At 41.0% G+C, this 72,089-nt stretch overlaps 1 protein-coding gene across 1 annotated transcript; it reads left to right on the top strand.

Annotated features, from left to right (window-relative positions):
- The first annotated feature begins 12,036 nt into the window (after positions 1–12,036).
- Positions 12,037–36,538, top strand: CD48 (CD48 molecule). The gene is made up of 4 exons (XM_065894383.1): positions 12,037–12,148; positions 30,793–31,086; positions 33,473–33,730; positions 36,459–36,538. Exons 1-4 carry the CDS (start codon positions 12,037–12,039, stop codon positions 36,536–36,538), a joined length of 744 nt encoding a protein of 247 aa, XP_065750455.1.
- Positions 36,539–72,089: the final 35,551 nt, after the last annotated feature.

Here is a 72,089-nt window from a genome sequence, read left to right as displayed (position 1 = left end):
TCTTTTCTGACCTCAATGCTATGAGAATAGAAGTGGATTACAGGGAAAAAAACGTAAAAAACACAAACACATGGAGGCTAAACAATACATTACTAAATAACCAAGAGATGACTGAAGAAATCAAAGAGGAAATAAAAAAATACCTAGAGAGAAATGACAATGAAAACACGACAATCCCAAACCTATGGGATGCAGCAAAAACAGTTCTAAGAGGGAAGTTTCTAGCTATAAAAGCCTACCTCAAGAAACAAGAAACACCTCAAATAAACAATCTAACCTTACAGCTAAAGGAACTAGAGAAAGAAGAACAAACAAAACCCAAAGTTAGCAAAAGGAAAGAAATCATAAAGATCAGAGCAGAAATAAATGAAATAGAAACAAAGAAAACAATAGTAAAGATCAATAAAATAAAAGCTGATTCTTTGAGAAGATAAACAAAATTGATAAATCATTAGCCAGACTCATCAAGAAAAAGAGAGAGAGGACTCAAATCAATAAAATTAGAAATGAAAAAGAAGTTATAACAGACACGGCAGAAATACAAAACATCCTACGAGACTACTACAAACAACTCTATGTCAATAAAATGGACAAACTGGAAGAAATGGACAAATTCTTAGAAAGGTATAACTTTCCAAGAGTGAATCAGGAAGAAGCAGAAAATATGAACAGACCAATCACAAGTAATGAAATTGAAACTGTGATTTAAAATCTTCCAACAAACAAAAGTCCAGGACCAGATGGCTTCACAGGTGAATTCTACCAAATATTTAGAGAAGAGCTAACACCAACCCTTCTCAAACTCTTCCAAAAAATTGCAGAGGAAGGAACACTCCTAAACTCATTCTATGAGGCCACAATGACTCTGATACCAAAAGCAGAGAAAGATACTACAAAAAAAGAAAATTATAGGTCAATATCACTCATGAATATAGATGCAAAAATCCTCAACAAAATACTAGCAAACAGAATCCAGCAACACATTAAAAGGATCATACACCAGGATCAAGTGGGACTTATCCCAGGGATGCAAGGATTCTTCAATATACGCAGATCAATCAGTGTGATACACCATATTAACAAACTGAAGAATAAAACCATATGATCGGGAGAGAGGGGGAAGATGGTGGAAGAGTAAGACGCAGAGATCACCTTCCTCCCCACACATACATCAGACATACATCTACATGTGGAACAGCTCCTACAGAACACCTACTGAATGCTGGCAGAAGACCTCAGACCTCCCAAAAGGCAAGAAACTCCTCACGTACTTGGGTAGGGCAAAAGAAAAAAGAAAAAACAGAGACAAAATAATAGGGACGGGACCTGCACCAGTGGGAGGGAGCTGTGAAGGAGGAAAGGTTTCCACACACTAGGAAGCCCCTTCACTGGTGGAGACGTGGGTGGCGGAGGGCGGAAGCTTCGGGGCCGTGGAGGAGAGCACAGCCACAGGGGTGCGGAAGGCAAAGCGGAGAGATTTCTGCATAGAGGATCGGTGCCGACCAACACTCATCAGCCCGAGAGGCTTGTCTGCTCACCCGCCGGGGTGGCGGGGGCTGGGAGCTGAGGCTCTGGCTTCGGTTGGATCGCAGGGAGAGGACTGGCGGCGTGAACACAGCCGGAAGGGGTTAGCGCACCACTGCTAGCCAGGAGGGAGTCCGGTGAAAAGTCTAGACCTGCCGAAGAGGCAAGAGACCTTTTCTTCCCTCTTTGATTCCTGGTGCGTGAGGAGAGGGGATTAAGAGCGCTGCTTAAAGGAGCTCCAGAGACAGGCGCGAGCCGCGGCTATCAGCGTGGACCACAGAGATGGGCATGAGATGCTAAGCCTGCTGCTGCCACTACCAAGAAGCCTGTTTGCGAGCACAGGTCACTATCCACACCTCCCCTTCCAGGGAGCCTGTGCAGTCTGCCACTGCCAGGGTCCCGGGAGCCAGGGACAACTTCCCCGGGAGAACGCATGGGGCGCCTCCAGCTGTTGCAACGTCCCACTGGCCTCCGCCGCCGCAGGTTCAACCTGCATCCGTACCCCTCCCTCCCCCTGGCCTGACTGAACCAGAGCCCCTGAATCAGCGGCTCCTTTAACCCCGTCCTCTCTGAGCGAAGAACAGACGCCCTCAGGCGACCTACACACAGAGGCGGGGCCAAATCCAAAGCTGAGCCCCGGGAGCTGTGCGAACAAAGAAGAGAAAGGGAAATGTCTCCCAGCAGCCTCAGGAGCAGCGGATTAAATCTCCACAATCAACTTGATGTACCCTGCATCGGTGGAATACCTGAATAGACAACGAATCATCCCAAATTGAGGAGGAGGACTTTGAGAGCAAGATTTATTATTTTTTTCCCCTTTTCCTCTTTCTGTGAGTGTGTATGTGCATGCTTCTGTGTGAGATTTTGTCTGTACAGCTTTGCTTTCACCATTTGTCCTAGGGTTCTGTCCATTCATTTTTTTGTTTGTTTTTTTGGTTTTCTTTTACTTAAAATTTTCTTTTTCTTAATAATTATTTTCTATTTTAATAACTGTATTTTATTTTATCTTACTTTATTTTATCCTCTTTCTTCCTTCCTTCCTTTCTTTCTTTCTTTCTACTTTTTCTCCCTTTTATTCTGAGCCATGTGGATGAAAGGCTCTTGGTGCTGCAGCCAGGAGTCAGTGCTGTGCCTCTGAGGTGGGAGAGGCAACTTCAGGACACTGGTCCACAAGCGACTTCCCAACTCCACGTAATATCAAACGGCAAAAAGAGATCTCCATCTCAACACCAACACGCAGCTTCACTCAACGACCAGCAAGCTACAGTGCTGGACACCTATGCCAAACAACTAGCAAGAGAGGAACACAACCCCACCCATTAGTAGAGTAGCTGCCTAAAATCAAAATAAGTCCACAGACACCCCAAAACACACCACCAGACATGGACCTGCCCACCAGAAAGACAAGATCCAGCCTCATCCACCAGAACACAGGCACTAGTCCCCTCCACCAGGAAACCTACACAACCCACTGAACCAAATTTAGCCACTGAGGACAGACACCAAAAACAACGGGAACTACGAACCTGCAGCCTGCGAAAAGGAGACCCCAAACACAGTAAGATAAGCAAAATGAGAAGACAGAAAAACACACAGCAGATGAAGGAGCAAGATAAAAAACCACCAGACCTAACAAATGAAGAGGAAATAGGCAGTCTACCTGAAAAAGAATTCAGAATAATGATAGTAAAGATGATCCAAAATCTTGGAAATAGAATAGAGAAAATCCAAGAAACATTTAACAAGGACCTAGAAGAACTAAAGATGAAACAAGCAATGATGAACAACACAATAAATGAAATTAAAAATACTCTAGAAGGGATCAACAGCAGAATAACTGAGGCAGAAGAATGGATAAGTGACCTGGAAGATAAAATAGTGGAAACAACTACTGCAGAGTTGAATAAAGAAAGAAGAATGAAAAGAACTGAGGGCAGTCTCAGAGATCTCTGGGACAACATTAAACACACCAACATTCGAATTATAGGGGTTCCAGAAGAAGAAGAGAAAAATAAAGGGACTGAGAAAATATTTGAAGAGATTATAGTTGAAAACTTCCCTAATATGGGAAAGGAAATAGTTAATCAAGTTCAGAAAGCACAGAGAGTCCCATACAGGGTAAATCCAAGAAGAAACATGCCAAGACACATATTAATCAAACTATCAAAAATTAAATACAAAGAAAACATATTAAAAGCAGCAAGGGAGAAACAACAAGGGAATCCCCATAAGGTTAACAGCTAATCTTTCAGCAGAAACTCTGCAAGCCAGAAGGGACTGGCAGGAAATATTTAAAGTGATGAAGGAGAAAAACCTACAACCAAGATTACTCTACCCAGCAAGGATCTCATTCAGATTTGATGGAGAAATTAAAACCTTTACAGACAAGCAAAAGCTGAGAGAGTTCAGCATCACCAAACAAGCTTTACAACAAATGCTAAAGGAACTTCTCTAGGCAAGAAACACAAGAGAAGGAAAAGACATACAATAACAAACCCAAAATAATTAAGAAAATGGGAATAGGAACATACATATCCATAATTACCTTAAATGTAAATGGATTAAATGCTCCCACCAAAATACACAGACTGGTTGAATGGATACAAAAACAAGACCCGTATGTATTCTGTCTACAAGAGACCCACTTCAGACCTAGGAACACATACAGGCTGAACCTGAGGGGATGGAAAAAGATATTCCATGCAAATGGAAACCAAAAGAAAGCTGGAGTAGCAATTCCCATATCAGACAAAATAGACTTTCAAATAAAGACTATTAGAAGAGACAAAGAAGGACACTACATAATGATCAAGGGATCGATCCAAGAAGAAGATATAACAATTGTAAATATTTATGCACCCAACATAGGAGCACCTCAATACATAAGGCAAATACTAACAGCCATAAAAGAGGAAATCAACAGTAACACATTCATATTAGGGGACTTTAACACCCCACTTTCACCAATGGACAGAGCATCCAAAATGAAAATAAATAAGGAAACAGAAGCTATAAATGATACATTAAACAAGATAGTCTTAACTGATATTTATAGAACAGTCCATCCAAAAACAACAGAATACACATTTTTCTCAAGTGCTCATGGAACATTCTCCAGGATAGATCATATCTTGGGTCACAAAACAAGCCTTGGTAAATTGAGGAAAATTGAAATTGTATCAAGCATCTTTTCCGACCACAACGCTATGAGACTAGATAGCAATTACAGGAAAAGATCTGTAAAATATGTAAACACATGGAGGCTAAACAATACACTAATTAATAATGAAGTGATCACTGAAGAAATCAAAGAGGAAATCAAAAAATACCTAGAAACAAATGACAATGGAGACATGACGACCCAAAACCTATGGGATGCAGAAAAAGCAGTTCTAACAAGGAATTTTATAGCAGTACAATCCTACCTTAAGAAACAGGAAACATCTCGAATAAACAACTTAAACTTGCACCTAAATCAATTAGAGAAAGAAGAACAAAATAACCCCAAAGTTAGCAGAAGGAAACAAATCATAAAGATCAGATCAGAAATAAATGAAAAAGAAATGAAGGAAATGATAGCAAAGATCAATACAACTAAAAGCTGGTACTTTGAGAAGATAAAGAAAATTCATAAACCAATAGTCAGACTCATCAAAAAAAAAAAAGGGAAATGACTCAAATCAATAGAAATGAAAAAGGAGAAGTAACAACTGACACTGCAGAAATACAAAAGATCATGAGATATTACTACAAGCAACTCTATGCCAATGAAACGGACAACCTGGAAGAAAAGGACAAATTCTTAGAAATGCACAACCTGCCAAGAGTGAATCAGGAATAAATAGAAAATATGAACAGACCAATCACAAGCACTGAAATTGAAACTGTGATTAAATATCTTCCAACAGGGGCTTCCCTGGTGGCGCAGTGGTTGAAAGTCCGCCTGCCGATGCAGGGGACACGGGTTCGTGCCCTGGTCCAGGAGGATCCCACATGCCGTGGAGTGGCTGTGCCCGTGAGCCATGGCTGCTGAGCCTGCACGTCCAGAGCCTGTGCTCCGCAACGGGAGAGGCCACAAGAGTGAGAGGTTCGCGTTAAAAAAAAAAGAAAGAAAGAAAGAAAAAATCTTCCAACAAACAAAAGCCCAGGACCAGATGGCTTCACAGGCGAATTCTATCAAAAATTTAGAGAAGAGCTAACACCTATCCTTCTCAAACTCTTCCAAAATATAGCAGTGGGAGGAACACTCCCAAACTCATTCTACGAGGCCACCATCACTGTGATACCAAAACCAGGCAAGGATGTCACAAAGAAAGAAAACTACAGGCTAATATCACTGATGAGCATAGATGCAAAAATCCTCAACAAAATACTAGCAAACAGAATCCAACAGCAAGTTAAAAGGATCATACAACATGATCAAGTGAGATTTATTCCAGGAATGCAAGGATTCTTCAATATGCACAAATCAATCAATGTGATACACCATATTAACAAATTGAAGGAGAAAAACCATATGGTTATCTCAATAGATGCAGAGAAAGCTTTTGACAAAATTCAACACCCATTTATGATAAAAACCCTGCAGAAAGTAGGCATAGAGGGAACTTTCCTCAACATAATAAAGGCCATATATGACAAACCCACAGCCAACATCGTCCTCAATAGTGGAAAACTGAAACCATTTCCACTAAGATCAGGAACAAGACAAGGTTGTCCACTCTCATCACTCTTATCCAACATAGTTTTGGAAGTTTTAGCCACAGCAATCAGAGAAGAAAAGGAAATAAAAGGAATCCAAATCAGAAAAGAAGAAAAGCTGTCACTGTTTGCAGATGACATGATACTATACATAGAGAATCCTAAAGATGCTACCAGAAAACTACTAGAGCTATTCAATGAATTTGGTAAAGTAGCAAGAAACGAAACTAATGCACAGAAATCTCTGGCATTCCTATACACTAATGATGAAAAATCTGAAAGTGATATCAAGAAAACACTCCCATTTACCACTGCAACAAACGGAATAAAATATCTAGGAATAAACCTACCTAAGGAAATAAAAGACCTGTATGCAGAAAACTATAAGACACTGATGAAAGAAATCAAAGATGATACCAATAGATGGAGAGATATACCATGTTCTTGGATTGGAAGAATCAGCATTGTGAAAATGACTCTACTACCCAGAGCAATCTACAGATTTAATGCAATCCCTATCAAACTATTACTGGCTTTTTTCACAGAAATAGAACAAAAAATTTCACAATTTGTATGGAAACACAAAAGACCCTGAATAGCTAAAGCAATCTTGAAAACGAAAAATGGAGCTGGAGGAATCAGACTCCCTGACTTCAGACTATTCTACAAAGCTACAGTAATCAGACAGTATGGTACTGGCACAAAAAGAGAAATATAGATCAATGGAAAAGGATAGAAAGCCCAGAGATAAACCCATACACATATGGTCACCTTATCTTTGATAAAGGAGGCAGGAATGTACAGTGGAGAGAGGACAACCTCTTCAATAAGTGGTGCTGGGAAAACTAGACAGGTACATTTAAAAGTATGAGATTAGATCACTCCCTAACACCATACACAAAAATAAGCTCAAAATGGATTAAAGACCTAAGTGTAAGGCCAGTAGCTGTCAAACTCTTAGAGGAAAACATAGGCAGAACACTCTATGACATAAATCACAGCAAGATCCTTTTTGACCCACCTCCTAGAGAAATGGAAATAAAACCAAAAATAAACAAATGGGATGTAATGAAACTTCAAAGCTTTTGCACAGCAAAGGAAACCATAAACAAGACGAAAAGACACCCCTCAGAATGGGAGAAAATATTTGCAAAAGAAGCAACTGACAAAGGATTAATCTCCAAAATTTACAAGCAGCTCATGCAGCTCAATAACAAGAAAACAAACAACCCAATCCAAAAATGGGCAGAAGATCTAAATAGACATTTCTCCAAAGAAGATATACAGACTGCCAACAAACGCATGAAAGAATGCTCAACTTCACTAATCATTAGAGAAATGCAAATCAAAACTACAGTGAGATATCATCTCACACCAGTCAGAATGGCCATATCATCAAAAACTCTAGAAACAATAAATGCTGGAGAGGGTGTGGAGAAAAGGGAACACTCTTGCACTGCTGTGGGAACGTGAGTTGGTATAGCCACTATGGAGAACAGTATGGACGTTTCTTAAAAAACTACACATAGAACTACCATCTGACCCAGCAATCCCACTACTGGGCATATACCCTGAGAAAACCATAATTCAAAAAGAGTCATGTACCAAAAATGTTCATTGCAGCACTTTTTACAATAGCCAGGAGATGGAAACGACCTAAGTGTCCATCATCTGATAAATAGATAAAGAAGATTTGGCACTTATATACAATGGAATATTATTCAGCCATAAAAAGAAATGAAAGTGAGCTATTTGTAATGAGGTGGATGGACCTAGAGTCTGTCATACAGAGTGAAGTAAGTCAGAAAGTGAAAGACAAATACTGTATGCTAACACATATATATGGAATTTAAGAAAAAAAATGTCATGAAGGACCTAGGGGTAAGACAGGAATAAAGACACAGACCTACTAGAGAATGGACTTGAGGATATGGGGAGGGGGAAGGGTAAGCTGTGACAAAGTGAGAGAGTGGCATTGACAAATATACACTACCAAATGTAAAATACATAGCTAGTGGGAAGCAGCCGCATAGCACAGGGAGATCAGCTCGGTGCTTTGTGACCACCTAGAGGGGTGGGATAGTGAAGGTGGGAGGGAAGGAGACGCAAGAGGGAAGAGATATGGGAACATATGTATATGTATAACTGATTCTCTTTGTTATAAAGCAGAAACTAACACACCATTGTAAAGCAATTATACTTCAATAAAGATGTAAAAAAAAAACACACAAAACCATATGATCAACTCAATAGATGCAGAAAAAGCTTTTGACAAAATTTAACACTGATTTATGATAAAATCTCTAGAAGGTGGACATAGAGGGAACCTACCTCAACATAATAAAGGGCATATACGACAAACCCACAGCAAACCTCATTCTCAATGGTGAAAAACTGGAAGTGTTTCCTCTAAGATCAGGAACAGGACAAGGGTGTCCACTCTCACCCCTGTTATTCAACATAGTTTTGGATGTCTTAGCCATGGCAATCAGAGATGAAAAAGAAATAAAAGGAATACAAATTGGAAAATAAGATATAAAACTGTCACTCTCTGCAGATGACATGATACTATACATAGAGAATCCTAAAGATGCCACCAGAAAATTACTAGAGATAATCAATGAATTTGGTAAATTAGCAGGATACAAAATTAATGCACAGAAATCTCTTGCATTCCTCTACACTAACAATGAAAGATCAGAAAGAGAAATTAAGGAAACACTCCCATTTACCATTGCAACAAAAAGAATAAAATAACTAGGAATAAACCTACTTAAGGAGACAAAAGACCTGTATGCAGAAAAGTATAAGACAGTGATGAAAGAAATTAAAACTCATACCAACAGATGGAGAAATATACCATGTTCTTGGATTGGAAGAATCAATATTGTGCAAATGACTCTACTACCCAAAACAATCTGCAGATTCACTGCAATCCCTATCAAATTATCGATGGCAGTTTTTATGGAACTAGAACAAAAGATCTTAAAATTTGTATGGAGACAGAAAAGACCCCGAATAGCCAAAGCAGTCTTGAGGGAAAAAAAACGGAGCTGGAGGAATCAGACTTCTTGACTTCAGACTATATTATAAAGATACAGTAGTCAAGACAATATGGTAGTGGCACAAAAAGAGATGTAGATCAATGGAACAGGATAGAAAGCCCAGAGATGAATCCATGTACCTATGTCAAGTAATCTATGACAAAGGAGCCAAGGATATTCAATGGAGAAAATATAGTCTCTTCAATAAGTAGTGTTGGGAAAACTGGACAGCTACATGTAAAAGAATGAAATTAGAACACTCCCTAACACCATACACAAAGATAAACTCAAAATGGATTAAAGACCTAAATGTAAGGCCAGACACTATCAAACTCTTAGGGGAAAACATAGGCAGAACACTCTATGACATACATCACAGCAAGATCCTTTTTGACACACCTGCTAGAGAAATGGAAATAAAAACAAAAATAAACAAATGGGATGTAATGAAACTTCAAAGCTTTTGCACAACAAAGGAAACCATAAACAAGACCAAAAGACAACCCTCAGAATGAGAGAAAACATTTGCAAATGAAGTAACTGACAAAGGATTATTCTCCCAAATATATAAACAGCTCATGCAGCTCAATATTAAAAAAACAAAAAACCCAATCCAAAAATGGGCAGAAGACATAAGTAGACAGTTCTCCAAAGGAGACATACAGATGGCCAAGAAGCACATGAAAAGCTGCTCAACATCGCTAATTATTAGAGAAATGCAAATCAAAAGTATAATGAGGTACCACCTCACACCATTTAGAATGAGCATCATCAGAAAATCTACAAACTAAAAATACTGGAGAGGGTGTAGAGAAAAGTGAGCCCTCTTGCACTGTTGGTGGGAATGTAAATTGATACAGCCACTAGGGAGAACAGTATGGAAGTTCCTTAAAAAACTAAAAATGGAATTACCATATGACCCAGCAATCCCAGTACTGGGCATATACCCAGAAAAAAACATAATTCAGAAAGACACAAGCACCCCTATGTTCATAGCAGCACTATTTACAATAGCCAGGTCATGGAAGCAACCTAGATGCGCATTGACAGATGAATGGATAAGGAAGATATGGTACATATATACAATGGAATATTATTCAGCCATAAAAAGGAACAAAATTCAGTCATTTGTAGAGACGTGGCTAGATCTAGAGACTGTCATACAGAGTGAAGTAAGTCAGAAAGAGAAAAACAAATATTGTATATTAACACACATATGTGGAACCTACAAAAATGGTACAGATGAAATGGTTTGCAGGGCAGAAATTTAGACAGAGATGTAGACAACAAACCTATGGACACCAAGAGGGGAAAGCGGTGGGGTGGTGGTGGTCGTCGTGTGATGAATTGGGAGATTGGGATAGACATGTATACACTAATATATATTAAATGGATAACTAAGTAGAACCTGCTGTATAAAAAAATAAGTAATATTCAAAAATTAAAATTAAAAAAATATCAAGAGAAAAAACAAAAACAAAACCCACTGGGCAACAGCCTTTTTGAAAAATCCTCAGAGGAATCAGTCTGAGCAAATCCCATGACCTTGACTTCCATCCCTTACCCTGTTCTGTCATTTGACTCCGCCTACTCCTCCTCAGCTTCTTTTTCATGGTTCACTTTAAAGTTTTTCTTAGTTAACTCCATTTCAACCTTGCTCATTCTACTCCTGTCTCATCTTATCTTCTAGTCCAAGTATTTACTGTAGTCCACGTTGGGGGAAGAGCTGAGTGAAAACTGGGGTTGACTGGAGCTGAAGCATGACCTCAGGCAAGTCTGACCCTGAGTTTCAGTTCAGAAATGCAGGTAGTAATAACTGTCCTTCTCACCTCACAGGGCTCCAATATGATCAAGTGTCATATACAATTTCTGGTATTTAGCCGACTCCATTTCCCCATGCTGATCCTTTGGGGAGGGTAACTACTTACAAGACAAGAGTTCAGAGATTGAGGGGAGCAGTGTTTTTATTTGTCATCTCCATGTTGAGAATCAGAAATGTCCCCAATTGGAAATAGCTACTAATATGTTGTATCAGGGACTGTGGCTACTTTATGGGTCTCCAAATTGTCCTGGGTGGGGAAATAATTCATTTAGATACTAGAGGGATGGACCTGAAATTTCTTAGACCACAAGGGTGTGGAATCCATTCATTTGGGTCAAATAACCTTGCTTTTCTACTAATGTTCAGTGGATAGACCAATGTAAAGGTTCATACAGTGAATTTATCATAAGGCAGGAAGAGCCTGGGGGTGGAAGACCAGTATTCAAACTGTGTAGGTCTGATTCCCACACTTTGTGCTCTCAACCTACCCACACATGATCTACTCCTCACATGATTTAAAGTTGGCTCAGGCCAGAAATCCCCTTGGGTGGGTACCTGCAAATTTTGGCCTCTAGATTAATCAGGGTGATTCCTAACTGGGAAACCAAAAGCAGATATTCTCTATCAGGGGTCTTTAATCTTTTCTGAGCACTGACACCTCTGAAAACAAGTAGAAGCTATGGATCCTCTCACCAGAAAAAAAACTAACACACATTCAAAGAAAGTGGTTCGTTCCTGTTGTGCTTGCATTAAAAAAAATATGAAAAAAACAATGGGACTTCCTGTTTCTGGTGCCCAGGCCCCACCCATGAGTTGCTGAATGGAGAGAAGAGCTCAGTGCTATTTTTCTCTAACCTTAAGACATAAATTCAAGAGAGCCCTCAGTCCCTTTCTAGCTTGATTCTGGCCTGTCTCTAGAGTTCCTGGGAAATTCTGGAGAGTAGCATGTGCTCCAGAAGGTGGGAACTGTCTCTGGCTCTGGAACTTCTACTGCTGCCTCATTTGTTCCTGGCAACCAGCATGCAAGGTAATTTCCACAAATTGTCTGCCTCTAATTGTGCACTGAAAGCCCTGTCAGACGGAAAAGGGAAGATGCGGTGTGGCTCAACCTGGAAGTGGAGTAGGGGCTCCAGGCAGCAGGTATTTTCATCCTAGTAACAGGGCTGTGGTGAGTTGGGGAGCCTTCCTTAGCCTGGAGAATCAGACTCCATCTCTTTCCCCAAGGGGACGTGACAAAATTAGGACCTTGGTGAGATGGGAAAGTAGGCCCCCCATATTAGGTGCTGTGGTTTGTCCTCTGTAAAGTCTCCTTGCATTGTGAATAACAGGAAGCTGCTCTGATAGCCACCACATTTTATCCTCAGATGTGTTGTGCTCCTTGAGGCATTCTTTGAGACCTCTATGCAAGGAATTGTGTCATGAGCAAAGGTAAATGATGTTGTCATTGTCCCAGAGAGAGATCAAAACTGTGGGAAAGGAAACTTGTCTAGGGTCTCTGAGTGAGAGTCTGAGCAGAGGACTCAGTACCAGAGGAACCCCCAAACATCTGATTAAGAGTTCAGGTTCATTCTTCTGCCATGGGCTAACTTTCCTTTCCCTGTTACAGCTGCCCAGCCCTCCAGTACCTGTCTGAGAATTGAGAGCTAAGCTATTGTCTTTCTCACTATTCCCCCTAATAAATACTCAGGTCTTTTTCATTTAAGGGGCTTTAATGCTCACCACTATGGAAAAAAATGAGTAAAAGTGAATGTTCGTATGGGAAACAAATATAACATCATAGAATTATGACATAGAATTATAACTTTTAGGGAGATGAGATAGCAATGCTTGAAGGAAACCCTGTTGGCCACTCATGCAAGGCCCCTCAGGGTGGTAATACATTGGATCTGGTTTATGACAGGTTTAGGAGAGGAAGAAATTTTTCTCTACCCTTCTAGGTTCTTCTGACTGGTCTAAGAATTAAATTGACATGAGACATATTAACAAGAGTAAATCAGAGTTTAATATTGCGTACATGGGAGAAACCAAGAAAACCTGAATAACTTGCCACAATGGCTGAAGCCCTCACTTTAAATACCATCCTCAGCTAAAGACAAAAGAGGATGTTAAGGGTGACAGTTCTGGGAGGTTATCAGGAAAAGCACAGTAAACAAGGGTAAGGTTGTTAGGCAGACTTAAGTTAGTGCCTTCTCCGTTGATAAGAGTTTCTAGAGACTTGGTCTCCCTCTCTGTCCTCTTCTGGTACAGAGAGGGAGACACCCTTACAAATGAAAATTTCCCTTACAAATATAAATGTTTCTTACAAAAGTGTAACTCCTACATGATTTTCAGAATGTTTCTCTTTCTTTAGAAAATAACCAGCTTAAAACAATTAATATGCCAAAGAAACATATATTAGGGTGGCAAATTCTGCTCCCTTAGGCTGTGTAAGCCTAGATACATGATATATTCAGGGTACTCATGGCTGTGTGGGCTCCATGGGACTGAGTTTACTCATAGGGCACTGATATGACCTTGGGAGTGGGGGCTGGCATGAATTATTCATGCAATTGTTGGAAAAGATAGAGATGCCAAGAGAACTGGAATATTTCAGGACTTTTCTAGACTTAGGTCAATGTGTCTAAATCTTTTTATGTCTAGATTATGCCTACAGATGGTCCTTTTATCCCCAATTTATGACTCCCTCACCCCAGAACCACATTTCATCTAAATTTAACTTTGCTGTTTGCCTTGAAGGAGGTTCTGTCTCTCTTACCTCTAGGTCTATACAAATGCCTTTCCTCCTGCCTAAAATTTCCTTCACTCTCTTCTCTTCAGCTCCTCCCTTAGCATTCCATTTTCATGTGACTTCCTCCTGGAAACCTCAGGCTCCAAGTTATGGTTGGTGAACTGCTTGGCTGTCTGTTTCCTTGAGCCCCGTGAGGACAGGGACCTTGTCCAGTGCTGAACATGGCACAGTGCCTAGAACATGGCATGGGCTCAATAAATAATTGTTAATCCTATGAATGAATGATATCAAAGAACTTCCTTTCAGGTTATCTGTCCAGATCTTCCTAGGGGTATAGTAATTCTCTCCTCCCCAGTAAGGGATGCTCTTGTGAAGAAATTTAAGAAGTAGTTTTAAATCTTCTCCTTAATCCCTCCTCAGACTTGAGTTTCTCAGCTCTCTGACCTCAGGGCCCCCTCATCACTAGTAGGCATCTTCCCTGTCTCCCTTCAGTACAACAGAGTGTGGTGGAAACAGCTTGAACTGGGAATCAGAAGATCTATGTTCTGAGTTCCATGCCATGGGACTTTCTATAAACTGTGAAAGCTTCCTGAGCCTCAATTTTCTTCACTCTGTTATGGATATAACAATATGCTCACCATTTTTTCAAGGGGTTATTGTTAAGATCAAAAGAAATGAATGTGAAATTGCTCTGTGATTGTGACCACATACAATTTGAGGTAGATAAGAGCTGAGAAGAACATAAGGAAACTCTAAAGCCCCGCACTCTCTCCTGAGCCACAGACCTGAATTTCTAACTGCTTTTTAAACATCTCCAGACTCTCCAAACACATTTCCAAAATCTAACTCCCCATCTTTGTTCCAGCTATCTACTGCTGCATAACAAGCCACCACAACGCTGGGACTTCCTCACCTTCCAGTTAGTCATTGCAATCTGGCCGATTAAACTCATTAGACTTCCGATCTCAGGAAATGGAACTCTCTCTGTTCATCTTGTCCCCCATGACACACATCTGGAGTCTTGATATCTATTGACAAATTACTTCCTTGAAAGGTTTGTACAGGTTTGTTAAATAGTTGATCTCATTAGAGAGCTCCAGGTAACTCTATATCAATATCTTTAAAACTCACCTCTTTCAGTGCTTCAAAGTTTTACTAGAAATCACATGACTTGTTTTTAGAGTAATCAGAATTTCCCCTTTAGGACGTCTTTCTCCTTCCTGGGTAGACACTTTTTGTATGAAATTACAGCTTCCTTTGATCTGAATTCCCCCCACCCTGTTTTAGTTTTGCTTCTCTACAAACAAGAAACATGGGTAAGCACAGGAAAGATCTGCTTCATTTTCTGTTATAAACTACAGGTAAACACAGTTACTTTATCCTAAGCATCCACACACATAACTAACTACTTCTTCTCGATAGAATTAAATCAAAATAGTACTTTTCTTAAGGTGGTTTTCTACTTCTAAAACATGGAATTGTTAGGAAGGCAAATCAAGACTTTTTTCAATTTACTTTAAAATTTGAAAAAATACATAAATATATTATATATAAGAAAACTATAAGTGAATCTATCTTTCTGAATTTATTAGACAATCCTCTGTAACAGACTAAATCACCACCTTGTTATCCCAAATTATACTACAATGGCTGTACATTAATTTTTACAATCTCTATTAGTAATATTAATGCATCTTTCTTCAACTTGTGATTGGATTAAAGAATCCTTCCAGAAGACTAGAATATTTTTTTCCTTTTTTTTATGGTTAATCAAGCATTCTTTCTACTGTTTCTATCTTTAGGTTCATGTTGCTTTTTAAGCCCACCCTTTCATTAGATATTTCATAGCAAAACTCGCTTTTCTTTTATTAAATTAATTTTTATTTTATATTGGAGTGTAGTAGATTTACAATATTGTGTTAGTTTTATACGTAAACATATATTCATTCTTTTTCAGATTCTTTTCCCCAAACTCACTTTTCCATTGCTATTCTAAACCATTAGTCTCAGCCCATGAGAGGCTGCTGGGTTTATATTTCAAGGTTTCCCTTAGCTGCTTTTTATTGATTTCTTGATACTGAAACCATGAATGCTCTACTCAACACTCTTTTTTAAAAAAATATCTTTATTGGAGTATAATTGCTTTACAATGGTATGTTAGTTTCTGCTTTATAGCAAAGTGAATCAGTTATACATATACATATGTTCCCATATCTCTTCCCTCTTGCGTCTCCCTGCCCCCCACCCTCCCTATCCCACCCCTCTAGGTGGTCACAAACCACCTACCTGATCTCCCTGTGCTATGCGGCTACTTCCCACTAGCTATCTATTTTACGTTTGGTAGTGTATATATGTCCATGCCACTCTCTCACTTTGTCACAGCTTACCCTTCCCCCTCCCCATATCCTCAAGTCCATTCTCTAGTAGGTCTGTGTCTTTATTCCCTTCTTACCCCTAGGTTCTTTATGACCTTTTTCTTTTTTCCTTAGATTCCATATATATGTGTTAGCATACGGTATTTGTTTTTCTCTTTCTGACTTACTTCACTCTGTATGACAGACTCTAGGTCCAACCACTTCACTACAAATAACTTAATTTTGTTTCATTTTATGGCTGAGTAATATTCCATTGTATATATGTGCCACATCTTCTTTTTTTTTTTTTTTTAACATTTTTATTGGGGTATAATTGCTTGACAATAGTGTGTTAGTTTCTGCTTTATAACAAAGTGAATCAGTTATACATATACATATGTTCCCATATGTCTTCCCTCTTGCGTCTCCCTCCCTCCCACCCTCCCTATCCCACCCCTCCAGGCTGTCACAAAGTACCGAGCCAATATCCCTGTGCCATGCGGCTGCTTCCCACTAGCTATCTACCTTACTATGTTTGTTAGTGTGTATATGTCCATGACTCTCTCTCGCCCTGTCACAGCTCACCCTTCCCCCTCCCCATATCCTCAAGTCCGTTCTCCAGTAGGTCTGCGTCTTTATTCCTGTCTTACCCCTAGGTCCTTCATGACATTTTTCCCCCTTAAATTCCATATATATGTGTTAGCATATGGTATTTGTCTTTTTCTTTCTGACTTACTTCACTCTGTATGACAGACTCTAGGTCTATCCACCTCATTACAAATAGCTCAATTTCGTTTCTTTTTATGGCTGAGTAATATTCCATTGTATATATGTGCCACATCTTCTTTATCCATTCATCTGATGATGGGCACTTAGGTTGTTTCCATTGCCGGGCTATTGTAAATAGAGCTGCAATGAACATTTTGATACATGACTCTTTTTGAATTTTGGTTTTCTCAGGGTGTATGCCCAGTAGTGGGATTGCTGGGTCATATGGTAGTTCTATGTGTAGTTTTTTAAGGAACCTCCATACTGTTCTCCATAGTGGCTGAACCAATTCACATTCCCACCAGCAGTGCAAGAGTGTTCCCTTTTCTCCACACCCTCTCCAGCATTTATTGTTTCTAGATTTTTTCATGATGGCCATTCTGACTGGTGTGAGATGATATCTCATTGTAGTTTTGATTTGCATTTCTCTAATGATTAATGATGTTGAGCATTCTTTCATGTGTTTGTTGGCAGTCTGTATATCTTCTTTGGAGAAATGTCTATTTAGGTCTTCTGCCCATTTTTGGATTGGGTTGTTTGTTTTTTTGTTATTGAGCTGCATGAGCTGCTTGTAAATTTTGGAGATTAATCCTTTGTCAGTTGCTTCATTTACAAATATTTTTTCCCATTCTGAGGGTTGTATTTTGAACTTGTATATGGTTCCCTTTGCTGTGCAAAAGCTTTGAAGTTTCATTAGGTCCCATTTGTTTATTTTTGTTTTTATTTCCATTATTCTAGGAGGTGGGTCAGAAAGGATCTTGCTGTGATTTATGTCATAGCATGTTCTGCCTACGTTTTCCTCTAAGAGTTTGATAGTTTCTGGCCTTACATTTAGGTCTTTAATCCATTTTGAGCTTATTTTTGTGTATGGTGTTAGGGAGTGATCTAATCTCATACTTTTACATGTACCTGTCCAGTTTTCCCAGCACCACTTATTGAAGAGGCTGTCCTTTCTCCACTGCATATTCCTGCCACCTTTATCAAAGATAAGGTGTCCATATGTGTGTGGGTTTATCTCTGGGCTTTCTATCCTATTCCATTGATCTATCTTTCTGTTTATGTGCCAGTACCATAATGTCTTGATTACTGTAGCTTTGTAGTATAGTCTGAAGTCAGGGAACCTGATTCCTCCAGCTCCTTTTTTCGTTCTCAGGATTGTTTTGGCTATTCGGGGTCTTTTGTGTTTCCATACAAATTGCGAAAATTTTTGTTCTAGTTCTGTGAAAAATGCCAGTGGTAGTTTGATAGGGATTGCATTGAATCTATAGGTGGCTTTGGGTAGTAGAGTCATTTTCACAATGTTGATTCTTCCCATCCAAGAACATGGTATATCTCTCCATCTATTGGTGTCATCTTTAATTTCTTTCATCAGTGTCTTATAATTTTCTGCATACAGGTCTTTTGTCTCCTTAGGTAGGTTTATTCCTAGATATTTTATTCTTTTTGTTGCAATGGTAAATGGGAGTGTTTTCTTGATTTCACTTTCAGATTTTTCATCCTTAGTATATAGGAATGCCAGAGATTTCTGTGCATTAATTTTGTATCCTGCTACTTTACCAAATTCATTGATTAGCTCTAGTAGTTTTCTGGTAGCATCTTTAGGATTCTCTATGTATAGTATCATGTCATCTGCAAATAGTGACAGCTTTACTTCTTCTTTTCCGATTTGGATTCCTTTTATTTCCTTTTCTTCTCTGATTGCTGTGGCTAAAACTTCCAAAAATATGTTGAATAAGAGTGGTCAGAGTGGACAACCTTGTCTTGTTCCTGATCTTAGTGGAAATGCTTGCATTTTTCACCATTGAGGATGATGTTTGCTGTGGGTTTGTCATATATGGCCTTTATTATGTTGAGGAAAGTTCCCTCTATGCCTACTTTCTGCAGGGTTCTTATCATAAATGGGTGTTGAAGCTTTCTCTGCATCTATTGAGATGATCATATGGTTTTTCTCCTTCAATTTGTTAATATGGTTTATCACATTGATAGATTTGCGTATATTGAAGAATCTTTGCATTCCTGGAATAAATCCCACTTGATCATGGTGTATGATCCTTTTAATGTGCTGTTGGATTCTGTTTGCTAGTATTTTGTTGAGGATTTTTGCATCTATGTTCATCAGTGATATTGGCCTGTAGTTTTCTTTCTTTGTGACATCCTTGTCTGGTTTTGGTATCAAGGTGATGGTGGCCTCGTAGAAGGAATTTGGGAGTGTTCCTCCCTCTGCTATATTTTGGAAGAGTTTGAGAAGGATAGGTGTTAGCTCTTCTCTAAATGTTTGATAGAATTCGCCTATGAAGCCATCTGGTCCTGGGCTTTTGTTTGTTGGAAGATTTTTTTTTTTTTTTTTTGCGGTACGCGGGCCCCTCACCGCCGCAGCCTCTCCCGTTGCGAAGCACAGGCTCCGCGGCCATGGCTCACGGACCCAGCCGCTCCGTGGCACGCGGGATCCCCCCGGACCGGGGCACGAACCCGCGTCCCCTGCATCGGCAGGCGGACTCCCAACCACTGCGCCACCAGGGAAGCCCTGTTGGAAGATTTTTTTTTTTTTTTTTTTTTTTTTTTTTTTTTTTTTTAACATCTTTATTGGGGTATAATTGCTTTACAATGGTGTGTTAGTTTCTGATTTATAACAAAGTGAATCAGCTATACATATACATGTGCTCCCATGTGTCTTCCCTCCTGCATCTCCCTCCCTCCCACTCTCCCCCTCCCACCCCTCCAGGCTGTCCCAAAGCCCCGAGCTAATATCCCTGTGCCTTGCGGCTGCTTCCCCCCAGCTATCCACCCCACCACGTTTGTTAGTGTGTATATGTCCATGACTCTCTCTCGCCCTGTCAAAACTCACCCTTCCCCCTCCCCATATCCCCAAGTCCGCTCTCCAGTAGGTCTGCGCCTCCATTCCTGTCTTATCCCTAGGTTCTTCATGACATTTTTTCCCCTCAAATTCCATATATATGTGTTAGCATACGGTATCTGTCTTTGTCTTTCTGACTTACTTCACTCTGTATGACAGACTCTAGGTCTATCCATCTCATTACAAATATCTCAATTTCATTTCTTTTTAAGGCTGAGTAATATTCCATTGTGTATATGTGCCACATCTTCTTTATCCATTCGTCCGATGATGGGCGCTTAGGTTCTTTCCATCTCCGGGCTATTGTAAATAGAGCTGCAATGAACATTTTGGTACATGACTCCTTTTGAATTTTGGTTTTCTCAGGGTATATGCCCAGTAGTGGGATTGCTGGGTCATATGGTAATTCTATTTGTAGTTTTTTAAGGAACCTCCATACTGTTCTCCATAGTGGCTGAACCAATTCACATTCCCACCAGCAGTGCAAGAGTGTCCCCTTTTCTCCACACCCTCTCCAGCATTTATTGTTTCTAGATTTTTTGATGATGGCCATTCTGACTGGTGTGAGATGATATCTCATTGTAGTTTTGATTTGCATTTCTCTAATGATTAATGAGGTTGAGCATTCTTTCATGTGTTTGTTGGCATTCTGTATATCTTCTTTGGAGAAATGTCTGTTTAGGTCTTCTGCCCATTTTTGGATGGGGTTGTTTGTTTTTTTGTTATTGAGCTGCATGAGCTGCTTGTAAATTTTGGAGATTAATCCTTTGTCAGTTGCTTCATTTGCAAATGTTTTCTCCCATTCTGAGGGTTGTCTTTTGGTCTTGATTATGGTTTCCTTTGCTGTGCAAAAGCTTTGAAGTTTCATTAGGTCCCATTTGTTTATTTTTGTTTTTATTTCCATTACTCTAGGAGGTGGGTCAGAAAGGATCTTGCTGTGATTTATGTCATAGAGTGTTCTTCCTATGTTTTCCTCTAAGAGTTTGATAGTTTCTGGCCTTACATTTAGGTCTTTAATCCATTTTGAGCTTATTTTTGTGTATGGTGTTAGGGAGTGATCTAATCTCATACTTTTACATGTACCTGTCCAGTTTTCCCAGCACCATTTATTGAAGAGGCTGTCCTTTCTCCACTGTACATTCCTGCCTCCTTTATCAAAGATAAGGTGTCCATATGTGCATGGGTTTATCTCTGGGCTTTCTATCCTGTTCCACTGATCTATCTTTCTGTTTTTGTGCCAGTACCATACTGTCTTGATTACTGTTGCTTTGTAGTATAGTCTGAAGTCAGGGAGCCTGATTCCTCCAGCTCCTTTTTTCGTTCTCAAAATTGCTTTGGCTATTCGGGGTCTTTTGTGTTTCCATACAAATTGCGAAATTTTTTGTTCTAGTTCTGTGAAAAATGCCAGTGGTAGTTTAATAGGGATTGCATTGAATCTGTAGATTGCTTTGGGTAGTAGAGTCATTTTCACAATGTTGATTCTTCCCATCCAAGAACATGGTATATCTCTCCATCTATTTGTATCATCTTTAATTTCTTTCATCAGTGTCTTATAATTTTCTGCATACAGGTCTTTCGTATCCTTAGGTAGGTTTATTCCTAGATATTTTATTCGTTTTGTTGCAATGGTAAATGGGAGTGTTTTCTTGATTTCACTTTCAGATTTTTCATCATTAGTATATAGGAATGCCAGAGATTTCTGTGCATTAATTTTGTATCCTGCTACTTTACCAAATTCATTGATTAGCTCTAGTAGTTTTCTGGTAGCATCTTTAGGATTCTCTATGTATAGTATCATGTCATCTGCAAACAGTGACAGCTTTACTTCTTCTTTTCCGATGTGGATTCCTTTTATTTCCTTTTCTTCTCTGATTGCTGTGGCTAAAACTTCCAAAACTATGTTGAATAAGAGTGGTGAGAGTGGGCAACCTTGTCTTGTTCCTGATCTTAGTGGAAATGCTTTCAGTTTTTCACCATTGAGGATGATGTTTGCTGTGGGCTTGTCATATATGGCCTTTATTATGTTGAGGAAAGTTCCCTCTATGCCCACTTTCTGGAGGGTTTTTATCATAAATGGGTGTTGAATTTTGTCAAAAGCTTTCTCTGCATCTATTGAGATGATCATATGGTTTTTCTCCTTCAATTTGTTAATATGGTTTATCACATTGATAGATTTGCGTATATTGAAGAATCCTTGCATTCCTGGAATAAACCCCACTTGATCATGGTGTATGATCCTTTTAATGTGCTGTTGGATTCTGTTTGCTAGTATTTTGTTGAGGATTTTTGCATCTATGTTCATCAGTGATATTGGCCTGTAGTTTTCTTTCTTTGTGACATCCTTGTCTGGTTTTGGTATCAAGGTGATGGTGGCCTCGTAGAAGGAATTTGGGAGTGTTCCTCCCTCTGCTATATTTTGGAAGAGTTCGAGAAGGATAGGTGTTAGCTCTTCTCTAAACGTTTGATAGAATTCACCTGTGAAGCCATCTGGTCCTGGGCTTTTGTTTGTTGGAAGATTTTTAATCACAGTTTCAATTTCAGTGCTTGTGATTGGTCTGTTCATATTTTCTATTTATTCCTGATTCAGTCTTGGCACGTTGTACATTTCTAAGAATTTGTCCATTTCTTCCAGATTGTCCATTTTATTGGCATAGAGTTGCTTGTAGTAATCTCTCATGATCTTTTTTATTACTGCAGTGTCAGTTGTTACTTCTTTTTCATTTCTAATTCTATTGATTTGAGTCTTCACTCTTTTTTTCTTGATGAGTCTGGCTAGTGGTTTATCTATTTTGTTTATCTTCTCAAAGAACCAGCTTTTAGTTTTATTGATCTTTGCTATTGTTTTCTTCATTTCTTTTTCATTTATTTCTGATCTGATTTTTATGATTTCTTTCCTTCTGCTAGCTTTGGGGTTTTTTTGTTCTTCTTTCTCTAATTGCTTGAGGTGCAAGGTTAGGTTGTTTATTCGAGATGTTTCCTGCTTCTTAAGGTGGGCTTGTATTGCTATAAACTTCCCCCTTAGAACTGCTTTTGCTGCCTCCCATAGGTTTTGGGTCATTGTGTCTCCATTGCCATTTGTTTCTAAGTATTTTTTTATTTCCTCTTTGATTTCTTCAGTGATCACTTCATTATTAAGTAGTGTATTGTTTAGCCTCCATGTGTTTGTATTTTTTACAGATCTTTTCCTGTAATTGATATCTAGTCTCATGGCGTTGTGGTCAGAAGAGATACTTGATACAATTTCAATTTTCTTAAATTTACCAAGGCTTGATTTGTGACCCAAGATATGATCTATCCTGGAGAATGTTCCATGAGCACTTGAGAAAAATGTGTATTCTGTTGTTTTTGGGTGGAGTGTCCTATGAATATCAATTCAGTCCATCTTGTTTAATGTATCATTTAAAGCTTGTGTTTCCTTATTTATTTTCATTTTGGATGATCTGTCCATGGGTGAAAGGGGGGTGTTAAAGTCCCCTAATATGAATGTGTTACTGTTGATTTCCTCTTTTATGGCTGTTAGTATTTGCCTTATGTATTGAGGTGCTCCTATGTTGGGTGCATAAATATTTACAATTGTTATATCTTCTTCTTGGATCGATCCCTTGATCATTATGTAGTGTCCTTCTATGTCTCTTCTAATAGTCTTTATTTTAAAGTCTATTTTGTCTGATATGAGAATTGCTACTCCAGCTTTCTTTTGGTTTCCATTTGCATGGAATATCTTTTTCCATCCCCTCAGGTTCAGCCTGTATGTGTTCCTAGGTCTGAAGTGGGTCTCTTGTAGACAGCATATATATTGGTCTTGTTTTTGTATCCATTGAGCCAGTCTGCATCATTTGGTGGGAAGATTTAATCCATTTACATTTAAGGTAATTATCAATATGTATGTTCCTATTCCCGTTTTCTTAATTGTTTTGGGTTTGTTATTGTATGTCTTTTCCTTCTCTTGTGTTTCTTGCCTAGAGAAGTTCCTTTAGCATTTGTTGTAAAACTGGTTTGGTGGTGCTGAGCTCTCTCAGCTTTTGCTTGTCTGTAAAGGTTTTAATTTCTCCATCAAATCTGAATGAGATCCTTGCTGGGTAGAGTAATCTTGGTTGTAGGTTTTTCTCCTTCATCACTTTAAATATTTCCTGCCAATCCCTTCTGGCCTGCAGAGGTTCTGCTGAAAGATCAGCTGTTAACCTTATGGGGATTCCCTTGTGTGTTATTTGTTGTTATTCCCTTGCTGCTTTTAATATGTTTTCTTTGTATTTAATTTTTGATAGTTTGATTAATATGTGTCTTCACATGTTTCTCCTTGGATTTATCCTGTATGGGACTCTCTGTGCTTTCTGAACTTGATTAACTATTTCCTTTCCCATATTAGGGAAGTTTTCAACTATAATCTCTTCAAATATTTTCTCAGTCCCTTTCTTTTTCTCTTCTTCTTCTGGAACCCCTATAATTTGAATGTTGGTGCATTTAATGTTGCCCCAGAGGTCTCTGAGACTGTCCTCAGTTCCTTTCATTCTTTTTTCTTTATTCTGCTCTGCAGTAGTTATTTCCACTATTTTATCTTCCAGGTCACTTATCCGTTCTTCTGCCTCAGTTATTCTGCTATTGATCCCATCTAGAGTATTTTTAATTTCTTTTATTATGTTGTTAATCATTGCTTGTTTCCTGTTTAGTTCTTCTAGGTCCTTGTTAAATGTTTCTTTCACTTTCTCTATTCTATTTACAAGGTTTTGGATCATCTTTACTATCATTATTCTGAATTCTTTTTCAGGTAGACTGCTTATTTCCTCTTCATTTGTTAGGTCTGGTGGGTTTTTATCTTGCTCCTTCATCTGCTGTGTGTTTTTCTGTCTTCTCATTTTGCTTATCTTACTGTGTTTGGGGTCTCCTTTTCGCAGGCTGCAGGTTCATAGTGCCCGTTGTTTTTGGTGTCTGTCCCCAGTGGCTAAGGTTGGTTCAGTGGGTTGTGTAGGTTTCCTGGTGGAGGGGACTAGTGCCTGTGTTCTGGTGGATGAGGTTGGATCTTGTCTTTCTGGTGGGCAGGTCCACGTCTGATGGTGTGTTTTCGGGTGTCTGTGGTCTTATTATGATTTTAGGCAGCCTCTCTGCTAATGGATGGGGCTGTGTTCCTGTCTTGCTAGTTGTTTGGCATAGGGTGTCCAGCACTGTAGCTTGCTGGTCGTTGATTGAAGCTGGGTGTTGGTGTGGAGATGGAGATCTCTGGGAGATTTTTGCTGTTTGATATTACATGGAGCTGGGAGGTCTCTTGTGGACCAGTGTCCTGAAGTTTGCTCTCTCACCTCAGTGGCACAGCCCTGACGCCTATCTGGAGCACAAAGAGACTGTCCTCCACATGGCTCAGAATAAAGGGGAGAAAAATAGAAAGAAAGAAAGAGGTTAAAATTAAATAAAGTAAGATAAAATAAAATAAAATAATTAAAATAAAAAATAATTATTAAGAAAAACTTTTTTAAAAGTAAAAAAACACAAAAAAGTAAACAAACAAAATGGACGGCTAGAACCCTAGGACAAATGGTGAAAGCAAAGCTATACAGACAAAATCTCTCACAGAAGCACACACACACACACTCATAAAAAGAGGAAAAGGGGAAAAAATAATCTATCTTGCTCCCAAAATCCACCTCCTCAATTTGGGATGATTCGTTGTCCCTTCAGGGATTCCACAGATGCAGGGTACATCAAGTTGACTGTGGGGATTTAATCTGCTGTTTCTGAGGCTGCTGGGAGAAATTTCCCTTTCTCTTCTTTGTTCGCACAGTTCCCAAGGTTCAGCTTTGGATTTGGCCTTGCCTCTTCGTGTAGGTCACCTGAGGGTGTCTGTTCTTCGCTCAGACAGGACGGGGTTAAAGGAGCCGCTGATTCGAGGGCTCTGGTTCACTCAGGCCGCGGGGAGGGAAGGGTACGGATGAGGGGCGAACGTGCAGCGGCAGAGGCCGGCGTGACGTTGCACCAGCCTGAGGCGCTGTGCGTTCTCCAGAGGAAGTTGTCCCTGGATCCCTGGACCCTGGCAGTTGCGGGCTGCACAGGCTCCGGGGAGGAGAGGTGTGGATAGTGACCTGTGCTCGCACACAGGCGTCTTGGTGGCGGCAGCAGCAGCCTTAGCGTCTCCTGCCCGTCTCTGGGGTCCGCGCTGTTAGCCGCGGCTTGCGCCCGTCTCTGGAGCTCCTTTAAGCAGCGCTCTTAATCCCTCCTCCTCGCGCACCAGGAAACAAAAGCAGGAAAAAGTCTCTTGCCTCTTCGGCAGGTCTAGACCTTTTCCCGAACTCCCTCCTGGCTAGCTGTGGTGCACTATCCCCTTCAGGCTGTGTTCACGCCGCCAACCCCAGTCCTCTCCCTGGGATCAGACCGAAGCCCGAGCCTCAGCTCCCAGCCCCGCCCGCCCCGGTGGGTGAGCAGACAAGCCTCTCGGGCTGGTGAGCGCTGGTTGGCACCGATCCTCTATGCGGGAATCTCTCTGCTTTGCCCTCCGCACTCCTGTTGCTGCGCTCTCCTCCGCGGCCCCAAAGCTCCCCCTCTCCGCCACCCGCAGTCTCCGCCCTCAAAGGGGCTCCTAGTGTGTGGAAACCTTTCCTCCTTCACAGCTCCCTCCCACTGGTGCAGGTCCTGTCCCTATTCTTTTGTCTCTGTTTTTTCTTTTTTCTTTTGTCCTACCCAGGTACGTGGGGAGTGTCTTGTCTTTTGGGAGGTCTGAGGTCTTCTGCCAGCCATCAGTGGGTGTTCTATAGGAGCAGTTGCACGTGTAGATGTATTTCTGATGTATGTGTGGGGAGGATGGTGATCTCCGCATCCTATTCTTCCGCCCATCTTCTCTTGTCTCCTCAACACTCTTTTATGTTGTTTCTTTTGAGAGTTTCTGGGCAGCTTTTCCATTGCTCCTCTGCTGTCTATGTCATAATAGTCATCTTTTATTCATTTATTCAGGACCCAACCATAAGACAGGGCTGCTTCACTGGCCCAGTTTGGGCACATTATGATACTTAAGAAACACAGTTCATTGGTCATAAGTAATTAAATAGTAACTCAAATTTCTACTTGAAGTCTCTCAAAGGATGTTAAAGGGAATCTAATTTATAAGCTATAGTGATACTTCCTATCATATCCTCTCATGTCCTCTTCAGTCTTCTCAAACCATCCCATTCATCTGCTGCCCAGAGATTCTCACTCCTTTGAGCCTTAGTACTATAGCACCCCTATTTCCTAAACTAACCTGAGTGGCCCCTGTTTATCTTCTCCTTTCCTCTCTGCCTTTTCAGTCCAAACCAATCTTAAGAAGTAAGCAAAAAAAAAAAAAAAAAAAAAAGCTAAGTGAGATTAAAAGTAAGAAAAATGTGACTAGTAGGAGGTCATGAGGAGAAAACTGGGAACAATTATGTATACATTTTTGTCCCTGCCATTCATTCATTCATTCTTTCATTCTATACTAAACAACAAATGTGAGCTAAGTATTGTGGGGATTGAGTAAGACATGGTCTTTGCCTTTGAGAAGCTCACAATCTTAGTGACTATGGGTCTGTTATGGTTTCTCCCTCCCCCTTACACTTTAGTTTGAAGTTTTTTTGAGCATGTGGGGAATACCCTGGACAAACAAGATCTCATTGTTATAAAGCAGACCCCATTCTTACAAGGAGAAATGATGTGTATTATAACTGGCTCTGGATCATGACTTGAGTCTATATGCTCAATTCTTCATTCCTCATTGTGTTCATCTTCATTCCTCCTTCCCCAAGGAAGCTTCAGGTAAGTTTTCTGGTCCTACCATGGTGCTGGGGCCTCTTTCTTATCATCACATGTCCTAGCCAAAGACCTGTTTTTGCTTTTGTTTTGTGCATGCTGATGTCTTTTACTTTTAGACCTAGCCTACAAGTGAAAGCTTCTTCAGGAGCTGCTACAGGTTTTTGGATTTTTGGCCCCTACTTCAACATTCTTCACTCTTCCAGATTCACATATAGGCATTCATTCCTTAAAAATATATCATTAGTCTAGTCCTTATTTTACCACTGTTTTGGTACAAGAAAGTAAGTTCAACAGGCAGTTGTTAAACATCTCAGTACTTAATGCATAGTACTAGATGTTATGGATACAAAATTAACGTAGGTAATAATAATAAAACAATACATGACATTTATTGAATACTTACTAATCTTCCAAGTATTAGTCTAAGTACTTTATGTGTATTGATTATTTGTATTAATTTAATTGTATCCTAAGCATTTATTTGTGTAACTCTGGGTCAGGGTTCTTTAGAGTAAAAAGAACCAATAGGATATATATAAATATATAGAAAGAGATTTATTATGAGGCCCATGCAGTTATGGAAGCATAACCCATATTATGTACTTCTTTGGAGAAGTCCCATGATCTGCCATCTGCAAGATGGGGGCCAGGAAAGCTACAGGTGTAGTTCCAGTACAAATCCACAGGCCTGAGAATATATAGACTCATGATTTGAGTCTATATGTTCTGTGTTCTTCATTCTCAGTGGACTCATCTTCATTCATCCTTCCACAAAGAGTCTTCAGGGGAGCCAATGGTCTAATTCCTAGTTCAAGTCCTAAGGTCCAAGGACCAGGAGCACTGATGTCCAAGGGTAGGAGAAGATGGATATTCCAGCTCAAGGTAGAAAGCAAATTTGCCTTTTTTTTCTGCCTTTTTGTCCTATTCTGGCCCTCAGTAGATTGGATGATGCTCACACACATTGGTGAGGGTGATCTTCTTACTCAGTCTACTGATTCAAATGCTAATCTCTTCCAGAAAAACCCTTATAGATGATCCACAAATAGTGTTTTACCAGCTGTCTGGGCATCCTTTAACTCAGTAAACTTGACACATGAACTTCACCTTCACAAACTCTGTAAGATAAATACTAAAACAAAGGCAGAGATGTTAGGTAAAATGCTCAAGGTTATACAGCTAATAAGTGGGCCAGGATTTGCATAGTCTAATTCCAAAACCCATGATCTTTTTTTTTTCTTTTCTTTCTTTATTTAGTTTTGGCTGTATTGGGTCTTTGTTGCTTCACGCAGGCTTTCTCTAGTTGTGGCGAGCTGGGGCTACTCTTTGTTGCAGTGTACAGGCTTCTCATTTCAGTGGCTTCTCTTGTTGTGGAGCACGGGCTCTAGGCACGTGGGCTTCAGTAGTTGTGGCACGCAGGCTCAGTAGCTGTGGCTCATGGGCTCTAGAGCACAGGCTCAGTAGTTGTGGCTCATGGGCTTAGTTGCTCCACGGCATGTGGGATCTTCCTGGACCAGGGCTAGAACCCCTGCATTGGCAGGCGGATTCCTAACCATTGCACCACCAGGGAAGTCCCCAGAGCCCATGATCTTAACCATCATACTACAATGGAAAATGAGTTAAACTCATAAGACTCATTTTTTGTCCTTAGGAAGCATGTGATCTGGTGATAAAGGCAAGTAATAGATATTAAATGGATCACTTTAATATGATATGAGTTCTAAGATATAGACATGCACAGGATATTGTAGCTTTCCTTCCTCCTTCCTTCACCACCTATGTGTAATGATTCAAAAAAAGCCATCCTGGTGGTTGGCTGTGACTTCTTACTGAGAAATAAAGCGGTTAATTGTGGGTTGTGCTATCTTCCTAAGCATATGTCTGAGACTTGTTGGAGAGTCTACCAAGGATGACCTAGGCCAGCAGAATGAAGGCAGGAAGATTTTTCCTCCCAGGGGGCATTTGGCATTGTCTGGAGATATTTTTGATGGTCACAACTGGAATGATGCTACTGGCATCTAGTGGGCAGAGGCCAGGGAGGCTGCTAAATATCCTACAATGCACAAGGACAGCCCTTCACAACAAGGAGTTCTCTGGTCCAAAAAGTCAATAATGCCAAGGTTGAAAAACACTGACCTAGGCTGTCAGAGATTATAAAGTATGGAATGGATCAATCAGAAACACTGTGGAAATAAATGCCTGTGTGTGTTTGTGAACGCACCAGGCATAGATTAAATGCTCCATAACTGGTTGTTGAATGGATAGATGGATGGTAGGAAGGATTAGTGACTAGGAACTTGAAAGACCTGGGGACACAGGCATTTTGAATCTTTATTGAATGTTTTCGGGAATGATAGACATGTGGAAAGTAAATAGGTATAGATACGATGTTAAACAATATGAAGTTTTGTGTGACAGTATATGAGGTAAGAGCGATATAGATCATATTTCTTCTTTCCTCTACCATTAGCTTTTATCTACTGCTCTTTCTCAGCCTATACATTTACACTTAGTTTTCCTCCCTCCACAGAGAGAGTTAGCAGACCTTCCTTCATCTTATGTCTTCTGGCTATCACCTTTTCTTTCTCCTTGCATTCAAGAAACCAGGTTTTTTAGAACTGAGGCTTATACAATTTGGAGTGCCCTCATGAGAAAGAGAACAGAACTGTAAATACAAATAGGAACAAAAATGAATGTAGTTAGAATGAGAAAAGAAAGCCCAGTGTATCACAAGTTTTTTAAAAAGCTGACAAATACAAAAGCCAGAAAAATAGCACAATATTTTTATTAATAAAATGCGTTCACTCTCCTATAATACTTTGCCACTGACTAACTCTGGTTCCCTTTCATTTCTAACCTTGTTTCTCCTTTACTTCTTACCTACTGCTGGAGAATTAAATTGAAACACAAGGAACACAAGCACAGAGAGGAGACGTGACTCGTCATCATTTTCTTTGAAAATGTCCTGTTATGAGAGTAAGGGAGAGAGCTAGGGCTGGCTCAGTGTCCTTTTTCTTTATCCTCTAGGGCAGAATTAGATGGATTTTAAGCACATCTCCCACTTCTCAAGCTCTGACTATCACTGAGTTCCTGATCAGGGGTCAGGTCCTCTGATAAAGATCATTCCCACTGCTCCCAAGCAAAAGGCTCTTCCTTCTTCTTTGTTCCACCAGCCCAGGCCAAAGCCTGGGCCACTGGGCAGCTCTGCCTTTTTTAAAATGGGTCTCACTCACTCTGCCTCCCATTGACAGATTATTCAAAATATGCCACCTCCGGCAGCAACGTGAGTCTGTCAATCTCCAGTTTGCCGAGGAACTACAAATCACTCACCTGGTTTTATACTACTGACCAGAAGATTGTAGAATGGGAATCCGGTCAGCTTAAATACTTCAATACTAAATTTAAGGACAGGGTCAGGCTTGATCTTCAAAGTGGCACACTGCACATCCATAACGTCCAGAAGGAGGACAGCAGCACTTACCTCCTGATGGTGCTGAAGGACCATGGGTACGAGGACGAATGGAAGATCCCACTGGTGGTGCTTGGTGAGTTAGGGGAACCAAAGGGCAAGTCCCCACTCCAGGGCCCTGGACAGACCACTGGGAGGGGACTCTCCCTGGGAGGGGGAGGGAAAAACCTCAGGATAGGCTTAATTCATTTCTCCTGGAGCCAGTTCCACTTGGAAGTGAGGCTGGGCCAGCCAGACTCGAAGTAGATTACTGTGGGACATTTAAAACCTCTTCTGACATTAAGGAGTCTAAGATTTGAAGATAAAGAAAACAGTAAGGATGGTTTCCTCTCTATTCTCTTCATGCTCTCCTGTGATCAACCCAAATCAGTTCTGAGCTCTTCTTAATAACATAACTGAACAAAGACTTCATCAAACATAAGGAAAAAGATAGAAGAGATAAAGGATTGGGCAAGAGCCGTTCAAGACTGTTTTTACCTTACTGAATGGGTGGGAAAAAAACTTCCAATCCTAGTGCCAGCCTAACGAGTATACGTGAAGTAATGGCTAGAACATTATACTTGGAGTCAGACAGACCTGGGTTTAAAACCCTGGTCAGTAACTTACTAGCTGTGTGAACTTGGAGAAAGATCTTGCCATCTCTGCCCCATTAGGTAAGATTCTGTTGATGGCAAGCGATGGAGACCAATTTGATGTACCTTTAGCAAAAAAGAATTTCTTGAAAACTAGGACTATTTAAAGCAATGCAAGGAGTTTAGAAGAGTCAAGAAGGGCTGAAGGGGAGGAAGAATGGTCTAAGAGGCTAAAATCCCCTTCTCACTCACTTCCTCCATGTCATATGGCCTGAAAGTTCAAGACGTACTGGGAACAGGAAAGATTCAAAGGCTCTTACAGTGGTTTTTAAAAAAATCCCAAATTTGTATCATTTACCAAATTCTGTGGTAAATATTCCCACCACAGCCACCTCCAAACTGCTAATGGTTTCACAACCAGCTTGCAAAATTTCTGAATATCTTAAAATCTGCAAGCTGGCTTGGCTTTAGCACACTTGCCTAGGGATAAGACCCTGAGGGTGCGATTAGCAGAAGAATTATCCTTCAGTCCAGCCCAGGAATTTCTGACAGCTCAGAGGGGGCATCTTGGAGCCAGTCTGCCCTAGCTTGCTCTGTCCACAATGTGCTCAGGGCTGTGCTGTTCACCATGGGAAATGAGAAAGGTATGCAAGACTTGAGTCCAGACCACAGGAAATGATGAAAGACAGTGGGAAGATTGCTCATGTAAAGTATGCAGGAGGAGTCCAGCAATCTGATAGGGTTTCACGGAGGAGATGGATCTAGAGTTCAGGAGGTCAGATGGCAGAGCCTCCATTGCCCCTCACAGACATATGACCCAGAGGCTAGCACTGATTGGGTCAATTCTCTGCCACATTTTAATCCTATGACATCTGAGCTGTATTGATTCTGTAAGTGTTTTACGCTTGACCAGAAGGAAAAGACCCCAGAGGATTTCAGGTAAAGCAGTCCTAGTCAAGGAAGGAGCAGATGATGGGATTACCTCTCAACAAATCTGGCTGCAGGATGACATCAGTGAAGATGCTGTGACCTCCAACATGCATGTAACGCTTACACCCTGCAAAAGCACTTCCTCATGGATGATGGCATTGTATATTACTAACATGAGTCATCCTACATGCAAGAAAGAAGTTCAAGGGATTAATTATCTTGCCTAATGTCACTCTACCAGGACCAAGTCCAGGGACCAGGCTGGTCTCACTGTAAAGCAAGTGTTTTGTCTTTTCTATTGCATAACTGATCCATCCATCCATCCATCCATCCATCCATCCATCCATCCACCTATCCCTTTCATCAGATACTTATAGAATACCTGCTCTGTGGCTGGCACTGAGATACCAAAGTTAACTGATGCAGTGCTGTTCATCACTACTGACTTTTGCTGGGAATTCCATGAGGTTCTTCTCTGTAGTTCTGCCAGCATCCAGGAAAGGTATAGGGTGGTACCCCTTACCCCAGGACTCTTGCTGAATCTGAGCCCAAGAACTCTTGAAGGACTGATAGGCCAAGGTGCCAAGTGTGGACCATTGCTAGAGAAGGGGCCCTGAGCAGCTCAGACAGTTGGGATATCAAGTCCAACCCCGCTGATATCTATGCTAAACCTCTGTTGTTCTTTCTGGCCCACAGATTGTCATAACCCCATTTTTGTTTCTGGGTGCATGGCTCCCCCTTCTGGATGCAGCTTAGCTTCACTCCAAGGAGTAGCTCTTTAAGTCTGAAGCCTCCAGAGGTCAAAACTGCTCACTGGCTCCCTCTGCAGGGGCCTCTTCTCCATGACTGCTCCTGCAGCCCTCTGGGGCTCCCTTTGTACTTTGTTGGCGAAACCCTCCCAGCATAAATGCTTCATAAATGCATAAACCCATTGTCTCATCTTAACATATTCATTTTTAGACCCTGTACCAAAACCTTTCATAAAAGTCAAGAAGACACAGGAAGTGAACAAGTGTTACCTGACCTTGTCCTGTGTGATCAAGGACCAGCCTGTAAACTACACCTGGTATGCAGAGTCCCTTCCAAAAGAGTTCCAGAGCAGTGTGCTTGAAGTGACCCATACACCACAAAACTACTCCAGTTCTTATACCTGCCAAGTCAGCAATCCTGTGAGCAGCCAAAATACGACAGTCAACTTCACTTCACCCTGTGTACAGGGTAAGAGATACTGCCAGGGGAGCTGAGGTGGGCACAGGGTAACTAGTTTTCTCTTGAAGGAAGAAAATCGTGGAGATCTTATTCAGCCTCCTGGCACAGAAATTAGTGGAGAATCCCAAAGGCATGGAAGACTTGGGTTCTCTAAGGTTTCACTGCCTTGTTGAGAGCGTTCACCGCCTCTCAGCAGCTCACCTCGGCTTTGTGGAGCTCAGGGTCCTCATCTGCAAAGGGCAGTTGGCACAGGGGCTCTGATTTCCCCTTCTCCTGCCGTGCTCTAACAGTGCATCATCCTGGAATCTGAGGCCAGTGTCCTTGCAGGATAATCTGAGATTTCAGGGTGAGCAGGGAGAAAAAGGGCAAGTAGAGGAACGGTCCAGACACTGTTGGGCAGCAACACAGAGGCATTTCTGGTGGGCAGCGAAGGAAAAAAGGGCCAACTGGATGAGCATGAGTGAGAACAAGTGGTGAACAGGAGAACCTGATCCTAAGGTAGAGACTTGCTGTTCTTCCCCAGGTGTATGCTCCTTGATGAAGCTGGAAAAGCAAACTCTGGGTTTCGTGTTTCAGATTTCTCTGTCTCCTGGGAGGATCCACTCATTAGAGCACCACTCCTCGTTCTCTCTCAAGCCTACACAGGTCCCATAGTGGGGTAGCTATGAGCATAGGTTTTGGAGTCAGTTACACCTGGGATTAATCCTGGGACTGTCACTTACTAGCTAAACAAGTTACTTAGCTTCTCCAAGTCATGTCCTTTTTTTTTTTTTCATATTTATTGGAGTATAATTGCTTTATGATGTTGTGTTAGTTTCTGCTGTACAACAAAGTGAATCACTGTATGTATACATGTATCCCCATATCCCCTCCTTCTTGAGCCTCCCTCCCACCCTCCCTATCCCACCCCTCTAGATGGTCACAAAGCACCGAGCTGATCTCCCTGTGCTACGCATCATCTTCCCACCAGCTATCTATTTTACATTTGGTAGTGTATATCTGTCAATGCTACTATCTCACTTCATCCCAGCCTCCCCTTCTCCCACTGTATCCTCAAGTCCTTTCTCTACGTCTGCATCTCTATTCCTGCCCTGCCAGTAGGTTCATCAGTACCATTTATCTAGATTCCGTATATATGCATTAGCCTAGGGGATTTGTTTTTCTCTTTCTGACTTACTTCACTCTGTATGAAGTCATGTCCTTCTTAAATAAGACAAAACAATAGTTCTTATCTCATACTGTTATAAGGATTAAATGAGGCAATACAGATAACTACCTAGCACAGTATCTAACAAGTCCTCAATGAATAGTAGTTAACTTAGGCCCCATCCTTTTAATTCTAGAGACACTAGGGATTTGGCAACCACTTAATAAATTTGGATCACCATCTTCAGCATTTCAGGCCCTGTGCTCTCCACAGGCCTGAAATCATATCCCCAAGCCCTGGTGTACAAATCCCTCCAGAATAACTCATACCTGTGGTGCCAACATTTACCTGAGATTCCTGTCATACCCAATCATCAGGGATCATGGCCCCTGGAGACATGGCTCTTTCATGGTCTTCTTGGACCCAATCTACTCTGCCCACCTGTGCTAATTTCTTTACCTCTGCTCCCACACATGAGCTATGGAAACTGTATGTTCAGTATTCTTCCCAACTAACTGGTCATGTCTCTTCTAGTCTTTACTGATATGCCCTGCTTTTCTGCCACCATAGACCCAGTATGACACTTTGGTGTCTGACCATAAGACCACCAGTTGGCTGGGTGGTCCTAACACCACCTTTATATCACCACCATATCCTGAGATCCAGAAAAAGGAAGAGAAACAATCCCTGTCCTTTATAGAATGAAAGTGGCTCTGCTCATTCACAGAGAGGATGAAAGCAATAATACATCTATTTTTTGAAGGGCTAAGCCCATCTTGTCACTTTTGTGTGTGTGTGTGTGTGTGTGTGTGTGTGTTATGCGGGCCTCTCACTGTTGAGGCCTCTCCCTCTCACTGTTGTGGCCTCTCCCGTTGCGGAGCACAGGCTCTGGGCGCGCAGGCTCAGCGGCCATGGCTCACGGGCCCAGCCGCTCCACGGCATGTGGGATCTTCCTGGACCGGGGCATGAACCCATGTCCTCTGCATTGGCAGGCGGACTCTCAACCACTGCACCACCAGGAAAGCCCCATCTTGTCACTTTATAGCTCTCCAAATTATCCTAGAAAAGTATCCCTAATTCTTCTTCCCTAATTTATCAGTATCCTGCCTTCCCCTTCTGTATCTCTTTATTTCCCTTTCTTTTTTTTTTCCTACCCCTTTTTTCCTCCTATTTGGTACTGATGGTTAGTAGTGTAGAGAAACAGGGAAGGGAACTAATACTTCCTTCCCTAGAGTTAACGCATAGCATCATATTATCAACTGCACCTGAAACTCTGCTCTACTTAATTGCTGCCCAGTGTAGGAGAGTGATTCTTTCCCAGGTCCACAGAGGTGCCAAGGTAACCTTCAAGTACAGGACTCAGCTAAGCCAGTGATATTTCAGGGATTTCTGTACTCTTTATACTTTACATCTGGGAGTTTGAGCTTTGCTCAATCTGGGAAAAGGATGTCCCAGGCACACTGGGTCTGGATTGAGGGAGGAAACAATTCCCCTGCTCTATAAGCTCCCATGCCAATGTCCAGTACCCCTGCCCCTTCTCAACACATTAATCAAGACACCTAAATGTTTTGTGTTTTCTTGTTCTTTCAGACCCATCCTCTGGAGTAGCTTGGACTGCCACTTGGCTAGTGATCATGGTAACCACTGTTCTTGGTCTCCTATGGATCTGAGATAAACTCTTCTAACTCAAGAGTGAAACTTCAAGAATGTAAGACCTTGCCCTCATCGGTAACCATAATATTAACCAGGACAGAAGTTCTGGTTATATAGGATGGGTGAAAGTATTGAGATGTCTACAAGGATTTTCAAATTAACTTTTTTTTTTTTTTTTTTTTTTTTTTTTTTGCGGTACGCGGGCCTCTCACTGTTGTGGCCTCTCCCGTTGCGGAGCACAGGCTCCGGACGTGCAGGCTCAGCGACCATGGCCCACGGGCCCAGCCGCTCCGCGGCATGCGGGATCCTCCCAGACTGGGGCACGAACCCGCGTCCCCTGCAATGGCAGGTGGACTCTCAACCACTGCGCCACCAGGGAAGCCCCAAATTAACTTTTTTAAACCATGACAATTTTATTTTATATCCTCTAGTTGTTTTTTAACATACATATACACATGCATTCTTCCCATCAAAAAATGGGCAAAATGTATTATGCAATGTTTTCTTGTTGGAATAAATATTTGATATGACTGCCAAAGTGGATTCCTAAAGTTGCCCCAAATTTGTCGGACAATGCCTGCTCCATTAGCCTAGACAAACTGGAACATGGAGATACAAAGGGCAACACCTGGGACCACTGCCTCCTGTGTGCCTACGTGGCTGGGAGGTAATTTGTGCTGTCTCTAACTCTTGCTTCCACATCCTTGCCAAACCTCCTGGGGTTCCAGCTCTCAAACTCCTCCCCCACCAAGTTCTGGTCTCCTTCTCAGTGTTTTGCCTGTTCTAGCCTCTGTGAGGAACATACTTATTAGGTTTCCTGGGAATGTGGGGTCAGGCTTACTCCCCCAGAACTGAGTATGCAGCTTATTTTTTTTTTGCTCTGACTTTTTTTTTTTTTTTTTTGCGATATGCGGGCCTCTCACTATTGTGGCCTCTCCCATTGCGGAGCACAGGCTCTGGACGCGCAGGCTCAGCGGCCATGGCTTACGGGCCCAGCCGCTCCGCGGCATGTGGGATCTTCCCGGACCGGGGCACGAACCCGTGTCCCCTGCATCGGCAGGCGGACTCTCAACCACTGTGCCACCAGGGAAGCCCTGCCCTGACTTTTTTACATCTTTATTGGAGTATAATTGCTTTACCATGTTGTGTTAGTTTCTGCTGTATAACAAAATGAACCAGCTCTACGTATACATATATCCCCTCCCTCTTGAGCGTCCCTCCCACCCTCCCTATCCCAGCCCTCTAGGTCGTCACAAAGCACCGAGCTGATCTCCCTGTTCTATGCAGCAGCTTCTCTCTAGCTATTTTACACAGGGCAGTGATATCTGCCAACGCTACACTCTCACTTCATCCCAGCCTCCCCTTCCTCTCCTGTGTCCACAAGTCCATTCTCTATGTCTGAGTCTCTATTTCAGCCCTGCCACTACATTCATCAGTACCATTTTTCTAGATTCCATATATATTGAGTATGCAGCTTTACCACATAAAGAGGGTCCTTCCCAAACCTCTTATTGGGAGCTGAGTTTCCTCTCCTCCTCTTTTCACCATTGTTGCTGTATGGGCAGCTCTTCATGTCCTAGTTGTGTCCTGAGATCCAAAAAACCATCAAATCGACTAAATGCTGTCACCAGGGTCTTTCATTATAGGAAGGTAAGAGCTACCAGGCCCACCATCGACATAACACCTGGATTTTTTGCTGTATGTTCTCCTCCTCTAAGGTTCTCCATGGGTCTGGAGCTGAGAGGGTCACTAAAGGATGTGCTTCCCTTTCAATGAACTGTTCCACCACAGACCACTTTCTCTTTACACCAAATCAGCCTTACCTCCCCTTCCCCTCATCACCGCTGTAGCAGAGATAATACTGTGTGTTCAACAAACCCTTTCATTTTCTTTCTGGACTTTGATGGTTAATAATTTTATGTGTCAAACCTTATTCTGGGTGTGTCTCTGAGGGTGTTTCTGGGTGAGGTTAACATTTGAATCAGTACACTGAGTAAAGCAGATTATCCTCTCCAGTGTGGGTGGGCCTTATCCAATCAGTTGAAGGCTTGAAAAGAACAAAAAGGCTTAGGCTCCCACAAGTAGGTGAGAACTCCTCCTAACTGACTGCCTTCAAGCTGGGACATTTGGTGTTTCCTGCCTTCGGAATTGGACTGGAACTACGCCATCAGCTCTCCTGGGTCTCCAGCTTGCTAACTCAGATCTTGGGACTTGTAAACCTCCATAATTGCATGAGCAAATTCCTCATAATAAATCTCTTTAAATGTGTGTGTGTAGTGTGCTACTGGTTCTGTTTCTCTGGAAAACCCTGACTAATACATCAGCCAATAGAAAAACTCTTTTTCCCAGCTCCCATTTCATCTAACTGGGGCCCTATACCTGGTTTTAGCCAATAGAGTGCAGGTAGAATTGATGTAACAGAAAGTGAGGGACTCAGAATTGGAACCACGTAATGCAAGGAGCCTCGGTTCAAGCCATTGCTTGGAAGCCGGCTGTCTGATCTGCATTAGACATGCGTGACAAGAAAGTTTGTGTTTGTTTGTTACAACAAGATAACCTGGGCTCCCTAAGACACCCTCTCTCTTCTCTCTCAGCCCAGCCTGCAGTCCAATCCCAAACTGACCTCTGATCAGCTTGCATCCTCCAATCAGGCTGTCTAGATCTCTTTTCTGTATGCAGTGTCCTCCCCTCTTCCTTCACTTTATTTTGGCAGAGGAGGAGGTATTGTTGGGAGAAACACACACACACACACACACACATACACACACACACAGGCATGCATGCACACATACACATGAATGGAATAAAAGAGCATTTCTGGGGAAAGTAGTAAGAGGAAAGAAATGTCACTTTATATCACAAATCAGCATATTCCTGGGCTGCTAAAGAACAGGCACACCTCTCCAGGCATCACGTTGCTATTGGTTCTAGTTACTTAAAAACTTGCGGCAAATCCCACCTTAGGTCACCGGCAGCAACTCTTCTCTGTCTCTCCCATCCCTTGAGGCATTGCCAGATACAAAATATGTGCAGCTCCGTACAACAAGAAAATGAAGGACCGCTTGTTCAAAAAGCAGGAAAAGAGTGCCATTAAATGTACCAAAATGAAGCTTTTTCCTTTCTTCCACAGACTCTTTCTACTTGGGATGGTATTTTTTAACTTGCTATTTAAAGATGTTCTAAGTAAAGGAAAATTAAAATCTTAAATTATTACTATGAATTTTACTGTTTATATTGTGCAATGTCAGTTTTGAAAGAAATACAGAATATTTACTTTGTATGTAGAATCATTGAAATTACTCAGTTCATATTTCATAGCTCATACGTCCACACACACTCTACCAGCATTCTATGGAAGCCAGTGGCTTCCGTAACACAATTCCTTTGTACTTGTTTTGAGTCTCACTGAACTCCTGTGCATTGTGCATCCACTGGATTCTGCACTCATGCGGTACCATGAATGAGGCCACAAGGAACAGTGACTGACATGCATAGTGCACACATCTCCTGCTCATGTGTGTGGCTCCCTTGTCTCAACGGACTTCAATTAAAACACAAGTTGAAAGATAAAATTATTAAGAATTTCAACTCCAAATATCATATGTTATTACTTATATGTGGAATCTAAAAAAAAAAAACCGATACAAATGAACTTACTTGCAAAACAGAAAGACTCACAGACTTCAAGAGCAGACTTGTGGTTGCCGGGGGGGAAAAGTGGGGAAGAGAGATAATTTAGGAGTTTGGGAATAACATATACTCACTATGTTACATATAGTAACATATACTCACTACTATATATAAAATAGATAATCAACAGTGACCTACTGTATAGCACAGGGAACTCTACTCAATATTCTGTAATAACCTATATGGGAAAAGAATCTGAAAAAGAATGGATATACTTATATGTATAACTGATTCACTTTGCAGTACACCTGAAACTAAGACAACACTCTAAATCAACTATACCCCAATATAAAATAAAAATTAAATTACAAAAAAGGGGAAAAAAAAGAATTTCAAGATGGTGACAGAAGAGTACTAAACCAAGTGTAACACCCTTCTGAGCATAGGGCCCTGTTTGATTGCTTAGGTCACATGCCCATGAAGCCAGGTTTGCCTTGAGGATGACTCATACCCTATGGCCAAGACAATTGCTTCTCTGAGAGTTCTAGTACAGGGATCAAACCTGATCTCATGTGTTCCTCAGACCCTCATATATTTCAAAAGTTAGTGGGATGTTTATCAGTGAACTCAAGCCTTTGTCTTTGTGCAAAGAAGATATTCCAGCATTGGCCTAAAGTTCTTACCATGAATAGCCTCGTGTGAACTGAAGTCTGAAGACAAGTTTCCTGTCATCCTTCAGTCAGCTCTGGGGAGCTCTGCAGCACTGCCCTCTGATGGCTCCATGGCAGCAAGTTTAAGTTTAAAAAGTCTTGGAATGGGAGAAAATATTTGCAAATGAAGCAACTGACAAAGGATTAATCTCCAAAATTTACAAGCAGCACATGCAGCTCAATGTCAAAAGAACAAACAACCCAACCCAAAAATGGGCAGAAGACCTAAATAGACATTTCTCCAAAGAAGATATACAGATTGCCAACAAACACATGAAAGAATGCTCAACATCATTAATCATTAGAGATATGTAAATCAAAACTACAATGAGATATCATCTCACACCGGTCAGAATGGCCATCATCAAAAAATCTAGAAACAATAAATGCTGGAGAGGGTGTGGAGAAAAGGGAACACTCTTGCACTGCTGGTGGGAATGTGAATTGGTACAGCCACTATGGAGAACAGTATGGAGGTTCCTTAAAAAACTACAAATAGAACTACCATATGACCCAGCGATCCCATTACTGGGCATATACCCTGAGAAAACCATAATTCAAAAAGAGTCATGTACCAAAATGTTCATTGCAGCTCTATTTACAATAGCCAGGACATGGAAGCAACCTAAGTGTCCATCATCAGATGAATGGATAAAGAAGATGTGGCACATACATACAATGGAATATTACTCAACCATAAAAAGAAACAAAATAGAGTTATTTGTAGTGAGGTGGATGGACCTAGAGTCTGTCATACAGAGTGAAGTAAGTCAGAAAGAAAAAAACAAATACCATATGCTAACACATATATATGGAATCTAAGGAATAAAAAATGGTCATGAAGAACCTAGGGGTAAGACAGGAATAAAGACACAAGCCTACTAGAGAATGGACTTGAGGATATGGGGAGGGGGAAAGGTAAGCTGTGACAAAGTGAGAGAGTGGTATGGATATATATACACTTCCAAACGTAAGGTAGATAGCTAGTGGGAAGCAGCCGCATAGCACAGGGAGATCAGCTCGGTGCTTTGTGACCACCTAGAGGGGTGGGATAGGGAGGGAGGGAGGCAGGGAGATGCAAGAGGGAGGAGATATGGAGATATATGTATATGTATAACTGATTCACTTTGTTATGAAGCAGGAACTAACACACCATTGTAAAGCAATTATACTCCAATAAAGATGTTAAAAAAAAAGTCTTGGATTAGTCCAGTGCTTCTCTAACCTTCACTTTAACAGTAGCAAATCACCTTGGGATCTTGTTAAAATGCAAGCTCTGAATCAGTAGGTCTGGAGTGGAGACCAAGACTCTGCATTTCTAACAAGACCCCCACAGGATGCTAACGCTGCTGTCCATGGACCACTTTCTGAGCCTCAAGGTACAAGAAAAGGTCTCTAAGCTTCCTTGTTCTGAACTTAGCTTCATGATTCTAGGCCTGTCCATGGGACTTGGTTCGCTCCTCCACTGCCTGCCCTACTCTGCTCCTGTATACCACACTCCTTCCCTTCTCAAGTTAAATTTTCCATTGGTCACTCCCAAGTTCCCATGGTTCTCCGGTGCATCGGATATGCCACCAGGGACCAGCTTGTTCCAACAGGCAGCACAAGGTGACACATGGAAGGTTTGCAAGGCCAGGAGCTCCTGTGAACTGAGAGAATGCAGCTTTCATATCTGACTCTGCACAAACAGCTTGGATTGACCCTGGAGGTGGGACCAGGCAAATTAAACCTGGAGCCTCGGATCAATGAGTTCATTCATTCCCTGCCCATATTTAGCAAGTGCCTGGCCATGCTGCATACTGAGGCTCTGTGTTGGGAGCTGCTTAATAAGAACTAACACTGATGGAGGTTTTCTATGTGCCTGGCTCTGTGTCAAGCTCTTTTCCTGAACACTCTTCTTAAGGAAACAATGTTGGGTGTTGGCAGAAGTCTTTCCAAAATTCTTCATCGGGTTTTAGATTTAAATGGCTTCTTTGACCATGTGTATTTACACAACTCTTGCTGAGAGCAAAGCAGTCGTAGAAATGTTCCATCCTTTATCCTTACTTCTTGTCCAGGAATAACAGGATCAACCTCCTCCAGTACCTTTGGGTTATATTTAAGCACATTTGTTAAAGTGTCAGCCCCTGCACCTGGAGAGGTGTGCTTTCCTCTCCTCCCAACCTCCTGCTATTCTCCCGCACTCCCCCCATCTTCTCAGAAGATTGCATGGTGGGGGAGGGGACAGATTTAGCCCAGAGACACCTGTACCAGCTGGAAAGTGGTAACCACAGGACCTTTCCCTGTTTTACCAGCTGCACTACCCAACCCCCCATGCTCCAGCTGGGCAAGCTATAGCACAGTTCCTTTGCCCAGTGCCCTCCCGATCACGCCCACCTCTTAGTCTTCTCTCCTCTCTCCCCCTTCTTCTCTCTTTCCAAATTTCTGTCACCTTCATTTTCTATTCCACTATCTTCCCATCTCTTACTTTTTCATTCCTCTGTTCCACCTCACAGTACTGATTATTTCTTTCACCGCTCCTGCTTTTTACCCAGACATTTCTGCCCCTGATGTACCATCTGCCAATGAGGGTCTGCACAGTCCCTGATAGGCACTACCTTGGATGGTTTCTTTCCTTCCTTAGTGAAATGAGAAATGTGATCTCCTGAATGAATGCCTCCCAGGACAGTAACCTCTGTGCCTGGGAGCCCAGCTTGGGCAGACTCCCTATGGAGCAGACAGCACAACAAACCCATTGGCTCATTCCCTCAACAAATATTTGTTTGTTTGTTTGTTTTTTAAACACCTTTATTGGAGTATAATTGCTTTACAATTGGATTCCTTTTATTTCTTTTTCTTCTCTGATTGCTGTGGTTAAAAATTCCAAAACTACGTTGAATAATAGTGATGAGAGTGGGCAACCTTGTCTTTTTCCTGATCTTAGTGGAAATGGTTTTAGTTTTTCACCATTGACAATGATGTTGGCTGTGGGTTTGTCATACATGGCCTTTATTTATGTTGAGGAAAGTTCCCTCTATGCCTGCTTTCTGGAGGGTTTTTATCATAAGTGGGTGTCGTATTTTGTCGAAAGCTTTTTCTGCATCTATTGAGATGATCATATGATCATCTTGTGATCAATTTGTTAATGTGGTGTATCACATTGATTAATTTGCCTATATTGAAGGATCCTTACATTCCTGGGATAAACCCCACTTGATCATGGTGTATGATCCTTTTAATGTGCTGTTGGATTCTGTTTGCTAGTATTTTCTTGTGGATTTTTGCACCTATGTTCATCAGTGATATTGGCCTGTAGTTTTCTTTCTTTGTGAAATCCTTGTCTGGTTTTGGTATCAGGGTGCTGGTGGCGTTGTAGAATGAGTTTGGGAGTGTTCCTCCCTCTGTTATATTTTGGAAGAATTTGAGAAGGATAGGTGTTAGCTCTTCTCTAAATGTTTGATAGAATTCGCCTGTGAGGACATCTGGTCCTGGGCTTCTGTTAGTTGGAAGACTTTTTTTTTTTTTTTTTTGCGGTAAGCGGGCCTCTCACTGTTGTGGCCTTTCCCGTTGTGGAGCACAGGCTCCAGACGCACAGGCTCAGCGGCCATGGCTCACGGGCCCAGCCGCTCTGCTGCATGTGAGATCTTCCCGGACCGGGGCACGAACCCACGTCCCCTGCATCGGCAGGTGGACTCTCAACCACTGCGCCACCAGGGAAGCCCTGTTGGAAGATTTTTAATCACAGTCTCAATTTCAGTGCTTGTGATTGGTCTGTTCATATTTTCTATTTCTTCCTGGTTCAGTCTTGGCAGTTTGTGCATTTCTAAGAATTTGTCCATTTCTTCCAGGTTGTCCATTTTTTTGGTATAGAGTTGCTTGTAGGAATCTCTCATGATCCTTTGTATTTCTGCAGTGTCATTTGTTACTTCTTCTTTTTCATTTCTAGTTCTATTGATTTGAATCTTCTCCCTTTTTATTCTTGATGAGAGTCTGGCTAATGGTTTATGAATTTTGTTTATCTTCTCAAAGAACCAGCTTTCAGTTTTATTGATCTTTGTTATTGTTTCATTCATTTCTTTTTCATTTATTTCTTATCTGATCTTTATGATTTTCTTCCTTCTGCTAACTTTGGGGTTTTTTTTAATACTTCTTTATCTAATTGCTTTAGGTGTAAGGTTAGGTTGTTTATTTGAGATATTTCTTGTTTCTTGAGGTAGGATTGTACTGCTATAATCTTCCCTCTTAGAACTACTTTTGCTGCATCCCATAGTTTTAGGTCATCGTGTTTTCATTGTCATTTGTTTCTAGGTATTTTTTTGATTTCTTCAGTGATCTCTTGGTTATTAAGTAGTCTATTGTTTAGTCTCCATGTGTTTGTATTTTTTACAGATTTTTTCCTGTAATTGATATCTAGTCTCATAGCATTGTGGTTGGAAAAGATACTTGATATGATTTCAATTTTCTTAAATTTACCAAGGCTTGATTTGTGACCCAAGAGATATGATCTATTCTGGAGAATGTTCCATGAGCATTTGAGAAGAAAGTGTATTCTGTTGTTTTTGGATGGAATGTCCTATAAATATCAATTAAGTCCACCTTGTTTAATGTATCATTTAAAGCTTGTGTTTCCTTATTTATTTTCATTTTGGATGATCTGTCCATTGGTGAAAGTGGGGTGTTAATGTCCCCTACTATGATTGTGGTACTGTCAATTTCCCCTTTTATGGCTGTTAGCATTTGCCTTATGTATTGAGGTGCTTCTATGTTGGGTGCATAAATATTTACAATTGTTATATCTTCTTCTTGGATTGATCCCTTGATCATTATGTAGTGTCCTTTTTTGTCTCTTGTAATAGCCTTTATTTTAAAGTCTACATTTTCTAAAGTGAGAATTGCTACTCCAGCTTTCTTTTGATTTCCATTTGCATGGAATATCTTTTCCATCCTCTCACTTTCAGTGTGCATGTATCCCTAGGTCTGAAGTGGGTCTCTTGTAGACAGCATATATATGGGTCTTGTTTCTTATTTTTAAACATTTTTTAAAAATGAAATTATTTATTTTGGCTGTGTTCGTTCTTCATTGCTGCACGTGGGCTTTCTCTAGTTGTGGTGAGGAGCAGCTACTCTTCGTTGCAGTGCATGGGCTTCTCATTTTGGTGGCTTCTCTTGTTGCGGAGCATGGGCTCTAGGTGCACAGGCTCCAGTAGTTGCAGCATGCAGGCTCAGTAGTTGTGGCACATGGGCTTAGCTGCTCCGCAGCATGTGGGATCTTCCCGGACCAGGGCTCTAAGCCCTGTCCTCTGCATTGGCAGGTGGATTCTTAACCACTGCACCACAAGGAAAATCCCTGGGTCTTGTTTTTGTACCATTCAGCCAGTCTATGTCTTTTGGTTGGAGCATTTGGTCCATTTACATTTAAGATAATTATCAATATGTATGTTCCTATTACCATTTTCTTAATTGTTTTGGGTTGGTTATTTTCGGTCTTTTCCTTCTCTTGTGTTTCCTGCCTAGAGAAGTTCCTTTAGCAATTGTTTGGAAAGCTGGTTTAGTGGTGCTGAATTCTCTTAGCTTTTGCTTGTCTGTAAAGGTTTTAATTTCTCCATAGAATCTGAATGAGATCCTTGCTGGGTAGAGTAATCTTGGTTGCAGTTATTTCCCTTTCATCGCTTTAAATATGTCCTGCCATTCCTTTCTGGCTTGCAGAGTTTCTGCTGAAAGATCAGCTCTTAACCTTATGGGTATTCCCTTGTATGTTATTTGTTGTTTTTCCCTTGCTGCTTTTAATATTTTTTCTCTGTATTTAATTTTTGATAGCTTGATTAATTTGTGTCTTGTCATGTTTCTCCTTGGATTTATCCCGTATTGGACTGTGTGCTTCCTGGACTTGATTAACTAGTTCCTTTCCCATATTAGGGAAGTTTTCAACTATAATCTCTTCAAATATTTTCTCAGTCCATTTCTTTTTTTCTTCTTATTCTGGGACCCCTATAATTTAAATGTAGGTGCGTTTAATTTTGTCCCAGAAGTCTCTGAGACTGTCCTCAATTCTTTTCATTCTTTATTCTGCTCTGCAGTGGTTATTTCCACTATTTTATCTTCCAGATCACTTATCCATTCTTCTGCCTCAATTATTCTGCTATTTATTCCTTCTAGAGAATTTTTAATTCCATTTATTGTGTTGTTTATCATTGTTTGTTTGCTCTTTAGTTCTCCTAGGTCCTTGTTAAACGTTTCTTGTATTTTCTTCATTCTATTTCCAAAATTTTGGATCATCTTTACTATCATCACTCTGAATTCTTTTTCAGGTAGACTGCCTCTTTCCTCTTCATCTATTTGGTGTGGTGGGTTTTTACCTTGCTCTTTCTTCTGCTGTGTGTTTCTCTGTCTTCTCATTTTGCTTAACTTATTATGTTTGGGGTCTCCTTTTTGTAGGCTGCAGGTTCCCATTGTTTTTGGTGTCTGCCCCAAGTGGCTAAGGTTGCTTCAGTGGGTTGTGTAGGCTTACTGGTGGAGGGGACTAGTGCCTGTGTTCTGGTGGATGAGGCTGGATCTTGTCTTTCTGGTGGGCACGACCAAGTCTGGTGGTGTGTTTTGGGGTGCTTGTGACCTTATTATGATTTTAGGCAGCTTCTCCGCTAATGGATGGGGTTGTGGTCCTGTCTTGCTAGTTGTTTGGCATAGGGTGTCCAGCACTGTAGTTTGCTGGTCGTTGAGTGGAACTGGGTCTTAGCATAGAGATGGAGATCTCTGGGAGAGCTTTCACTGTTTGATATTATGTGGAGCCAGGTCTCTGGTGGATCGAAGTCCTGAACTCAGCTCTCCCACCTCAGAGGCACAGGACTTACCTGCCCAGAACACCAAGACCCTGTCAGCCACATGGCTCAGAAGAAAAGGGAGAAAAAAAAAGAAAGAAAGATAATAAAGTTTAAAAATTATTTTAAAAAAATAATTATTAAAAATATAAAAAAATTAAAAAGTAATAAAAAAAGAAATAAAAAAGGAACAAAAGAGGAGAGCAACCAAACCAAAAAAACAAATCCACCAATGATAACAAGTGTTAAAAACTATCCAAAAAACAAAAATAAAACACAAACAATAACAAAAAAACTGACAGACAGAACCCTAGGACAAATGGTAAAAGGAAAACTATACAGACAAAATCACACAAAGAAGCCTACACATACACGGTCGCAAAAGGAGAAAAAAGAAAAATATATATATTGCTTCTTCCGAAGTCACCACCTCAATTTTGGGATTATCTGTTGTCTATTCAGGTATTCCACAGATTCAGGGTACATCAAGTTCCTTGTGGAGATTTAATCCGTTGCTCCTGGGGCTGCTGGGAGTAATTTCCATTTCTCTTCTTTGCACAGCTCCTGGGGTTCAGCTTTGGATTTGGCCCCACCTCTGAGTGTAGGTCACCTGAGGACGTCTATTCCCGCCCAGACAGGACGGGGTTAAAGTAGCAGGTGTTTAGCGGACTCTGGCTCATTCAGGCCGGGGGGAGGGAGGGGTACGTAGTGCGGGGCGAGCCTGTGGCTGCAGAGGCCGGCATGACGTTGCAACAGCCTGACGTGTGCCGTGTGTTCTCCCGGGGAAGATGTCCCTGGATCACGGGACCCTGGCCATGGTGGGCTGCACAGGCTCCCAGGAGGGGAGGTGTGGATAATGACTTCTGCTTACACACAGGCTTCTTGGTGGCTGCAGCAGCAGCCTTAGCGTTTTATGCCCGCACTGATAGCCGTGGCTTGCGCCCGTCTCTAGAGCTCGTTTAGGCGGTGCACCCCGAAACAATGAATCCCCTTCCCTCGCGCACCCTGAAACAATGGTCTCTTGCCTCTTCGGTAGGTCAAGACCTTTTCCCGAACTCCCTCCTGGCTAGCTGTGGAGCACTAGCCCCCTTCAGGCTGTGTTCACACCGCCAACCCCAGTCCTCTCCCTGGGATCCGACCTCCGAAGCCAGAGCCTCAGCTCCCAGCCCCCGCCCGCCCCAGTGGGTGAGCAGACAAGCCTCTCGGGCTGGTAAGTGCTGGTCGGCACTGATCCTCTGTGCGGGAATCTCTCCGCTTTACCCTCTGCACCCTTGTTGCTGCGCTCTCCTCCGTGGCTCCGAAGCTTCCCCCCCGCCATCCCCACCCCCGCCTCCGCCAGTGAAGGGCCTTCCTAGTGTGTGGAAACCTTTCCTCCTTCACAGCTCCCTCCCAGAGGCGCAGGTCCCATGCCTATTCTTTTGTCTCTGTTTTTTCTTTTTTCTTTTGCCCTACCCAGGAACGTGGGGAGTTTCTTGACTTTTGGGAGGTCTGAGGTCTTCTGCCAGTGTTCAGTATGTGTTTTGTAGGAGTTGCTCCACATGCAGGTGTATTTCTGACGTATTTGTGGGGACGAAGGTGATCTCCACGCCTTACTCTTCCGCCATCTTGAAGGTCTTTCCATTTATGATAAAGGGATGAACAGCCAGAGAAAGAGGTGGAGGGCGAGGTCGGGGAGGGTCCAGAGTCCAGGAGCTTCTGTCACGGTGGAGTTTAGGGTCCGCCACTCTCCCAAATTGTGGATGGGTTCCCCAACCCAGAAGTTCTTGGAACCCCTTTATTTAGGGTTTTTATGGAGCTTCCATTAGGCACTACTGATTAAATCCTTGTCCATCGGTAACAGCTCAATCCCCTGCCCCTCTGCCCTCCGTGGAGGCTGGATCAACAGATATTTGTAATGGAGTTCCTGGCAGGACTTTTCCAAATGCCTCTCATTTAGAGCTACAAGAAAGAGACCTCACATTCTAAATAGAGCTGCAAATAAATCATGGATAGCACAATGTCTAGGTTTAGTCATGGGTGACTGAACTGACTTTGCTACCCCAGCAATCACCCCAGCAGTCTTCATCCCCCTTCTATATAAGCAGAAGACTAGGGAGAGAAGAGAAAATCATCAGGATCAAGACTGTTGGAGTTTGGAGAGACCTGTGACTTTCTCCTCCCCTCCTCAGGAGTGTGGTCCCCTTTCCACAATGCCAGATGAAGGGGGCCCTGAAAGTACTACATGAGAGATTTAAGATGTGCAAAGGAAGTGTAGATTAACATCTTACTCTCTAGTTGGGCAGTAGGTCCATTGATCTTCCCTGAGGTAGAAACACGACATTGGAGCTAGATGAAGAAGCAGCCTGTACACTTACTCCTTGACATGTATGAGCTTCCACAGTGGACTCTGCAGACAGTACCAGGTTTCAGTTGTCTTGCCACCTTGGCCACTAGGAAGGCAGGTCTCAGAAGCAGGAGGTTGTATGGTACATCATCAGTGGGAGTTGAGTCGGGAGAGGGCAGGAAGAGGCGAAGCCAGAGAACATCTCCCACATCAGCACTCTTCAGTGGAGAACTCCTCACCCCCACCACTGCCAAGACATTCAAACCCATGCTCCACCAAAGAGCCAATATTCAGATATCTGTCAGAGAAGGCATCTACAGTGCATTAGTATTATCCGGAGAAACAGAGATAACCAAAAGAAGCCAAGTAACTAAGAAAGAGTTTGGCCCTTTCCTCCCTGACCTAAAACCACTTGAGAAGCTGGAAATGGGCGAGGTAAAATAGGAGGGGTGTGGGGGAGTTTAAACCATATCCCCCTCCCTATTATACACTTTTTGGACCATGAGGCAAGCCTGAGCTGGAGTGACAGGAAGAGGTTAAAGGGGAGTTTTACATTGAACTGTACTGTTAAGTTACTAGAAGTGATGAAAATGAAACTGAGGGATTTTCCCAAAACATCCTTAAGTGACAGAAGGCAGCTTGACATAGTCCTGATGTAAATGGGGGGAAAAGCACATTCTTTGATGTTAGTGTCCAAACAGCCAAGTTCAGACTATTTTAAAAAGTGGTTATATATATTTATTGAGCAGCTGCTATGATTCAAACACCATTCTAGATATAGCATGTAGAAAGACAGACACAGTTCTTGCCTTCATGCAGATTACATTCTACTCTTAGTTCCCCACCAGGGATCATACCTGCGCCCCCTGCACTGGAAGTGTGGAGTCAGCACAAAGGAAAATTGGTAATTTAATTTCAATTATGACAATGCGACAGGTGTCAGATATGACAACTGCTAGACAGATGAGTTTGTGAGAGCTGAGCATATGCAAACCAGGATGACTGGATCTGGTTTTGAGGGTCAGAGAGAGCTTCCCCTTGGAATCAGAGGCTGAAAAATGAGCAGACATTAGATAGGTCAGGGACGGGTGTGTGGAGGAGCCTTTAAGAAAGAGGAAAGGAGCATGAAGCAGGGATGCTCTGGAAGAAAAAACTAACCTGGCTGCTGGAGAGGTCTGAATTTAAAAGTATCTAAAATAAGCTATTGCCACATTTCTAGGTGGAAAATAGAGAGCTATCTTGGGTGGTGGCTCTTGAAAAATAAACCTGTTCTCAAAGAATCAAATGTTCCTTAGCACAATAATTCTGGGACTTTAATTTCACAAAAGTCAAGGTCAGATCAATAAGAAAAGTCTTATTTTTCTGGGACTTCCCTGGTGGTCCAGAGGTTGGGACTCCACACTTCCAGTGCAGGGGGTGCAGGTATGATCCCTGATAGGGAACTAAGATTCCATATGCCACACAGCACCCCCCTCAAAAAAATCTCATTTTCCTAATGTGACTGATGTCTGCTTATTTCTTAGGAATACTAGTGAGAAAATCAGCTGCAAAATTTCACTGACAAGGTGACTCAATGAGAATGGAATGGACCCATTTTCTCCCTCACCCTTTAGACTAGAATTTACCTTTCTCCACTTCAAAATCAACTTTGATTGAGCAAAGGAGAATTTCAAGCAATGTCAGGGCAAAGCCAGGGCATTTGTATTTGCAAAAGATGAGAAAGGACTGAAAGGGCAGAAACTGTGCCTTGTGTATCAGCTGGTTGTATGCAAGACACCCAAACAAAAAAGGTGGGAGAGAATCTCACTGAAGGGTTTTGGAGTAAATTGAAGAATCAAAAGAAAAGCTAAACACTGGCATCTAGGTGGCAAGATTTAATGGGCAAATTTTTAGGGTTCCCCACCAAGGTGAATCAGCTTCGCTTGCAGACTTTGTGACATTCTGCTTTATATGGAAATTCTTATGACCGCTGTTTTTGCTAAAGTTCCTTGGGCTTTTGAGATCCCGTGGACAATTCAGTAAAGAAATTTATATACATCCATAGTAGGCTGGGGTGTTCTTTTTATGAGAAAAACCGGAAAGGCAGGAGGTACTCTGAAAAGACCCAGTGATCCCTCTCCAATCTCTTGTGAGGGCTCTGGAGAGGTAAGGCTGGAGGAGAATCAGCCCCATCCTCTTATGAATTTCCAAGTAGAGTCGGAGATAGTTATTGGTACCATCGGACAGATCCATAGACCAGCACCTATAGAGACACTGCTCTAATTCCCACCTCCTCCTGCCTTGCATCAGCACCAAAGATACAAAACTGAATTCAGGAAACCATAATTCATGAGAAGCTTGCCACTCCTGAGATTCAGAATGAGAGTAGACCAGTGTGTCTGGGAAAGCTAGAGAAAGTGTAGCAGGAGACAAGACTGATGGGGTAACAGGGACCATATCATGCAGGGTCTTGGGAATTTTATCCTAAAAACATTAGCAAGCCATTGCTTGGCTTTGAGCAGGAAAGTTGCACAGCCAGTTTTGTGCTTTGATAGGTTGTTCTTGCTGATGTACGGGAAATTTCAAGGATGTTACAGGTATTGATAGAAGTGTTTCTATGTGAAATTTCTGCAGGGTGAGTTAGCAAGTTAGAAAATTGTGAAATTTGAAATATTTCATTGAAAAATTCTGAATATTAATTTGGTTTTATTTTATAAAATTTTTTCTAGATATGGGATAATTAATGTAATGCAATACCAAGGTTTTATAGGTAGATGTGTGGGCCTCAGAAATGATCCTGATAAATATATATACTTATATAAATTTTATTATGTATTTATATATGATAATAAAATAATATAAATATATTTATATGCTAAATAATAGTATATTTCTATACAAAGGGGAGAGAAAATAGGTTCAAAGTGTTGTGGCTCAAATGGATAAAATTAGGGAAGGATCTGAAACAAAACTTTAAAAGTCAGTATTTTCTCCCAGTCACTATTTGTCATTATCTTTCCTTATTGGAATATTACATACGTTCTGAAAAGTGCTTGGTAAATTTCTACAAAGTAAACATGCCTGTAAAATTAGCACCCAGACCAAGAAACTTGCGTTTAACTTTTAATAAATGTGAGGGATAAATTCTATTGTGACACTGTTCTCAGAGAAAATGAGATGAGCACGTAATGTTGGTAGATGTCCTCCCCATTCTCCTTGACTGCCGAGCAAATGTTCATGCAAGCTCGTACACCTTCACCTTCTTCCCATACATCTGATTACAAATATGTCCTCTCTTCCATGATCAAACCATTCTCTGGGTGGTAGAGACTCCTAATTGCTTATTAAATAAATATTTATCTTCCTTTTTTTTCTCAAACTAACAAACCCTGATGTTTAGTTGGATGTGTTCCGTTCATCTAAAGGGTGCATTTCCCAACTCCTTTACACATAGCTAAGTTTTAGCCATTGCTATATAAGCAGAAATTGTGTGGGATTTCTGAGAATGAATGGGAAAGTATTTTTTCATTTCTTCCTTCATCCTGCTGCCTGGGACAAAAATGAATGGATGGAGCTTCAATAGCCATCTTGGACCATGAGAACAAGCGTTACAATATAAGGATAGTAGAACCACCATATCCTAGAGCTATCCCAGATATTCTAGAGATATCCAAAGAATCACCATACTAAAATAAACTGCCTACCTCTTGTCTACTTTTAGTTTAGTTGAGGAAATAATAAACATGTACCTTGCTTAAAGCACTCTTTTTCAGTCTTCTTCAACTCATCTAATCCTAACGCTAACTGATTTGCCATGTGTAGCCTCAAATGGATTTACCTTCTTCCCAAGAGGAACCAACTAAAAGTTACAGCCAACTCTTGTACACGGAAGTCACGTCATGGTTACTGACTTTTCTGAGTTCAGTTGTCCAAATGATAATTATTCTTCTTTTATTTCTCTGTATTATAGACCGAGCTCACTTGTGGATAGAAATTCTAAATAAAATATTAACAAATGGAATTCCTTAACCCAATAAGATATACCATAGGTTTATCCCAGGAATGCAAAGATGGTTTCACTTTGAACAATCTATTTATGCAATCACAATGGCTCATTAAAGGGGAAAAAGCATACAATCACTTCAATAAACAAAGAAAAGATGTAAAACTTTTATGACAATTAAAAAAATCAACCTAGTAGATGACAATCCCCTTAATAGAATGAGAATTTCACCCCCCGCAAATAGTAGATGTTAGCAAAAATGGCAGAGTATGGACCTCCGAAAATTCTCTCATCTGTAAAAGCAATGAGAAAACTGGGGGTGGGGTGGGGGTGGGGAATGATCAGAATCAACTTTTTCAGAATTCTAGAAATTAACCAAAGGCTTACAACAATTCAAGGAATGTTTATTCAAGAAAAATGGCTGAATCCCAGTAAGAACAGTGAGCTCTGTGGCATTTTAACCTGCCCCGTTCCCACTCCACTCTAGCCTCTCTCTTGCCTTTAAAACCAAAAGTCCACAATCATGGTGAAAACTAACAGCCTGGAAGCCACTGGAGGGGTAGAAAGGGATTGGAACTCTTTCAAAACCTCATTCCCAGAGAACTGTCATTATCTGATCTGTCTGGTGGTTCCTTGAAAGACCCCATCTGCAAGCCTGTCTTTATTAAACCTGGCTAGAAAATCACACAGTGTGAAAGTCTTTCCCCTGGGGGTGTTTGTCAAAAACAATAGAGGTAATTAATTAATTCTGCAGCTCTATGAGGTGTGGATAACAGTGTTCTTCTTACCATTTTTCTGTCAAATCAATCAAGAAGAGAAGAGGGCTGTCATGAATAACAGATAAGTAGGGGCTACAGGTTGGCTGTGGCTCTGGATGGTCTGTCCCAAAAATGTCTTTCCATTCCAGTCCCCAGGCAATAGGAGCAGCTCCTTTCTTTGCTGTGCTATATTCTCTGGTAGAGGGCAGAAATCAGAGTAGAAGGGTCTTTTTAAAACACAAGTTTGACTGTGACATCTCCATGCCTACAATCTTCAAGGATAAACTGTTTAGAGGGCCTCAAGGTTACTAATTAATGTCTACATGACTTGGCTTCTGTGGATGTCTCTTGTCTATTTTGTAACCTGGCTCCTCCCTTGCAGCAAGTGCTGTAACCTTCCTGAACTACTTGCAGTTCCCCAAACTCACTCAGCACCTTTGCTCAATCTTTTGTACTTCCTGGAATCTCCCCTCCCCCTCCTTGTTTGCCTAACAAACTCCTACTCATTTGTTAAGATTCAAACTAATTGTTGCTTCTCCAAAGCCCTCAAACCACTTCTTAGGGATGAGTTTCTCTCTTTCCTCATACATCACCTCTTTCCATACCCTGTATGATGGAGATGATTATTACAGAGAAGACTTGGAAATCATCAGCAGGGAAGCCCAGAAAATTTGCATTTCCCATATTTTCTTCAATCTTAGAAGACCAAGAGAGGGAAGTGATATACCCAAGGCCACGTAACAAGTTACCAGCAGAGTTGAGGCTAGAAGTCAAAAATGTTCTCTCCTTCCTTTGGGATTTCCTGATGCCCACTAGGCACTCCCTTGGGCTCGACCCAATACCTATTTTATGTTCATAAAGGTCTCCTGGGTTCTCCCAGACCCCAGAGCACTGAATTCTGCAGGGTCTGCTAAGATGGGAAAATTGAAGGGCCTATTGGTACCTAGAGAAAGCACTGGAATGGACATGTTTGGTATCCATGCTTATACTTAAGACCTGGAACCACACATGATGGGAGCCTCTGGAAGGCTGCATGGTATGAGGGAAAGAGCATAACCTTTGGAGCCAGACAGTCTTGGGTTTGAGTTCCAAATCCACCAGTTTTAGAACTTCAGGAAAAGTAAACTTTCTAGTCTCAGTTTCCTCATGTAAAACAAGTGGATGATATTTTCACCAGGATTAAATAGGATAACCTCAATAAATCATCCAGAACAAGGTCTTAGCCTAAGTTTTTCCAAATGTAGAATAAAAAGGAATTGATTACATGATCTCTGTGCCCCCAAATAATACCTTCTTTCTATTCTTCTTGCTTTTATCAATTTTCCCATTCAGGTCTGTGGACTCCACAGAAACCCTGCCCATGGGTGTGACCTGCACAACAGAGATCTGGCTCTCAGAGGAAGTGAAGAGGGGTCAGGAGGTACCTGGGGAAATGTAAATTTGGTGGCTTAATAGGACTTCTCTGGGTCTAATGATTTCCAAGATGCCACTGAGGTAAAATTTCAGTGATGATGTGGAGAGGAGAGGCCAGCCCTACCTCAAAGAATGGTTGCAATTAATGTGTTCATTCCACAAACACTTTTAACACCTACTGTATAGTAGGCATTGTTAAATTGGGGAAACACAAATATAAATAGAGCAAAATGAAACTCAGTTAGGGAATGGGTACACTGACCCAAGAGACCTGATTTCTGGTCATGGCTTTAAAAAACTGGCCACATGGCTTCTGGCAAATCCCTCAGAGGTGGTAACCTCTAAACCTCAGCTTTCTGAGCGTGAGATGAGGAAGTTTGAAAGGTGGCTTCTAAGGTTTTTCTCCAGATTATACCTCTCCTCTGAAATTCAGCTCTATATATTCAAGTACTCTTTGGAAATCTCCATCTGGGTGAACCAAAACCACTTCAACTGTACCTATCCCAAACCAACAAAGTAATCTTATGCCCTTGCTCCTAATTTTGATCCAAAGTTACCTCCATCTGCTATACTTCCTATCTTAGAGAATGACATTGCTATATGCCTGGAAACTACACCATAAGTCTAAACGTCACTTTAGAGGTCCTTCTCCTTTAGACCCCATATCCTAACAGTAACCAAACGCTACCAAACCCAACTATAAAATGTCTGCAATGGACCTCCTTCTCTCCCACCTCATTGCCACTTCTTAGTGGAGACCATTTTTTCTGCTAATCATTTCCCAGCCTCTAGTTTTACCTAAATTTCTCCCACACTATGGCAAAGTAAGCTTTCTAAACAGAAATATGACCTGGTCACTGACCAACTTAAAACTTTTGGTGGCTCCCATCAAGAGGATGAAAGCCTTTCCAAGAATGTTTTTAACCCTTTGTATGTGAAAAGGAGCTTTGATCAGGTGGGAAGAGGGACATTGCCTCCTGTTAGAAGGCCTAGGTTCACTAGGTCAAGTATCATTAGGAATCAGTGAGAGAAAAGAACAATAGGAAGGGGAGGGAAGTAGCAAATATTGAGTGACCATGCTATATCAAATACTGTGCTTTATATACCCTATGTTGTTTTAACATTCAAAAAATATATGCTATATCTTAGGTCAGTTCTTCCCAACATAGACTGAGATGGAGATGTGTATGCAGGAAGTTTGTTGGGGAGTACTTGTGGAATCAATGTCTGTGGGAAGCAAAGGATGTAGGACTGAGCAGACAAAGGAGTTGAACTCTGAATGCAGTTACAGCAAAAACTTCAGTTGGCTCCGTGAGGAACTCTTGACCTGCGATGCTCCTGAAGGGCTGCTCTAAACTGAGGCAGAGGGACTGGTCTTCTATATCCTTTCATTGACCAACTGACCAGTTGTTAGATGTGGGTGGCCTTCAGGGAAGGGACTGGCTGAGGGCAGCTCCGGAAGTGGGACTCAGCTGAGAGCTGTCAGTCACCAATGCTTCCAGCAACTGGGGAATGATTGCTTTTGTTCGAGGAGGTCTGAGTAGCACATTACAGTATATACTAGGTAACTTGTAGTGCACTATATTATAGGTAGAAAAGCTGCATTCCATCAACAAGGTGACTTATCCTAGAGGTTATACAAGTAGTGAGTGAAAACTCTATGGTTCAAATTCATATTTTTCTGATCCCATTCTCCTTTGACTACATATACCTTTGCAATTTGGAAAAAAATTTCCACTAGTGTAAAGTCAAACTCGAACCCTCAGGTACTTGGGTGGCAGTATAAGCTGTCACACACATTAATCCTTTGAGGAAGAATTTGAGCAACAGTGAGGTCAAGTATTGAAAGTCCTAGATACAAATACCATACAATATCACTTACATATGGAATCTAAAAAACTGCTAAAAATGAACTTATTTACAAAACAGAAACAGACTCACAGACTTCAAAAACAAATGTATGTTTACCAAAGGGGAAACTTGGGGTAGAGGGATAAATTAGGAGTTTGGGATTAACATATATACACTACTATATATAAAATAATCAACAGGGACATGCTGTATAGCACAGGGAACTCTACTCAATATTCTGTAAAAACCTACATGGGAAAAGAATCTGAAAAAGAGTGGATATATGTATATGTATAATTGAATCACTTAGCTGTGCACCTGAAACTAACACAACATTGTAAATCAACTATACCCCAATATAAAATAAAAATTCAATTGAAGAAAAAGAAAGTCCTAGATAGAGATTTCTGAGAAAAGACAGAGTAAGAATCAGGACCTGTGGAGACTCGATGTAAAACTGAGGACAAGGAAAGCAGAACCATGCTTATGGCATGCCCAGAATGAGTCTTTGTAGAAAACTGGCAGCTGAAAATGTTAGCAAGGCAGCAATCACAGACCTGGACCAGTGGCCAGAAATGTCCTGGGAGATGGAGAGCTCAAAGGGCTAATGGGAGTGGAACAGAGGGAGGGGGAGAAAGAGGGAGCCTAAGGTCAAAATGGAGGCAGTTCCTAAGAAAAGGACAGGAAGTACTAAGGAAGTCAAGAGTCATAGATACTTATGGATAGATATATAGAATACAGGGTACAGAGTCCAGAAAGAATGTGATAGAATGAGGGCATAGGGTCATAGCCGTTCTCTTCCCCTGATCTCTCCTTATGTGGCCTTCTTGTCCCTAGACATTAAGGGCTTTGATAATGGCTTTGCTAGGAAGCATGTATTCCAAGCCAGTGTGGCAGGAGGTGGTAGAACTTATATTCAAGTGCTATAATTGTCACTTATTTACTGTGTGACCTCAAGCAAGTTATTTAACTCTCTAAGCTTCAATTTCCTCATCTGTCAATTGGGGATAATAATTGTAATGTCTAGGCCTGGTGCAGAGCTCATGGGAGAAATAAGCTGTTTCTATTTTAGAATTCTCATATTCTTCCACGCCCATGACCTAACACACCTGTGTGGACAAACCAAATTTAGAACCCAGGCTCTTAAAGTAGATTCTTGTATTTTAAAGAGTTCAGTAAACAACACAGGAAGCAATATGATTGCCTGTCTTTCTCCCAGCCTTCTGTCCCAGTGTGGGTCTCCCCAAGGGGGAAGAGTGGACACATTGGAATTCAGGGGGGAACATCTGCAGAAGTTCCTGCTGTCGGCTCTAGCTGGTGGGAAATTTGAGAAGGACAGCTGGAGCTCAAGTTGCCATCTGAGCAAGTAGGACTTAATATCTCAGCCACTTGAGGCCCAATGAGACCAAGATTCAGCATTTTAATGTCTGTTTCCCTGCTCTGTCATCAGAACTGGGAGCTATGAGCCATGCTTCCTAAATATAAGACAACATAGATAGAGGCCTCCTCTTTTTTTTTTTTTTTAGAGGCCTCCTCTTAATTGACTTATTCATGCCCAGAAAAATATCATAGGATGGGAACTTCTCCTTACTGTTTTAACTCTGTTATCTTGCTTAATAGCACAAAGTTTAGAAACAGAAAAACTAAAGAAGGCAACCTCTGTCTTCAGGTACAGTCTGTACTTCTTTTACCCCATAGAATGCCTTCCAAAACCTAACAATTTAAACAATCCTTTGCTCTTCCTTTGCTCTCTTTTCAAGGCAAGATAATTAACATGAAATTCTTTAAGAAGTCTCTGTTCACAAACGAAGCAACACATATAAAAATACATTTTATGTATTATGCTAAATTAAAAAAACACAAAACTGTTTGCACACCAGTCATTTTAGTTACATATGTGCTTATAGAATAAGTAGTCCACTGAGGCAAGAAAGTACTTAACTTAAGTCACTGCACAGTAAGGAGTATTCCTCCCACTGTCTCCACCCTGTCTTGATTGTAATTATTTGGAAGTAGCCCAACTATCAGACGTTTACTTATGATGATACCCAAAGGCATTTTTGACTTGAAATTGCTTAATACAGCAAAAGAATAAATTGAGCTGACCAACCCACACTACAATGAGAACCCTATAGGTATTTTATACAGTTACAGTTAAAATAAAAAATAAATGCAATTATTATACTGTGTGATTTTGATACTGACTTCAAATCCTCCCACACATGAATTTTGCAAAACTGAATCAGGTGTGGCTATGGGTTCAGTTCATATTTTCATTCTGCTTTACATTTTCAGTTCTGATTCATATTTTATTTTATTGTTCTTATTCTGTTTTATACACTGATATTTTTCTTTATCAAATATGATGGTCTGTGCTGAGAATTTTCAATTGTTTTATAACAGGGCTTTTAAATACTGATTGCAGAAGATCTACATTTCTGTCTTCAATTGCTAAAAGTTCTTAATGGTCCATGATGTGCTTTGTCTCTAATTTACGCTGCAGATTTACCATTGGTCTTATGAAGAAACCCAGGAATGACATCCCTTTCTGGGGTGCCTGAGGCATTCTGTTCCAGGTGTCTGAGTATTGCCCTTGATCTTGACCACAAGTAGTACTTCCTGTGCATCACCTGCTGCAGCTACATGAGGTTTGTCATTTAATCACTTATGCCTACTTTCCAGAAATAACGAGAATGACAGATGCCAAATGCAGTATGGCCACCATACTCCAGACACTGCACTGAACACCTTACTTGCATTAGTGTCATTTAGTTCTCCCAACAGCCCTGTGAGATGGTTCATCTTAACTCTGTTACTGCTGAAGAAAGAAAGGCTTAGAGAGATTAAACAACTTGCCAAGGTCACATGATCTATAACTAACAGACTGGGGACTTAACCCCAGGTCTCCCTGACCACAGAGCCAGAGTTCTGAACCAGTCACTCTAGTACCTTATAAACAAAGATTTACATGAGATTTGCAAACTTGAAAACAGTTGTGACAAGATTGGAAAACTATGGAAGATTTTATTTTCTTTCTTTTAAAATTTTCTTCACTGCTGTGAAGAATTTTCTTCACTCCTTCTTCATTTGCAATTTTTAAAAGAGGAGACAGAACCCTAATATTTAAAAATCCCATATTCTAAATGTCCTGCTCTTAACTAGAAATGATATCTGATAAAGTAATTTGAGTGGTGGATAATTAAATATGTTAGTCCTTGTATGATTACATCATTAAAGGATGTTTGGAGTCATTATGTTTAAAGCCAACGGAATGGTTTTCTCAGGGTAGTGTTGGGGCAGGCAAGTGGATGGAGAAAAGGAAGTTACTGGACACTTCCTCTACCATGTTTCATCTGGGGCTGTCCCCACAATTCATTGCACTCTCCAGTGATCTCAGCTAGAGTTCTTCACTGAAGCTTATTAGTCTATAGCTTGTTGTTTTGTTTTTGTTTGTTTGTTTGTTTGCCTTTAAGAGCCCTTCTTTTATTGAGAAATAAATGCAGAGTCAAATAGGTGGGCCAGCCAACATCTGTATTTCTGGGGGCTAAGAGGAAGGAGTCTGACTTTCTCAGAACTCAGTATCCTAGTTTCCCTATCCCTCTTGCCTGGACTCACTTCAAGTCAGCCCACTTCTTTGGCATGACAGCACAGGAATCCCTGTTCTGGGCTGCATACATGACCCATGAGCATCTCAGAGGATCATTGAATGACTTCGTGGAGCATGCAGCCCTCATTCCCCAGCTGTCTCTGTCTCCCAGGGAAGGCTTGGTTGGTTGGGGACTGGAACTATTCAGAGACAAAGGAGAATCCAGCTCTGTGCCAGCCTTTTCAGGAAGAGTGTTCAGTGGATATACCAAAGAGTCTTCTAGAATGGCCAAAGATGCAGCCTTGGTTTGAGCCTTGTACAGAGGGAAGAGCAAGGCTGAATGTGGTTAGTCAGTGTTTCTAGGGTACTTCGCAAATTATTGTCATATTTACCACTCTTGTCTAAGAAGGTAGATCAGAGTTATGGGAGGTAGTTTTTGGTACACAGAAATGGTTTGAGGTTGGTGACTCAACAGTCATGGTTACTGGCCCCTAAATGCTGTTCCTTCCTAGAAGGTGTGGAATGGTAAGGACACTTCCCTCTCTCAAGTGGCTTATGGCAGCAGAAAGCAAGCTAGCAAACTACGTGGCTTGCCATGTAGGGTAATTTGAGGGACATTAAAAAGTACCCCCAACCCTACCAAGAATGTTTCTCAAAGAGCTGTGGAGACTGCGGGGACATGAGAAGTTCAGGGTCAAGTCCCAGGAAGGCCCCAGAAGGGGAGAGATTCCACATATTGGCTCTGGGGTCTGGAAGGATGGCAGGAGCATCAGGAAAGTGACAAGGGTTCGGGGAGAAAATCCTCAGATTACAGATGCTCATGAATCTCTCTCCTCAACCTCCAAACTCCAGTGCTCTGAACCAGATCTGAACCCTGGAGGAGGCACTGATGTGGGAAACCTGGTAAAAGCCTTGGAGTGGGCTTTCTGAGTAGTACAGATTGGGTAAGGTCTGGAAGGCACTGCCAGTGGGCATCATCACAGGCCGTACTGGGCTATGTCCCCAGCTCCCTTCCTTGAGTCTGGGCACAGCTATCTGCTCGGGAAGGTGACTTCCTGAATTCTCAGGGGAAAGATGCTGGATAAAACCTGGGCCTAGATCAGAGAGAGAGCCACCTCATAGTCTCATTTTCACCCCCATCTCCTCTCAACCTTACAACCCCAGCCCACGGCAGGGCTGTTTGGTACACTGGTCTGCTCAGCCTCCATATCAGACACCTGTCCCCATGGGCTTCCTCATCTCACCCGGCAGGGCTGACCCCAGGGTATTTTTCCCAGTGCTTTCCCCACGCCAGTTTTAGACCCTGCAATCAGATCTCCTAGGAGATGTTTCAGAGTTTGGGGGAATTTTATACTTTCATTTTGTTTTTGTGGGGTTTTTGTTTTTTGATTTTCTTTTACTTATCCAGATAAGTGTACTCATCATGGGCTCCAAGTGGCCAGGTGGTCTGTACTGCTTCACTGTGGGGCTGGCTTATATTATAGGGACCTCTGGTCAGAGACCGTGATGAGAACCGTCATTGGCTGGGAAGATGGGGATGCTCAGGGGCAGCTCAGACCCAGGCACCTTCAGGCAGGTCACTTTGCCATCCTAGGCCTTAAAATGTCAGAAGAGAGAGCAGCAAGTCTCAGGGGGATATCTAGACTCTCTTGTTTAAGAACAGGAGATGACCTCATTGTGCAGCCTACCTGAGATTGTTTAGGGAGGGGTTTTTCCCACAGACACATGTCCTCTTTGCTCTCAGGAAGGGGTTCCACATAGCCAGAGGGAAGGAAGTGGTGCTTTGTCACAAGTGATGAAGGTGTGGGTCAGGAAATAGTGCTGACCCGGGATGCTCTTGTTGCCTATACATTTCTCTGTGCCAGATGGAATGTTCCACGGATAATGGGTTATTGACCAACACAAGTTTGAAGATTGGTTAAGGTTCTTGCCAGTGTAATAAGTGGTATGGTGAGTGGATAGAGCACTAACTCTGGAGTCAAATTAGGATTGAATCCAATCCTCCCATTTTTTTGGCTATGAGCCATTAGATAAATTATTTAGCAGCTCTGTTCCTCAATCTGTAAAATAGTGATAAATATGCCTGCTTTTTACTATCACAAAGATTAATGGAATAATGTATGTGGAGGCCCTGGACATTTAGGAAGTTGAGTTAGCAGAAGTTTCCTCTTCCTACCCTCTTGAATATTCATGGGGGAAATTAGTACAATCCAGGGGAAGAGAAAGACGTCTTGACCCAGAGTCAGGATTCCCAAGTTTGGTTCAGACCCTGCCTTACACCACCACCAGCACTGCCTCCTTCATAGGGCTGCTGTAAAGATCAAATAAGCCTTTGAAAACGGCTTTGTAAATTCAAGGCATTGTCACCTGTGTATCTTTTGTTGTTGGTCTGCCAAAGTCTGTTCTTTATAGCTGATGAAGCAGCTTGATGTACCAAGTATAATAACTGCAAACCTCAGGTTAGTCACCTTGCCTCTTAGGTCCTGTAACTGTTCCCTGTGGCTGCTATAACAAATTACCACAAACTTGATGGCTTAACTGTAGGATTTTGTGGATATTCTTTATCAAATTGAGAAGTTCCCCACTATTTCTAGCTGGTCAAGAGTTTTTATCAAGAAAAACTGTTCAGTTGGTAAATGATCTACCTGGGTGCTCTGGAAGTTTAATCTTCTGTGATCTCTAAGAGTAAAGGAGAAAAAAGAGCTTCTAGATTTGTGCAGGAGGACCTTCAAGATGGCGGAGGAGTAAGACAGGGAGATCACTTCCTCCCCACAAATACATCAAAAATACATCGACATGTGGAACAACTCCTACAGAACACCTACTGAACGCTGGCAGAAGACCTCAGACTTCCCAAAAGGCAAGAAACGGCCCACGTACCTGGCCATGTGGCTGACAGGGTCTTGGTGCTCCAGCCGGGTGTGAAGCCTGAGCCTCAGAGGTGGGAAAGCTGAGATAAGGACATTGGTTCACCAGAGACCTCCCGGCACCATGTGATATCATCGGTGTGAGCTCTCCCGGAGATCTCCATCTCAATGCTAAGACCCAGCTCAACTCAATGACCAGCAAGCTACAGTGCTGGACACCCCATGCCAAACGACTAGCAAGACAGGAACACAACCACACCATTAGCAGAGAGGCTGCCTAAAATCATAATAAGGTCACAGGCACCCCAAAACACACCACCGGATGCAGTCCGGCCCACCAGAAAGACAAGATCCAGACTCATCCACCAGAACACAGGTACCAGTCCCCTCCACCAGGAAGCCTATACAATCCACTGAACCAACCTTAGCCATTGGGGGCAGGCACAAAAAACAACGGGAACTATGAACCTGCAGCCTGCAAAAAGGAGACCCCAAACACAGTAAGTTAAGCAAAATGAGAAGACAGAAAAACGCAGCAGGTGAAGGAGCAAAGTAAAAACCCACCAGACCAAACAAATGAAGAGGAAGTAGGAAGTCTACCTGAAAAAGAATTAAGAGTAATGATAGTAAAGATGATCCAAAATCTTGGAAATAGAATGCAGAAAATACAAGAAATGTTTAACAAGGACCTAGAAGAACTAAAGAGCAAACAATGATGAACAGCACAGTAAATGAAATTAAAAATTCTCTAGAATGAAAAAATAGCAGAAAAAGTGAGGCAGAAGAATGGAGACGTGACCTGGAAGATAAAATAGTGGAAATAACTACCAAAGAGCAGAAAAAAGAATGAAAAGAATTGAGAACAGTCTCAGAGGCTTCTGGGACAACATTAAATGCACCAACATATGAATTATAGGGGGCCCAGAAGAAGAAGAGAAAAAGAAAGAGATTGAGAAAATATTTGAAGAGTATATAGTTGAAAATGTCCCTATTATGGGAAAGGAAATAGTCAGTCAAGTCCAGGAAGCACAGAGAGTCCCATACAAGATAAATCCAAGGAGAAACATGCCAACACACAAATTAATCAAACTATCAAAAATTAAATACAAAGAAAAAATATTAAAAGCAGCAAGGGAAAAGCAACAAATAACACGCAACAGAATCTCCATAAGGTTAAGAGCTGATCTTTCAGCAGAAACTCTGCAAGCCAGAAGGGACTGGCAGAACATATTTAAACTGATGAAAGGGAAAAACCTACAACCAAGATTACTCTACCCAGGAAGGATCTCATTCAGATTTAACAGATACATTAAAATCTTTACAGAGAAGCAAAAGCTAAGAGAATTCAGCCCCGCTAAACCAGCTTTACAACAAATGCTAAAGGAACTTCTCTAGGCAGGAAACACAAGAGAAGGAAAAGACCTACAAAAACAAACCCAAAACAAGAAACTGATAATAGGAACATACATATTGATAATTACCTTAAATGTAAATGAATTAAATGCTCCAACCAAAAGACATAGAATGGCTGAATGGTACAAAAACAAGACCCGTATATATGCTGTCTACAAGAGACCCACTCCAGACCTAGGGACACATACACACTGAAAGTGAGGGGATGGAAAAAGATATTCCATGCAAATGGAAATCAAAGAAAGCTGGAGTAGCAATTCTCATATCAGACAAAATAGACTTTAAAATAAAGACTATTACAAGAGACAAAGAAGGACACTACATAATGATCAAGGGATCAATCCAAGAAGAAAATATAACAATTGTAAATATTTATTCACCCAAAACAGGGGCACCTCAATACATAAGACAACTGCTAACAGCCATAAGAGGGGAAATCAACAGTAACACAATCATAGTAGGGGACTTTAACACCCCACTTTTACCAATGGACAGATCAACCAAAATGAAAATAAATAAGGAACCACAAGCTTTAAATGACACATTAATCAAGAAGGACTTAATTGATATTTATGGGACATGCCATCCAAAAACAACAGAATACACTTTCTTCTCAAGTGCTCATGGAACATTCTCCAGGATAGATCATATCTTGGGTCACAAATCAAGCATTGATAAATTTAAGAAAATTGAAAGTATATCAGGTATCTTTTCAGACCACAATGCTAGGAGACTAGATATCAATTATAGGAAAAGAAAACTGTAAAAAATACAAACACATGGAGGCTAAACAATAGCTAAAAATAACCAAGACATCACTGAAGAAATCAAGAGGAAATCAAAAAATACCTAGAAACAAATGACAATGAAAACACGATGGCCCAAAACCTATGGGATTCAGCAAAAACGGTTATAAGAGGGAAGTTTATAGCAATAAAATCCTACCTCAAGAAACATCTCAAACAAACAACCTAACCTGACACCTAAAGCAATTAGAGAAAGAGGAACAAAAAACCCCAAAGTTAGCAGAAGGAAAGAAATCATAAAGATCGGATCAGAAATAAATGAAAAAGAAATGAAGGAAACAGTAGCAAAGATCAATAAAACTAAAAGCTGGTTCTTTGAAAGATAAACAAGATTGATAAACCGTTAGCCAGACTCATCAGGAAAAAAGGGAGAAGACTCAAATGTACAGAGTTAGAAATGAAAAAGAAGTAACAACTGACACTGTAGAAATACAAAGGATCATGAGAGATTACTACAAGCAACTATATGCCAATAATATGGACAACCTGGAAGAAATGGACAAATTTTTAGAGAAGCACAACCTTCAGGCACTGAACCAGGAAGAAATAGAAAATATAAACAGACCAATCACAATCACTGAAATTGAAATTGTGATTAAAAACCTTCCAACAAACAAAAGCCCAGGACCAGATGGCTTCACAGGCGAATTCTATCAAACATTTAGAGAAGAGCTAACACCTATCTTCTCAAACTCTTCCAAAATCCAGCAGAGGGAGGAACACTCCTAAACTCATTCTACGAGGCCACCAACATCCTGATACCAAAACCAGACAAAGATGTCACAAAGAAAGAAAACTACAGGCCAATATCACTGATGAACATAGATGCAAAAATCCTCAACAAAATACTAGCAAACAGAATCCAACAGCACATTAAAAGGATCATACACCATGATCACGGGGGGTTTATTCCAGGAATACAAGGATCCTTCAATATATGCAAATCAATCAATGTGATAAACCATATTAACAAATTGAAGGAGAAAAACCATATGATAATCTCAGTAGATGCAGAAAAAGCTTCAGACAGAATTCAACACCCATTTATGATAAAAACTCTCCAGAAAGTAGGCATAGAGGGAACTTACCTCAACATAATAAAGGCCACGTATGACAAACCCACAGCCAACATCATTTTCAATGGTGATAAACTGAAACCATTTCCACTAAGATCAGGAACAAGACAAGGATGTCCACTCCCACCAATATTATTCAACATAGTTTTGGAAGGTTTAGCCACAGCAATCAGAGATAAAAAAGAAATAAAAGGAGTCCAAATCAGAAAAGAAGTAAAGCTGTCACTGTTTGCAGATGACATGATACTATACATAGAGAATCCTAAAGATGCTACCAGAAAACTACTAGAGCTAATCAATGAATTTGGTAAAGTGACAGGATACAAAATTAATGCACAGAAATCTCTTGCATTCCGGTACACTATTGATGAAAAATCTGAAAGAGAAATTAAGGAAACACTCCCATTTACCATTGCAACAAAAAGAATAAAATACCTAGGAATAAACCTACATAGGGAGACAAAAGACCTGTATACAGAAAACTATAAGACACTGATGAAAGAAATTAAAGATGATACAAACAGATGGAGAGATATACCATGTTCTTGGATTGGAAGAATCAACATTGTGAAAATGACTCTACTACCCAAAGCAATCTACAGATTCAATGCAACCCCTATCAAACTACCAATGGCATTTTTCAAAGACCTAGAACAAAGAATTTCACGATTTGTATGGAAACACAAAACACCCCAAATAGCTAACGCAATCTTGAGAAAAGAAAAACGGAGCTAGAGGAATCACGCTCTCTGATTCAGACTATACTACAAAGCTACAGTAATCAAGAAAGTGTGGTACTGGCACAAAAACAGAAATATAGATCAATGGAACAGGATAGAAAGCCCAGAGATAAACTCACACACGTATGGTCACCTTATCTTTGATAAAGGAGGCAAGAATATAGAATGGAGCAAAGACATCCTCTTCAATAAGTGATGCTGGGAAAACTGGACAGCTACATGTAAAAGAATGAAATTAGAACACTTCCTAACACCAAACACAAAAATAAACTCAAAATGGATTAAATACCTAAATGTAAGGCCAGACACTATAAAACTCTTAGAGGAAAACATAGGCAGAACACTCCATGACATAAATCACAGCAAGATCTTTTTTGACCCACCTCCTAGAGTAATGGAAATAAAAATAAACAAATGGGACCTAATGAAACTTAAAAGCTTTTACAATGCAAAGGAAACCATAAACAAGACAAAAAGACAATCCTCAAAATGGGAGAAATATTTGCAAATGAAGCAACTGACAAAGTATTAATCTCCAAAATTTCCAAGCAGCTCATGCAGCTCAATATCAAAAAAACAAACAACCCAATCCAAAAATGGGCAGAAGACTTAAATAGACATTTCTCCAAAGAAGATATACAGATTGCCAACAAATACATGAAAGGATGCTCAACATCACTAATCATTAGAGAAATGCAAATCAAATCTACATTGAGGTATCACCTCACAGTGGTCAGAATGGCCATTATCAAAAATTACAAACAATAGAGTAAGCTGTGACAAAGTGAGAGAGTGGCATGGACATATACACACTACCAAACGTAAAATAGATAGCTAGTGGGAAGCAGCCACATAGCACAGGGAGATCAGCTAGGTGCTTTGTGACCACCTAGAGGGGTGGGATAGGGAGGGTGGGAGGGAGGGAGATGCAAGAGGGAAGAAGTATGGGAACATATGTATATGTGTAACTGATTCACTTTGTTATAAAGCAGAAACTAACACACCATTGTAAAGCAATTATACTGCAATAAAGATGTAAAAAAAATTACAAACAATAAATGCTGGACAGGGTGGGTAGAAAAGGGAACCCTCTTGCACTGTTGGTGGGAATGTAAACTGATACAGCCACTATGGAGAACAATATGGAGGTTCCTTTAAAAAGTAAAGTTAGAACTCCCATATGACCCAGCAATCCCACTACTGGGCATATACCCTGAGAAAACCATAATTCAAAAAGAGTCATGTAACACAATGTTCATTGCAGCACTATTTACAATAGCCAGGACATGGAAGCAACCTAAGTGTCCATTGACAGATGAATGGTTAAAGAAGATGTGGCACATATATACAATGGAATGTTACTCAGCCATAAAAGGAAACGAAATTGAATTATTTGTAGTGAGGTCGATGGACCTAGAGACTGTCATACAGAGTGAAGGAAGTCAGAAAGAGAAAAACAAATACTGTATGCTAACACATATATATGGAATAAAAAAAAATGGTTCTGAGGAACCTAGGGGCAGGACAGGAATAAAGACGCAAACATAGAGAATGGACTTGAGGACACGGGGTGGGGGAAGGGTATGATGGGACGAAGTGAGAGAGTGGAATGGACATATATACACTACCAAATATAAAATAGATAGCTAGTGGGAAGCAGCTGCATAGCACAGGGAGATCAGCTTGGTGCTTTGTGTCCACCTAGAGAGGTGGGATAGGGAGAGTGGGAGGGAGACGCAAGAGGGAGGGGATATGGGGATATATGTATTCATATAGCTGATTCATTTTGTTATACCGCAGAAACTAACACAATAATGTAAAGCAATTATACTCCAATAAAGATGTTAAAAAAAATAAAAGATTCGTGTAGAGGGAAGAAAAAAATCTGTTCAGTTTTGTCAAATTATTTTTCTGTGTCTATTAATGTGATCATTTGATTCTTCTTCTTTAGCCTGTTGGTATGATGGATTAATTGTTTTCCAAATGTTAAACCAGTCTTGCATACCTGAGATAAATCCCACTTTGTTGTAGTATATAATTCTTTTTGTACGTTGTTGGATTGGAGTTGCTAATGTTTTGTTGAAGAGTTTTCTGCCTATGCACATGAGAGTTATTTGTCCGTGGGGTTTCTTTCCTTGTATAGTCTTTGTCTGGTTTTGTTATTAGAATGAGTTAGAGTGTGGAAAATAATGAGTTCAGAATTCCCTTTACTTCTATCTTCTGAAAGAGATTCTAGAGAACTGGTATGATTTCTTCCATTAAATGTTTGGCAGAATTCACCAGTAAGCCCATCTGGAACTGATGCTTTCTGCTTTGGAAGGTAATTAATTATTGATTCAATATATTTAATAGATGTAGACCTATTCAGATTGTCTATTTCATCCTGTGTGAGTTTTGGCAGGTTGTGTCTTTCAAGGAGTTGGTCCATTTCATTTAGATTTTCAAATTTGTGGGCATAGAGATGTTCATAGCATTTCTTTATTATCCTTTTAATGTTTATGAGGTTGGTAGTGATGTCCCCTCTTTCATTTCTAATATTAGTAATTTGCATCTTCTTTTTTTCCTTATTTAGCCTAGCTACAGATTTATAGATTTTACTGACCTTTTCAGAGAACCACATTTTTGTTTCATTGATTTTCTCTATTGATTTCCTATTTTCAATTTCATTTCTTACTGTTCTAATATTATTATTTCTTTTCTTCTGCTAACTTTGGATTTAATATGTTCTTCTTTTTCTAGTTTGATGAAGTGGAAGCTTCAATTACTGACTTTAGTCCTTTATTCTTTTCTAATACATGCATTCAATGCTATAAATTTCTTTCTAAGCACTACTATTGCTATATCCCACACATTTTGATAAGTAGTGTTTTCATTTTGTTCAAAATATTCAAAAATTTCTCTTGAGATTTCTTCTTTAATCTATCTTATTTAGAAGTGTGTTGTCTAATCTCTATATATATTGAAGTTTTCCATTTTTTTCTGTTGATTTCCAGTTTTATTCCATTGTGGTCTAAGAGCAGACATTGTATGACTTGTATTCTTTTAAATTTGTTAAGGTGTGTTTTATGGCCCCAAAGGTGGTCTATGTTGCTGAATGTTCCATGTGAGCTTGAGAAGAATGTGTGTTCTGCTGTCGTTGGATGAAGTAATCTATAGATGTACATTTATACAGTTGATTGGTGGTGGAATTGAGGTCAATGATGTCCTTACTGATTTTCTGCCTGTTGGATTCGTCTGTTTCCGCTAGAGGGGTGTTGAAGTCTCCAATTATGACAGAGGATTTATCTCTTCCTCCTTGTAGTTCAAACAGCTTTGCCACGCATATTTGAAGCTCTGTTGTTAGGCACATACATGTTAAGGGTTGTTATGTCTTCTCGGAGAATTGACCCCTTTGTCATTATGTAACATCTTTCTTTATCCTGATAACTTTCCTTGCTTTGATGTCGGTAGATCTGAGTTTCTGAGCTTTATTATTTTCCTTCTCTATAAAGAACTTCTTTTAACATTTCTTACAAGTCAGAACTACTGGCAACAAATTCCCTCCATTTTTGTTTGTCTGAAAAAGTCCTTATGTCTCCTTCACTTTTGAAGGGTAATTTCACAGGGTACAGAAAATTAT

The sequence above is a fragment of the Phocoena phocoena genome, chromosome 1, assembly GCF_963924675.1.
Source record: "Phocoena phocoena chromosome 1, mPhoPho1.1, whole genome shotgun sequence".
NCBI lineage: Eukaryota > Metazoa > Chordata > Mammalia > Artiodactyla > Phocoenidae > Phocoena > Phocoena phocoena.
The sequence above is the reverse complement of the archived record's forward strand: the minus strand, read 5'-3'. Positions and strand labels throughout refer to the sequence as shown.

Bases quoted from the DNA above. Each gene is read 5' to 3' on its own strand.
- CD48 (XM_065894383.1), top strand. From the start codon at position 12,037: ATGTGCTCCAGAAGGTGGGAACTGTCTCTGGCTCTGGAACTTCTACTG. The intron at 12,149-30,792 runs GTGCACTGAAAG...TCCCATTGACAG, and splicing joins CAAATTGTCTGCCTCTAATT to ATTATTCAAAATATGCCACC. The intron at 33,731-36,458 runs GTAAGAGATACT...TTGTTCTTTCAG, and splicing joins CACTTCACCCTGTGTACAGG to ACCCATCCTCTGGAGTAGCT.